The sequence below is a fragment of the Platalea leucorodia genome (assembly GCF_965183815.1).
Source record: "Platalea leucorodia genome assembly, chromosome: 1".
Lineage (NCBI taxonomy): Eukaryota > Metazoa > Chordata > Aves > Pelecaniformes > Threskiornithidae > Platalea > Platalea leucorodia.
The window spans coordinates 32,285,515-32,357,603 of NC_138823.1; positions in this window are offsets into that span (position 1 = coordinate 32,285,515).

The following is a 72,089-nucleotide window of genomic DNA, read 5'->3' on the forward strand; positions in this document are numbered from 1 at the left end:
GGTCACTACTTGTATAATTAGAATTGAATGCAGGGTATATGTTGGCATATGCAAAGCAATATGTCTAAGGGGAATAATATATATTTAGTCTAAATATCTGCTTATGAGAGAGAGGTTTAGGTCACAGACTTCACAAGGTTTTCTTGTCTGGAGTGAATGGTAACAGATTGATAGGACAGAAGGATTTCTTTACCACCAGTAGCCAAATATTCTTGTGTCCAAAACAGGTGTTGCCCAGTGTTTCTTTAAATAAAGGAAGAGTTTCCTGATCTTCTTACTGGAAAAGGCACTATGTAAAGCCCTCCATTTTCCCTTCAAGCCCCTGTAACTGCGGAAGGAGGGAGGAGAGGGGCTGAGAACCTGTCCCCGGCCCCTGTCACAGGCTCAGCTGTGACACTGTTTTGAACAGAAATTATGCCTGGTTCGTTTCTGTCAGTGGCAGCAGACTTTTTGCTGCTCTGAGCTGTTTTAGTGAGTTATAGTTTGAGGGCTGGCATATCCAGCCTCCAGCTGTGCTGCCCTTCTCCTGCCATGAAAGATATGATGAGCTGCTGAGGATGAAATGCTGGGCTAATGCAATATTGCAGATTTTTAAGTGGGAAGATGTGAGCTGTCCTGCCTGAGATGTTGAGGCAATCTTCCACTACAACTCCCTCCAGCAAATTGTACAGCTTTATTACCAGGTAGCCGACAAAGTATGAGCGGTTTTTACCAGAGCTGTACGATCAGTCCATGTGTTATAGAATCATAGAATTGTTAAGGTTGGAAAAGACCTTTAAGATCATCAAGTCCAACCATTAACCTAGCACTGCCAAGTCCACCACTAAACCATGTCCCTAAGCACCACGTCTACCTGTCTTTTAAATACCTCCAGGGATGGGGACTCAACCACTTCCCTGGGCAGCCTGCTCCAGTGCCTGACTACTCTTTCAGTGAAGAAGTTTTTCCTAATATCCAACCTAATATCCAGCCTGTAATATCCAACCTATTTCCTAATATCCAACCTAATATCCAGCCTGTAATATCCAACCTATTTCCTAATATCCAACCTATTGTAAAGACAGTACCAGGAATTTGAGACCTTTTCTTATTATGAAGACCCCAGCCCAACAGTCATCTTAGGAAGAAATGGCAGTGCCAACTGTGAAGGCTGAGCAAAGCCATCCCCGGGAGTTGCTCACGGCAGCTGGCTCACCAGGCTGGTGCCACCCTGGCCAGCGTGGTGGCTTGCCCGCCGTCCTGCTCAAACCCCATGCGGGGAGAGGAGCCCAACCGAAGCAGCTGACTTGACGAAAAGAAGACGCAGGGCTGTATATATCTTTGCTCATAAGATGACAAGCGGAGCCTGGAACATTTCAATTTCTCTTTATTTATACAAGGCATGGGCGTGAGCTGGAGACAAAATGGTCTTTATAAGGCAACGATTCTCGGGCAGCCACAGCAGCGCTAGCGAGGACGGTCCGTGCTCCGCCGCTGCGCAGCCATGGGCGGGTGGAGAAACCTCACGCTCCCCCGCACTCAGTTCCCCACCTCTAGGTCAAATAGGGTAGGGGGGCTGGGTGGCGTGACTGTGGTGGGAGCCCGCGCACAGGCGCTGGAGCAAGGTCGGGCCGTTCGAGATGAGGGGAGCTCGGGCTCCTGCAGATCAGTGTGCTGGCGGCCGCTGTGCAGAAGGTGCCAAGGCTGGATCGTAGCTGAGGGAGAAAGAGGGGAAAGCACTTTGCATCCTAAATTCCTGGCAGCAGCAGAGGCTGAATGAAATGGTATCAGTGTTGCTATGGTGGTGGTCTCTGAGCTGCAGAGAAGCCAGGATCCCCACCACATTTGGAGTTAAATTCTTCCTACGTGACTGGCTTGCTGTCTTCTGCCCTTAGCCTGTACTGTGGCTACTTATATAGGGGGGCAGTATAGGGCACTGTTGGAGCCATTTTTGTCACTGATGATAGATTTGGATTGGTCCCAGCAACCAGAAGCTACAGTCTTTTCTCAAATATATTTGGTGCCAGCCACCCTAAAAGTTTGCTGCCCTGATGCGGGGGCACAGTTGCCCTGCATGCATCCATGCTCTGGAGCAGCCCCCCTCCTCTTGCATGTCCTGAGGGCTCCTTTCCGAGATACAGAGAGTCCAGAGCTACAGACTACTTGGTTGCTTCCCGGAAAATAATGCATGTCTTAAAAAGAAACCCACCTTACACCAAAGCAGTGACATTTTTACTGAACTTCAGGCTGGGCTGAAATCTACAAAAGGCATAAAAATGTTATAGAGAGAATTTTCTTTATTTTGTGAGGTGGTATATAGTACACATAAAAAAACCCCTATTCAAGATCCATAAGCAGTGGGAATCATGTATACGTGATCTACATATTATGTTTCAGCTCTTTGAAGCAATGTAATATAGCTATAGCTAAATCTGCAGTTGTATGTCTTCCTCATCTTGAGAGGCCAAATGCATCCTAACAGATTGCTGCCAGGCATGTTTTGTATGCTAAAGGCGGCATATGAAACGTAGAAGGAGCCTGGAAGGTACAGCATGCAACAGGACTGCTCGACTCCAGACAGTATGGTTGTGTGGGTAGGGAAGATGCTAGAAATGGTGCTCACTGCCCTTCGTACAGTCACGGACTCTCCGTTTGAAATACTCACCGTCATTCAGTAATAGTTGAATAAAATAGATACTGTAGAGATTAAGTGGCTGGATTTATTTAATGTGTGGTCTTCACCCTTCGTAAAGGTTGTGAAAGCTTCTTGTTGCAAAGTGTCCGTGCATGGGAGTAAAACACCAAGATCAGTGACCTAACCGCTCTCCAGGTGAGAAAATTGAACTCTTGACTTGGGAAACAGGTCAAATTTGGAAACCTTAGATCTATATGGGTTCCTGGAGGAGTCAAAGCGTGAAACAGAGCCGTCTTTTGTCACAGGAGATTGTAAAGGTGCTGAAAATGGCTAGAGAAAGTTCAGCTCCTGTGAGAGTGGGTCTGGGGTGTTTCATTACTGGGAGGGTTTTATTCTGAATTAACTTAGCCTGGCTTTATTATTAACTTCAGGAGAGTTAATCCTGATCTACTCCCACATACGTGCCAGCAGAAGCAAAAATTTTTGCAATTCCTGAGACTAACAAGGTGCTTCTGAACAGATTAATAGATGTGAATTCATACTGAGGAGCTAAGATGTGTTTGGATGATACCAATGCTTCCCGTTTGTCATCCCTATCTCATTGCACAGGAGAGGAATTATCATTGCCATTTTGCAGGTAAGAAAAGGGAGACAAAGAGATTCAGTGACCTACCAAAGGTGAAGCTGACAATTGTTGAAAGAGCTTGAAATAAGAGCTTATTTCTCATGACTTCTGAGTCCTTTGCCTATACAAACACTATACTGTATATCAGGACATGGCTCTGCTCCCGTTAAAACTGTGGATAACCACCCACTAACCGCCCTAAAGCAGGTCTGGTGTGAACTCACCATTGTATTTCTGTTGAATTACCCAGAACAGTAATGTTAATGCCATCTGGACAAGGACAGATTACACCTGATCAGAAAAAAAAAAAGTCTTTAGGGACAATACTGTTTCTTCAAATTTCTTTTGAACACACTTGAACGGGCGGAAAGATTTTGCACCACTTCAACACCTTTCGTCAGATGGCTGTGATGCATTTGGGCTGGCAGCAGGAGCCCTCCCAGTGGAATTAGCGCCCCACTGCTGGGTGTGACACCCCTGGAAGCAAAGGAGCAATCAAATGCTAAGCCTCTCTAATGGTGTTTTCCATCTGTTTCCCTGCCAGCATGCAACATGCAACTCACCACCATTTCTAGGGAAGCAAAACTGTGTGATCACCTCTGCGTCTGTGTGTCCCTCCCATTAACATCTTTCAGTCTACTGGCAGCTTTGACCACATTTACTACAAGGGTATATGTCTCAATATAAAATTGTGTTCCTGCATGTCCAGTATAAATAAGTTACCGGGGAGAGGAGAGAACTGACTGAGCACAGGATCTGTCCTGGTGCCTTCTGATCCTGATGGCTGGGTCACACAGCTGAGCTTGGCCAAGAGCACGTGGCTGGCAACCATCTGTACCATAAACTATGTTAAGATTTTATCTACACGAGGCAGCCAATCAAGAAACAAAAATCCTCAAGATAAAGGACTTCAGTAATTACACTGCAAATGGAACCTGTTGGGGAAGAAGTAAGATAATGAATGTAATGAACAGTGGGTGTTCGGTCCACATGTTTTTATAATATTTGTTTTTTATACTGTTATTAGTAGTATTTTACAAACTGTCTGGCTTTCCACAGACCTTAGGTTTTAACCTGTAATATCCCCCACAGATTTTGAGATAGGAAGGTGCTTAAAGTGTCCAACTGTATGTACTTAATTGTAAGCCAAACTAGCTAACCTGTTTACCCAGGAACCTCTTTATTGATGAAAATCACGTGTTGTCAACTGAATATGTGTTTCCTCTCCAAGCATAAAGCATTGAATTTTTTTAAGTAGAACAAAGACACTCAGACTGTATTTTGAGGGGAAAAAACCTGAAGGTTTTTTAACTGAGAGGGATATTTTGGCTTACCTCCTTCACACAGCATACATGCTCCTATTTTAGGGTTTCTCCAGGAATAACATGATACTGGAGACACCAGTCCTTCTCTCACTCTTCAGCTCCTAAGCAGAAAGAAGCGGATAGACTATCAAGTGGACGTGGCCCATGGCCCTAGTACCTAATTACTGTGTATGTCAGCAGCAACACGTACAGCAGAAGTTCCCTGACGTTTACACAAGGGAGAAAGAGTATCAGGTCAGGCTTTACACTAACGCTCCTTCAGTCTTGAGCTGGGGCTCTGCAACCTCTCCATGGCTTTAAGAATATAGCTTCCCTTCTTGCTAGCTGGCGTTAGACTTGAAGCTCAGTTCAATATACAGTATACAAGGTTCAGAGCTTCAAATGCTGATGATATTTCGATGGGGAGGGCTACTATGGCTGGGAAGGAAGGAAGAGAGGGGGGAAGGAAGGAAGGAAGAGAGAAAGGAGGAGAGGGACAGAGGAAGGGCAGGAGGAAGATTGGTTTATTGTTATTTAGGTTATAAAGGCAAGTGCTAGAAGAGGAAATTATTTGACTGCTTGTGCCACTGTAATTCTTTTCCCTCCATGCATGCTTAGGATGGTCCTGCCATTAATGTCAGAACCGTAATTAAAGTAAGTAGCTCACATACTCACTGACAGGACAGCACAGAATGAATTCAAAAGAGAAAAAAAGCTGAAATTGCACAGATCTAGTATGTCCTAACTTCTGAGTGCCTGTCCTGGTTTCAGCTGGGATAGAGTTAATTTTCTTCTTGGTAGCCGGTATGGGGCTGTGTTTTGGGTTTAGGACGAGAACAATGTCGATGATACACTGATGCTTTGGTTCTTGCTAAGTAGTGCTAAGCTGTCTCTAAATAGGTGCTAAGTGGCGCTCACACTGGTCAAGGACTCTTTCAGCTTCCCCTGCTCTGCCGGGGGCACAAGAAGCTGGGAGGGGGCACAGCCAGGGGGAGTGCTGACCCAGACTGGCCAAGGGGCTATGCCATACCGTATGACATCATGCTCAGGATATAAACTGGGGGAAGAAGGGGGGACATTGGGCATGATGGCGTTTGTCTTCCCAAGTAACCATTACGCGTGATGGAGCCCTGCTTTCCTGGGGATGGCTGAACACCTGCCTGCCGATGGGAAGTAGTGAATGAATGCCTTGTTCTGTTTTGTTTGCGTGCATGGTTTTTGCTTTGCCTATTTAACTGTTCTAATTTATTTTACTTCAGTTATTAAACTGTTCTTATCTCAACCCACGAGTTTCCTCACTTTTACCCTTCCGATTCTCTCCCCCATCCCACTGGTGGGGAGCGAGCGAGCGGCTGCATGGTGCTTAGTTGCTGGCTGGGGTTAAACCACGACAGTGCCTAAATGTGCAATCCAAACAACATTACTTTTAAATAGCTTGGGTTTTACTGAGTCAATGCAGCTTCTAAAGCTCTTGGGATCAGAAAAAGAAAGAGAAGCCTCTCAAGTAGGGTGCCAGGAAGCTTCACAGCCAAAGCAGTGACAGCTGGAGGTGGGCATTTGAGGCTGCTTTCAGTTTTTAAAAGACTGAGGGGTTTGAGAATAGGACATCATGTCAGTGGCAGAAGAGACACAAGCTTTTATCCCACGGTAGGTAGAAAGCAGCATCTGAGCATCAATTCTGCCTTGCCGTAAGCAAAGCAACCCAACTGCCAAGCTACAGCGAGGATCCCTCTTACCAGTTTTCTGCCTGGTCCCGCAGATTTCAATTGCGGTCTGGCTTCCAAAGGTCAGCCAAGAGCATTTTCACCCAGTGTCCTCCCCGGGTGGCAGTTAAAGCTCTCTTCTGACATGGGGTTCAGCCTGTGGACTACACAGATACTTCAAAACACAGCCTCTAGCTCCTAAACCTCAAAGGGCTACAGTATAAGCTCCAGTGGTGGTCCTTCCGGCACCCATCCTCCCAGGAGGTTCTACGGCCACGATGCCGAATGGATGAAGGGGCATAACTTTTCCCCCCGTTCCATGTGTTGTTAGTGAAGGAGGTAAACACCACACTCGAGCAGACTGAATTGCTGCTGGGGTGCATATAGTCCCTGCGGTATGTTGTCAGAGGAGAGGGGGAAGTGTTTGAACTTGATTACTCTCCAGTCATTGTATAGAGCATCTGAGCAATATGTCATACAGATTGGATTGCTTCCCAGGGCCAACTGCTTAAAATTATGATGGAGTGGCATCTATATTCCACCTCTTGTTTTTTTCCTTCCCACAGAACCTTTCTTACAGGATTTGCCAAAAGGAGAAGGCAGTTTTCTGTATTTAAAAGACAGATGGGCTTCAGTGTGAGGAGAAAAAGAAACTCAGTTAAAACAGCATATTCTTATTCGTCATGCTGTTCCTGAGATTTGATCCCGCAATGTGTTTATAAGGGCAGTACTGCTGTCCCATCAAGCACTGATGCATCCAGGTAACTTCAAGGAGAAGGGCAGTCCTGTGGAGCTCAAATGCATGCTGCACTTAGTTAGGGCCAGCATTTAGGAAATCACCAAGCTCACAGAGAGAAAGCAAACAAATTGTGAGAACAGATTTTTGTGGTGAGGGGTGTCTTACCAATACAGAGAAATACCTGACGGGAGGGTATAACAAAGACTTAATAACAAAGACATAATAATATGACATAAAACATAATAACATGTCATTGACAGCCCTGTCTCCAGTAACAGCCAAATCATCATCAAATCATCAGTCAAATCATCAATCAAATCATCAGTCTAGGAACGACAGGCTGAATGCTTCAAGGCAGCAGTGCACACTGGAAATTCTGCATTAATAAAATGATATAATGCTTTAATTAAATAACTTACAAAGAATCATGGCAAACAACAGATCAAAGACATCTTCTGTCCCTATACTGTAGGCTTTGATCACTAGTAAATAACATAGAAAAAGAATTTGTGTACTGATCAAAACACTTGTCATACAATAGAAGTGGAAATCTGTGCCTTACCACTGTCCTGGGCTTCAGTATTTGGACGCACAACCATGTTCCGTGCTTGACTACACATGAAATACAAGCAGCGAAAACGGACAAAATTGTTTTTAAAGAAGTCATTGCTATGGAATATTGTGCTTAAAATATTACATGTGTATTGTCCCAGTGACTTCTCAGCTGCAGCTCAGTGGAAGTTCTGCAGTGTTTTGATGTCTGTAGTTCATGAGGCAGAAACATGCTAAGGAACATGCTAACAGCTAAGGAACCTGGAACCTTTGGGGATGTTTTTAATGGCGTACTTTAATACATGTCCTTTTAATGGAGCATAAATATATAAATAAAATCTGTGTATCCTCCTGTTTTTCACACTGCGTGTTCTCAGGCTGAAGATCCTCTTTCTTGCTATTTTTCAATGAGGTTTAAATTCCTTTCTGTACCTTGTCTCACCCTTGCACCATTCCTTAGATACCAGAGCATCCTGTGAAATCTGGTTCTGTTGGTTTCAGTCTTTGACAGGGCATGCATGTACTGAATGGACAAGCAGGGCAACTACAACGGCTGGGAGAGCCAATGATCATGGTGGGGAGACAAGAAGAGGCAGAGCATAGGAAGTTTTTGTTGTTCTTTTATCCACTTTTTTTTTTGCATGAGAAGCACCAACATGTTTTACATTTAACGTCTTAACTTTTGCATGATTTAGTTGCTTGACGTTGGAAGTGGCAAAGGGCCCGCTTGCTACCCCTAGATAGTTATACAGCAGCATTAATAACAACGTACTTGTTTATAATAGAAAACCTTTCTTTGACAGCAAACATCTTTATGTTGAACTTCATGGTGACTCTGTTCTGAATACATTTAGCTCAGACTTTCCATTACTTTTGGATGTTAATCTAGCGTAATTGTCAGATATTAACCATAATGTTAAGATAGATTACTGAGACAAAGCCCATTAAAATAATCAGTCTTTGATCTTAGAGAAAAGAAACTCCAGCTGCCAGCATTTGGTGGTGGATGGCTGTCCTCACCAAACACAGTGACACTTATATTGTATCATTAACATTTACGGACTATTCATGTTTATTTTGTGCTTGAAAGGGCCTGTTTCTGTTCTGGTATCAATGCTAATTTGGAAGAACTCCAGTGAAATAAATAGCAATGGCACGGTAGCACCCACATGAAGTCAGAGCAACTACAGGAGGAGGAGGAGCCCATGGCTAAGGCACTGGCCTGAGATTTGGAAAATCAGAGATCAGTCTCCTACTCCACCACAGATTTCCTGTGTAAATTCAATATACAGCCTGATCCAGAAAAGCAACCAGATGCCTAATGTGCAACCCAGGTGGAATCTCGCCGGCTAGACCCAAGTGACAGCAAACCTGCCTCGTTCCGCAGTACCTACCTCTCCTGGGACACCTGTGTTTTTACCTGTAAATTTTCTTAGGTGCCTAATAAGTTCTTATTTCCCCATCCCCCCTTGGCTAGTCCGTGCTGGTCATTTTTTTGCTATTTTCTTTCCAGCTTTGGGTTCATGAACTGAGCATCCCTGCCCTTCGAAGGGACCAGTCTGATAGGCGATTACGCCTGATCAGACTGACCACTCAGAGTCAGCAACAAGTACAGGCATTCACGTTAAAATGTATCCTGATATAGGGCTGGTGTTGGTGCCAGTAGTGCTTCCCTTTTTATGGAATATCTTTGTCTACAATTAATCCTTTCCCCATAGGGTAGCAGACGACAAACATGAAGGCCTATGGCACAAGCTTCTGTTTGCATTACTTGGTCGGAATAGATGTCCTGCTTATAGATGTCCTGCTTTAAGCCTTAAGCACCAGACATCCTCACCAGCTTTCATGGGATGTATCATCAGAGGTGCTCTAGGCAGTACCTCCATCTCTGTGCAGCCAGTGCATGCAGAGCAGACCTGCTCATGTACAGCAATCTTCTCCCGGGGCAGCTGGTTTTTACAAATCCCTCCAAAGCATCCCGGTGACAATCCTGATGGTACATCTGCACTGCAAACTGCTGAAACCTTTTCACCATACATCTGTGTGATGGGACTCCCAGGAATAGCCCTGTCAGACAACTTCAGCAGTTACAGAGAGATAAAGCCTGGAGGAGAATGTGCTATTTCAAATGCATGCACATATATTTATTTTCTAATTTGCTAAGGTTTAAGATTATGCAGATATACCGAAGCGGTTTAGCCTGGAGTTAAGGTGGCTATGGAGGGTGTGCAAACATAAAAGGGTGTGTTGTTTTGGCTTCTTTGTTTAGAAAAATTATTAAGGTTTTTTTTTTTTTTTTCTGAAATACGTGCAGCAGGAAGGATAAAGACTGGCACGTTGCTATATAGAACTTATTTTTAATGGCCGTTTGAGAAACTAGTGCCTTCCCCTGATTGCCCTTGCTAAATGCTTGGCCAGGCAACTGAGAGGCAGGCATGGATGGAGAACCTCATGGCTGTCACCCATCATTGCTGCAAAGCCCTGCCAGTTAAATGGCCATCGGAGCTTAGGAGCCAGAAGATTGCTCTGAACTGCCATGAGCGCAATACGAAGGACACACTTTAGAAATATGACTACTGATCTTCAACTGTATTATCAAAATTTGTTTTATTTATTAACTGCAAATGCCCATGCACATTTAAACCCTGTAGAGTAAGACCCATGTCTTTGCACATGGCCTGAAGTTCTTCTAAATAACAGGTAATCCAGGAGTAGGTTGGGCATTAGATACCATCACACATAAATGAGTAACCAATTAAATTATCATCCTAAGAGCTTATATTTAGCGGCCAAGCTTTCAGGCTTTATCAATAATTTCAAATTCTGTAGGAGAAGTAACTTCTGCATCTTGACTTCAGCAAAGGTGGGAGGTTGTGAACTCCACCCACCGGTGACCTACATTTTGGCTGTCTAGTCAACCTTCTCGCAAGAGCTGCTTACCACAAGATGCCACTAGCAAATTACTGAGCTTGCATCCAACACTCCTAACCGCACACAAAACAACTCAGTTTGGGAGCGTCTTGCCAAAATAAGCACATCCTCACCCACATTGGACTGTCTGTCTGAAGGCAGAGGCAATTAAATATTTCTCTGGAAGATGTTTTTTCTTGCTGGAAGGTAAAAGGTCCTTGTTGCCATGTTGATGTACTTCCAAACTCTGACAATCCTCTTTATGTAGAAATCCCTGTTCTGCAATACACTTGGAAAGGCTTGGCCTTTGGAGCTTGTTTTTTTCCTTACCCGGAACTAGGTGGAGTGAAGGCATCTCTGAAGGAACATGATTTGTGGAAAACCAAGTTCAGCAAGTCTGAATGAAAACAAAACAAAGCCCAGGGCACTCCCTACTTTGGACTTTGGTGTACCCTGCTTGCCCCTTGCCTGTGCTGGGCTTCACTCCCACCTGAGGGCTTTGTCCACCCCTGAGGAGGCAGCAGGTTTCAGAATGAAGATGGCCAAAGCAGTTCACTTGGACCTAATGCTTCAGCTGTCTGCAGAGGCAGGCTGCCGTCACTTATCTGGCTGCTAAATTCTGCACAGCTCCACATGACATCTTACGCTCATTTTGGAATGAACTAATGTGCAGATTTGCAAATAATTTATATGAACATATGTCTCTGCTTGCAGTATCTTTTCAGAGCCATGGCAGGCAACTGGCTGCCCGAAGCTGTGAATTTTGGAGAAGCAGAATGGGAATGGGTTCCAGTCGGGGATGCCGGATATTCTGAGTGAAGGGTGGATGTATGGGGGTGCGTGGGTGCATCTGGCATTTCTGAGCTTTCTGTTTGCTGCTGAAGGGCTGGGCGAGGAATGGCCAGGATTTGCGGATAGTTTCAAGGGTGCTGGCTGTAGGTGGAGTGGGAGGGTGGAAGTTCTGGTGCCTGGTGGTCTCCAGTGGATGGGTAGAGGGACATGCAATTCTGGGGAGAAGAGGTAAAATGTGCTGGAGGCTGGGAGAGAGGGGCTGTAGCTGGGTCACTCTGGAGGAGAGAGATATGGAGTCAACCTGCGATTATCTTAGTAGAGCAAAAGAGCTGAAGGAAACTTTTGTTTGTTCTTCGTGAGGTGCCAGCATCCCTCTCCCTGGCTGCTCAGGAGGCAGCAGGGAGTGGCTGGAGGCACATGGCTTCCTCCTGTGTTCAGCTCTGCCAAAGACAAGGAAACCCTCAAGATGAGATAAGGCCGGTCTGATAGGGAGCTTATAGTTGTGTGTTTTCAAGCTTTTCTTTCCCTCCACAAGATAAACAAAGGAAAGGAAAAAGAAAAGTCTTGAGGAAAAGAAATGTATAGGGTTCAAAAATACCACTAAGAATCACCATTTTCATTTTTTGCCATTAGAAGATTTTTTTCCTGCTTTGAAAGAACCCCAATTGTTTAATTGACCCCAATAAGGAAATGGAATTTCTGTTCTTTATAAAAACCTGATGTGCTGACATTTTCCATCCTGAATTAGAATTAAAACGGCCACAGTGAGGGAACTCGGTGTATTTTATTCATCAAAGAACTGAGAGTATTTTGAGGCAGGGGTTGAGGGAGGCCATAGTTTCATATTACATTTTCTTTGTGAGCAGTGCAGCCCTGGATGTGTTTTGTTTGGGGGGTTTTTGGAGGTCTTTTAACCCAGTTAAAAGATGGGTTCACTGATCTGGTTTACGGGGCAGCCCTGCACACAGTCAGTGTCGGCACAACTGCGAGGGCAGCATGATAACAGTGCGAGGGTGGGAACAGGCAGCTCTGGACAGGCCTATCAGCCAGCTTTGTTGGAGAAGAAAATATGACATGCAACTACAATATCATGTGTTTTTCAACCATAAGTAAAATGCAGTCATTTCCAGAACTAAATACGATGGGCGGTTAGCAGTATTCAATAACACTTTACAAAAGCAGAGGTTAGGAGGAGAGGAAGAGTCTTAACTAATCCTGAAGGAAGAGACTCAGGTCTATTATTTAGGTATATTGCTATTCACTGGTTTGGGTACATGTTTTAGCAAATACTCCCACCAGAGTTCAGCTCAAGAAAATAGACCTGTTTTTGTTCTGTAAGATAACCACTCTCATCATCTCAGGATGCATCTAATTAATAGACTTCAGTATCCCATGATATTTTGGGAACTCAGTTTTGACTTGGCCTTAAATCTATAATCGTGCTCATAGGAGAGGCTGGTCTGAAACAATGTTCCTTTATTTACAGTGACTTCACTTCTGTCCAAACTGATCCAAGTCAGGTAGCTGCAATAATTTGTGCTGGTGACTGTTGATGTAGTAAGAGACCATGGCCTAATGTTGAATAGCCACATTTTGAATAGCTAGGAGAACAGGTTTCTTGCATGCATCAGTTAATTAAAGGACAAGTTATAAAGGCAACTGAGCGTGAATTACGATAAGGCTAAGTTCCTGTCGTCTGAGTCACCCGTAGAAGGAGGAATTCAAAGAGTCCTTGTGCATTGCAGAACTTACAGCTAGTCAGGGACTGGAGGGCTGCCTGACATGAAATAAGGCAGCTGGGACTTGCCAAGAGTAAGGACACCCCAGTCACATCTCTTTACCCTGATGTGGCCTCAGAGGCTCCATCTAAGCTGGAGCACCCAGGCATGCTCTCAGATGCCTGCAACAGGCTGCACGTCTTGGCCATGTCCCGTTGGGCAAGGCACAAATACACAAGCTAAATGTGAGCTGTGGAGTGCTTCAGCAAGTACTCAGTCTGGATACCCCAAGGAACAAGACCCATGAATACGCTGTAACATATTTCAGCCACTGTTCAGCTGAAACAGCAGCCAGAATAGGTAATCCCTAGACTGCGGCCTCCAAGGACTGCCCATGTCCTGCGCTAGCTGATGTTCCTGCTGAACAACAGCGTTTCTCAGAGACTTGTGTGTTTGTCTTACAGCGCTCCTGCAGCTTCAGGGTAGCAGAAACCAGTTCTAGAGAAGCAAAGGACCTGGCTCAAGCAGCTTTGTGCAGGTGGTTTAAATGGCACCCAAATCCCTGAACTTTCAGAGATGGCTTATCAACAGGAAACATCAAGATCAAGGACACAAGGGAATGCAAGTCAGTGGTGATCAGCTGAATGTTCTGTTAAAACCTGTTTGTAAAGAGATTTAGAGACACAAACCTACAAAAAATTGCTGTGACCATGTTCTGAACTTGCCCTCAGAATTAATAGAAATTACAAAGCATTCTCTACATATGTATTTAAGTCATGATATAAATTTAGTCAGTTTGCTCCTCTTTTGCTTTCATTTTTAAATGCAAATTCTTGTAAAAGAAAAATGACTGACCAATGCTTGCAGAGAAGACAATTCCTAAATTAATAGCTGTGTATTCATCTTACATGTCTCCCTATGAAATCTGAGGCCTGAAAATAACTGTGAAGAAGTAGATCTCTCCTGACAAGAATATTTGCAAAAAGTGTAACAGCACAAATCTACAGTAGAAATCTGATTCTGAGTGTAAAGGCTCAGGTAGAAGAATACTGAAATGCTGTGTGAACTGTTGGTCAATCAAAATATTACCTCTCAGATCTGTAATATTATAAAAAATTTCTCATGAATTGATGACTTATAGAAATACTCAATTAATTAATTCACAAGAATGTATTTGTAGAGGAAATATGCAAATCATACCTCTTTTTTTTTCTCTGAAGTATTAATTCTGATAGGTTTACTTTTTATGGAGGACAATCAAAATGGAATTAGTCTTGGGCAAAGGAAAAAAAGGAGGAGAGCAACAAATAGCAATCAAAACCTGAAACATTTCAAGCATTTCAGAGATATTTTATTCCTCTAAAAGAGCCGAAAAGAACAGAGGAAGAGCCATGCAAAGTTCCTACTGCATTTTGGACATTTATTGGTATTTTAAACCTAATCAGAAATTGCAAAGAAGAGGAACTTGAAAACTTAATCTAAGAAAATAAAAATTTCTATACCATCAGTAATGAATTATTCCCCTCAATTCCACTGTGACAGTATATTAGACAGTAGTGAAGAACTAGTGTTTGCAGTTTAGTGAATACTATAGGGAATTTGTGCATATATGTGTGTGTGTGTGTATTTGTATATGTGTTTGCATACAAATATATATATATATATATATGCACGTGTGTGCAAAAAAGAGAATATGCAGAAGTTAGGGTGGAAGACTTGTTTAAAAGGCAGAAACCCGGAGTGCAAATAAGGTAGAAGAAAACTGTTTTGAGAAATGATAACTTCTGTTTATATTTTGCTTATTACAGTCAAACCAATCCACCTGGAACTAAAGGAAAGCGGTTGCTGGAGGAAAGCTGTTATCTCGAGTGGAAAATGTAAGACAAACATCACAGTCTTAGTCATACAGGTTAACAAAACACATTGCTGTCCCATTTCTGTAAAATTTCTCCTTCACATAATGTCCCAGGTACAGAGAAACTCAGGGCCACCTTCAGAGGTCTGGAGGTCTTGGGAACGGCAAGTGTCTGTGTCCTGGCTCCTAAGATCCATGGTATTTACAGTCTCCTGGCTCTGGCTGGCTGGATGTGCTGGTGTGCGCAGACCAGCCGTGCACAGCTGACCAACGGGACCTCTTTCAGACTAGAGGTTTGAGTCCCAGTCCTGGTGGCCACACACTAAGATGGAGCAGCTAAATGGCTGAATCTGTCTTTTCGTCTGGCTTTTAAGCTCAGCCTTGGAAAGGGCTGAAAGCATCTGCTTCTAGCTTTACAGCAACTTGCATCCGGAGTTCATAGCATGCCCATAACCAGATCTGTATCCAGCCTAGTTCGTGCGGACCTTCCTCTGTCAAGGGTTTTCAAAACACAGTCTGCCGGACATGGCAGCCAATTTGATGTCTGCAGTGTTAATAACAGCTAGACTCTCCCACCAGTGCATGAGCTGCAGGAGGACAGGCTGTCGGTTTCAGACCTCATGTGGTTTTGGAATAGTTTCATGTGGCGTGTATGCTATCACTGCAGAATCCGACTCCCTCAAGCTGCTTCTAAACATCAGTACTGCGTGTGATTTCTGTAGGTAATGCATCCTTCCTGTGGTCCCTGAGCCTCTATGTTACTGTAGTTGCATATTAATCTGAAATTTAAACATAGCTGATGCACAGAGATACCCCTAACCAGTTACGTTGTTCCTAATGGCATTTTCTGTCTGTATATGTACGTACTTTGGTATGTGCCGTCTCTTCTGTTTTGATCCTAATATGTTAACCAGGTGGACGTGGTGTCAGGCATATGGTACGGTTTGCCTTTGGCATCTGCTGGCAGAACACGCTTCCTAAGGGTGCCTGAGAGGGGGAGTCGCAATGGACATATTGCTCCCCTTGGACACCGTGGCCTCTCCCCGCTGAGTCTCATTTTTCCCTTACATCTTTGGCAGAAGGAAAAGCTAAAGCTCAGCGGAGTTGCAGCAATTCATTTTTCACTCAAGATTTACGTTAAAAAGCAGCAAAAAAAAGGTAAATAGAAGACAGTTTGGGAGGGCTGAGGGTTTGGATTTTTTTCTTTTTCTTCATAGTGCTCTTTGATTGTGCTATGAGTAAGGTCAATGTAAAGTAAGGAATGAAATGCGGCATCCCGTGCAGTGAGTGTGCAGCTTTCTTTGCACCCAACAAATGATAAAACTTGTCATGTTGTAAGACCTGCTTCACTTTATGACCAGAAAACCATCCAGCAGCTATATTAAAAATGGCTGTGCCTTCAAGCAAAGCTCAAACGCCACCTCTCTCCTCAGTGGACATGGAGCTTTTTCTCTCCAAACAGCCACCCTGAGCCAGGGCTGTTCATAGACCGGGCTGTCCTTGCCCAGAGCCCCGCAAGGAGGAAAAGGAAGCTCCCTCACCCCACGTACCCGCTGGCAGCTGCTGTTATCTCCCCATCTTCCGTCCCCAAGCCACCCTGCAGCACTCCTCGCTTCCTCCCTGCCCACGCGGGCAGCGCAGGCGATGCAGCAGCCGACTCTGTGCTCCTTGGACAAGCTCTTGGTCGGAGCTGTGAAGGCTGTGGAAGAGGGCTGGGGCACAGCATCTCTCCTTAGCTGGTCCATAGCCAGCTGTGTGCACAGCGCCAGCGAAACGCCGGGTGGTTGGGTTGGGTTTTAAAAAAAAAAGGCCATACAATTAAGAAATGAAACAATTAATGAATAAGTTCAGTGTGATTGCCCTGGAGGTTACTTCACAGGTTATAGAATCATAGAATCATAGAATCGTAAAGGTTGGAAAAGACCCTTAAGATCATCGAGTCCAACTGTTAACCTATCACTGCCAAGTCCATCTATACCATGTCTTCGAGCACCGTATCCATCCATTCTTTAAATACCTCCAGGGATGGAGACTCAACCACTTCCCTGGGCAGCCTGTTCCAATGCCTGACCACCCTCTCAGTGAAGAAGTTTTTCCTAATATCCAACCTAAACCTCCCCTGGCGCAGCTTGAGGCCGTTTCCTCTCGTTCTACCACTCGTTACTTGGGAGAAGAGACCGACCTCCACCTCGCTGCAACCTCCTTTCAGGTAGTTGTAGAGAGCAATAAGGTCTCCCCTCAGCATCCTCTTCTCCAGGCTAAACAACCCCAGCTCCCTCAGCCGCTCCTCATAAGACTTGTGCTCCAGACCCTTATGCCCCACTTCTGAATACTTTTCCACTTTATGGTGCTGAGGGATGTAAACCTGTCTGGGAGAAGTCTGGCATGCGTAAGCTCACAATTCCTTCTGCATCAGGAGGCTTTGCTTTTTTGCAGTTTTTTAATATTGTGCTTAGGTAAGTTGTGTATACATAGAACTAGAGACAGCTTTGGTCTTACAGAGTGACCCTGACAACAAACAAGACTTCTCATTTCTTCGTTTCTCAATGTTTTCTGCTGCCAAAACCCAACAAATCATACTTATTAAAAATGCTGAGGTGAATTAGTGAGAAAGTCAGAAAGCAATAGAGGAATGGGTTGGTTATTGGTCACACCATGGGGCTGAAGTATCTTAATCTGTACCTTAAATCTGTCTGTGCAACAGGAAACATTGAACCACAGTGTCATCATTTTTCATATCCTACTTTTTATACTCTGTAGCTCATGGAAAGGTGGTCATACATGGGAACGACTTGGGGGACATTCTGAACTGACCTAAGATCTTCCCTGCTTGCCTGGTTCAGCTGGTTTGTCTCTCCAGAAAGCAAGACCTGGCATCTCCTGACCTGTCAGGAGGGCTTCTGGGCAGCTGAAATTTTCCTATTCCAACTTCAAAATTTGGCTAGTGACATCCAGTCCAGAAATTTTAAATACGTGATCATTTGGTATTGTCCTGAGATCCCAGCTCAACTGATGGACATCATAGAGCTGTTTTGGGGATGAATCAGGTTTATTGACTGAAGGAAGCTATTGGACCCCGGCCGTATTAGCTAAGCAGCTGAAAGAGGCATAGCCAAGGAAACGGGTGTTGCGGTGCAGAACTGTGCTCTATCCTTGGCTCTGTCACAGAAACCTCGTACACGCTGCTAAAATCAGGCTTTTCAAAAGTAGCTGCTGGTGGTGTTTCTCTCTTCCAGACTGCCTGCTCGAAAGCCGGCTGCTTCATTTATGAAAATATTGTGGACATCGCTGATTACGTCTCAGCTGTCAGCTGTGAAATGAGAAATTCACAGCAATTCTCTTCTTCCCAGAGAGGCACTGGGAAAAATAAATTAATTTGTGGTTGTGGTGTGCTTGGATAATAAGATAACACTTCTGCAGGACAGCCTGGGAAGAAATTAATAATTCTGCCTTCAGATCAGGGTTTCTGTAGTAGGTAAGGAAAGAGGGATTGAAAACTGAGGATAGACCAAATATGCATGGGCTGTACCTCACCCTCCCATTCCCAGTTAGGCAATGATTCCAACAAAACAGTACATATTCTTGCATGACTAAAGACTAGGCTGTAGTGTAAATGCACGCTCTTATTTCTGTCCTCTTAGTCCTGGCTACTATTTGTAAATATTTGTCTTTGCAGCTTCTAATGTTCTTTTAACCATCTATTTTTTTTAATGGCAGCTAGTATTAAAACGCTCCAGATATACACCAAAAAACCCCGAACTTCTCATTTCATTAAGGAAATAGCAATGCTATCGGTACTGGTATCCTCAGGAAATAACATCATGTGGAAATAAAATGAAAAAGGTAGGAAAATGTACTCTCTCTTCCTGGTAGGTGTTACTTTATCTCTAACGCTTCTGCAAATGGATTCAATTTCCTTTCACTTAGATATTCTGATTGCCTGCTCCCACTCCTAAGAGATTCGCAAAGCCAGTACGGAGCGGCGCAGAGAAGGAGGAAGTGAAATAGGGCGGAATAGTTTACAAGCATTATATAGTTGTAACTCATTAACGAAGAGCTCGGTCTCCAGTGAGTGGAACAACTTTAATGTTCATTTTGCCCTTGACATTTTTCTTACACTGACACAGGCTTAAGGCGATGCCTACTGTGAATTTCATTGTAAGCCCATTTCTCATCCTTTTTTTTTCCTTTTTATGAAGCAGGGTGTCTAGTTATCCAGTAAGTGGCAGCAAATGGCTTAAAGATTCATCAAAACGAAATTGTTATCCAGTGAATCTTTGACCAATGAGTGAACGAAAGTAATGATTTCTGTACATGACTGCAGTGGGTGAAAGAGAAAGAAAAGCTGTGTACCCTACACGCTTGCTAACCCTCGTAAAAAACTTGTGTTTCAACTCCCAACCAGTAGAACCACCTTCGTTCACAAGATGCTTTAGCAAAAATGATGCATTTATTCAGTTTGGGAGAGCTCAAGCTGCCTAAGCCAAAAGCTGATCTGTTTGGCTTTTTGGTGATGTCGTATCCACATATCTCATGTGGATGGTGAGGAAGCATGAAACTGAAAAAAAGAAATAAGCAAATGCTATGCAAATAACCACCTTATCCCTGCTTTGTTAAATACTTAGGAAGGTATATAAATAGAAGTGAGGTATTCAGAAAAAGAAACAGTCATAAAGAAATGCATTTCAAGATCACCTGGGGCTTCCTTCTTCTTTTCACTTTCTTTTGTAGGAAAAAATAAACTGGATTACAAATCAATGTTAGTATTTATGAAAGAAAAGGAAATGGAAACACGTATTTGCCCACAAACTGTGGCTAAAATAGCCCTTAAGTTTCTAAAGAGGAGATGTGAGAAAGGAATATCTAAGAAAGAAGCCACATCTAGTAAAAAAGTTTTATGGTAAAAACAAACAATAGTATCTTGAAACAGCAATTAGAAACATTATTCTAAGCATTTTTCTTCTACTTCTAGTACAGACTATTTTTCAAAGTGGAAAGACATATTAGATTCATCGATTTCTGACATGAAGACACTCCAGGGCAGTGGGCTGGATAGCAGTGCAAGCCGTTAACAAGCCAGTCTAAGGTGTGCTTGAGACTACTGGCAAATTTCATGGGTAATTCTGGACATTCTCAGGGAAGGTAAAAGTTACCCGCTAATAAATGCTGTGCTGGAATAACCTCTTATAGTGAAACACTGAGTGCCATTTGCCAATAGTTTCCTCCTTTCCAGGAGGATAGGACTGTTTATCTGCCTGAGGCGTGATACCAAGTGGTTACCTTGCCCATTTGTGATTTAAAGTAAGGCAGTGGGGCTGATAGGAGGTTGTGGGGGCTCTGTTGTCACCATCATACAGAAGATACTCAGTCCAGTGTTCTATATGAACTGTCTTTCAAAGACATATATTGAGATTACCCTTGGAATAGATGACAACTATTGGGTCCTGCTGAATCCATCATGATCACTTGAAGCTGCTATGATGGGGCAAGGGACTGGAGCCATCTCCTGTGAGGTGAGCTTTACTGTATTCAGCCACAATTTAGTTCTCTCTGGGTCTAGATGCTACAGTGCCTTCAACTTTGATCTGTTATTGGAGTCCACCTTGAAATGAGGTCTGGTACAGACTAGTTTTCCCTCCCCAACTATGATAGTACAGTTTAGGATGACTACATAGTTCTGGGGCTTGGATTTCTGCTCTACTGGCAGGAGCAATTCAAGAGGTTAGTAATGATCTTTAAAGTGCTAGATGAATAATGAGCTGATCGCTGTCAAGATTGTCAGAAGGATCTGAGAAGTACCTAGACATTAAAAAAAACCACAAAACAAAAAACCTATGCCCAACAGCAAGGCAGTTGTTTTTGTTGTTGGTTTGGTTTGGTTTTAATAACTGAGTAACTGGAGGCAGAGCCTCTTAAACCGAAGGCTTAATTTTTCCCATGGTAAAGTCCCAGACTGCAAATCTGGGGGTGTTAAGGATATGTGAGAGAGAGTGAAGAAACATGCAACTGGAAGAGACTGCCTGTGTCACTGAATCTAACCCCTTCTATCACAGGCAACCCTAGCACATGCTCACTCAGAAAGTTTTTCCTCCACAGGAGGAGTTGATGGCAGCTTTCCTTGAGTCGGTGGCAGCTTCCTTGAGTCTCTGCCTTATTGCTGTGCAATGGCACAGGCAGCACTCTCAGGCTGTACAACACTGTCCTACGTCAAGTATCCCCCTCAGCCCAGAGCAGAGGCCTCCTCTGAACTTTCTGTTCTCTGAATCTCATTCCTGAACCGGTCCCTTTGCATGACGGAGGGCACTTCACCATTTGGGTGTCCTGCTTCCTACTGGGGAATAACGCCAGGCAGAGTGGGCGGTGAAGAGTAGCACCGTTTGCTGGAGGGGACGGCACTCAGTGGTGTGGGCTAAGGGGATGGAGGAGGAGAGACGAGAGAGAGCAGTGGAAGAATGAATGAGAAAACAAGGAAAAGGGGTAGAAGATGATAAAGAGATAAAAGATAAAAGAAGATAAAGAGAGAAAGCCTCACATGGCCAGGCTGTACAAATTACAGTTTATGGGTTTCTTTTGCCTGAAGCTGGAGTTTCTGCTGCCATACCTGAAGAGTTATGGTAGTTCCTCTCTTTATGTGTTCTATTATGAAATCACACTGTGTGTGTACAGGTGAAAAGAGTCATATTCAGGATTTCAGAGGATGCCTAACCAAGGCCTTGCAGTATGGTGTTCACATTCCCCTTTGTCTCCCAGATGTACCTCAGTAGAGGCATCCAATGACCATGGTTTGCCTTTTCCATGGTCATTTCACAGAGATGTCTCATAGTTGTTCTGTAGTTGACTTCTGCATGTGGATCTTGCTCCATCGTTCCCAGTTTCTCAGGCGCCAGGTCACAGTTTCCTGTTTCAACGTTTTTCAGGCTTTTGGCAATCAGCTTCCCCCCCAGTTATTGCAATTACTGTGACTACTCAAGTGCGCAAAAGAAGGAAATGTGGATTTTTACTGTGGAAAGAAGTTTCTTATTTTTCAGAAAGCATGTCTGAAGTGCTGTCATAATCTCTACTATTGGACTACACTAGACAGCGTGCTATTTTCAGTGTGATGTGGGCAGAAAGACCTTAAGAAGGCCAGCTGTGCTGATGCCATAAGATGGACTCTGAGGTTTCTCGCTCAGGCTGTATTACTTGGTTTAAATGTCTTGGTTATTTCATAAGTCAGGGCACACTACGCTGTGCTTCCCACATCAGGCAGGCTAAGGTATATAATTAACCATATAGAACGATGTATGAGGAAAAAAGACGTCAGAGTACCTGTAACCCTTTAGCAGGTATAGGTAACACTAATAAATTTAAAGAGAGTACGTGGTCTGCTGGGACCATGGTCGCATCCAGAGTGAGGCAAAATCCACTGGAGTGGGGCAAATATGGTAGAGCAGGCTGATAAATCTGGGCTGCTTTTCCCTTTTTGTATCTATCCCATCAGCATTGTTGCCTCAGCCAGTAAACAGGACAATCTACAAAGAGCAGTGAAAGCAACTGTACAATTAACAACCTTTTAATTACTTCTATTAAATCCTGGTTGTCAGTGCACTTTAGTGCCACTCCTACAAATGTGAGAGGTAAACATCAGAGCAGCTAGAAGCTTGCCCCAAGGACCGTGCTGGGATAAGGTGGCACTTGACCACATGGCCACTAGCCTGTGGCTGAGGGTAGTCATGGCTTTGTGGCCTCCCGGCAGTGACATACGCACCGGGGAGCTGGCGCACTGCTGAGGAGCATCCACGAAGCAGTACCATAACAGGGGTCAATCCCTGCTGTGATTTCCTGGAAGATAAACAGGGTCAGCACTAATAAACTACGTTATTTCCAAAACGCCCCACTTAGCAGCTTGCTGCACGGGAAAATTTGCAGTGTTCGCCACAGCTCCAGACGGTGGCAGGCGCTTTAGCTCAAGCCTGATAGTGCTTTAGCCTGCTTCCCGGAAGAAACTGGGATCTCCCATTACCGTTGAACCTATCCAACTGCATTTTAAAGAAGGGCTTGTGAAGAGAAAACGCTCCTTATGAATTTTCCATGAAGGTCAGCTAGTGCGTAGAAGAGAGAGACCGAAAGTCATCTCCTTCCCCAGGAGAAGGATGGTCGTCACCGGCAGCTCTCCCGCAGCAGCAGAGCTGCCGGGGCTGCGGTTGGGCCCAGGGAGACAAGCAGATGTGGGAGGGAGCTGGGGGGAAGGGTGTTGGTATCATGGGAGTCTGCTGAGGATAAGAAGTTCGGCTTTCAAGATGCAAATCCACAGGAAAAGTAGGATTCATTAGTTTGCTGCTTACAGGAAACTTTCTGAAATTGTTCTCACAGAATTTTCTCATCTTCAGCAGAGGCTGAGTTTTTGTCAGGAAAAATTAGTAACGACACTGAAAAGGTTTGGGACTCGAGATAGCGATGTATCTGTTCCTAGCCATGGCCAAGGCTTTCTATACAGCCCTGAGCAAGCCGCTTAATTTTTCCATGCCCCGGTTACCTCATTTATAAAACAGGAATAAAGATACCTTTTATCACCGATTACCTTTGGTAGCTATCAATAAAATTTCTTAATCTTAATACATAGTATCTGAAAAGCTTTTGATTACATCTTTTCCCAAACTTGGTATCAGATTCCTACTGTTGGAAAATAATTTGCCTTTCTGCACAGGTATTCCAAAGAATGACATGTAACATTGCTGTGATTGGGATAATGGCAATTAAGAAGGCAGCGATAAATAAAAACAGATGCCTGACATATGATCAAAGCCAAGCCTTCTTTTTTATTCAGAGGAAGATCCACTCCCTGCTGAGATGCTGATGATAACACCCTTAACCAAGGGAAGAGAAGAGAGCAGCCTTTGATGGCCAGAACCACCCCACCGCTGAGCGTGCCCTCGGGGGAAAAGAGATTTACCTAACAGCTGCTTAAAGCCGATTCAGCCGTTCCTGGACATCCCATGCAATTCGTGTGTCTCAGGACAAGCCCAGGAGGTGAGCTCCCACGGCCACTTCACTCTTGCTTTCCCCTTTCTCAGCTCAGTGCTTTCTTTGTGATATCATTGCTCACAGTGACTGTAAGTATTTTGCAGTGGTATATAAGGTCCACGGGGGTTTCAGCAAAGGGTCCACCTATCCTTCCACCCTCTCTCCAGCAGTGAACATCGCTAGCGACATGGCCTTAAGCTGGCTGGCCTTTTTGACTTCATATTCACGACACCACGAGTGACTATCAGATTTCAACTCCTTCTTTCTGGATAACACCTGAGGCAACGGCTTTACTATCTCACAATGCGGCATATAGGGAAAATTTTTATTTTTTCCTTTCCCACAGCTTCCCTACCAGCCTTACCAAGTTCCTCTTTCAGAATTAAAACCTCGGCATTTGGGGGAGCATGTCAGAGCACTTCTATATTCTGGCAGCTCCTTTTCCTTCCAGTGCTTTGCAGCTTAACTTGCAAAACCAGCCCCCTCCAACACAGAGTTCAAAAATGACCGACACGGGCAGGGCCAGGGCGGAGAAATGTGCTCCCAAATAAAACCTGCTCGTGTCTGGAGGGCCTCAGATTCAGCCAGTGGCCTTTTCTTCCCTGGTTAAGTCCTGTATCGAGAAGGAACATGTGCGCCTGTAGGGAAGATCAGGGCACGAGCCAGGAAGGTCTGCAGCTGCAAGGCGACGAGGTGGCCGGCTCGCAGACGTCCCTTGGGAAGGCTGTTGGGGAGGATGTCTTCGCTTCCCAGCACGGCCACCCTCTTTATTCACCTTTCAAACTCTTCAGCCAGCAAGAGCAGCAGCTTGTGCCCGGCAGGTATGCTCTGTGGAGGATCCCCTGAGCTTTCAGGTTTGGCAGCATTTCTGAAAGGGTTCTGCTTACCTTTCCCCAGTAAAGCTTTGCCTCCCTGACTCCAGCCTGGAGCCCCTAAGGGCATGTGGTCTCCCTGTGCCAGACTTCACCCTTCTCTGCCTGGCAGCTATGCAGGGATCTGCTGCTCCAATCTTAGAGCACTGAAAGAACAAGCTAAGGAGCTCCTTTGCTTTGGGAGAAAGAGATCCTAATGAATATTCCTGCTAACCTAAGGAAAAGTGAATATACATCCTTTGTCTGCCTCAAAGCCTGTACCAGGCCCCTTCCACCCTCTCGCTTTTACCATGAAGCAGGGATTTTGGTGGACTGGAGCATCGCATTTTGGGCAGAGAGAGACCAAATCTGGCCCTTATCCCTGCCTCCTGCCCTGGGTAACCTTAGGACATGCAAACATGGCTTGGATTTTGTGATTGTGCTCATAGGATAAGAACTGAACAGCGGCGTTAAGCTTCTCAATGCTCAAGGAACACTAAGCCCACTAGAACTTGCATGGTGAAATGTTGTTTATGCAGACGATTAACAGATCCCTCAGATAAATGTGTTTGATTGATTGCTTATCTGCCCTGGGGAGAGGTAACCCAGAGGAACAACCCACACGCTTTTACATCTCACTGTAACAGGTTTTTCACAGAAAACTTCAGTAGTGTGTCTGGAGTTAGACTGTAAATCTCCAGTTTCTGTTGAATCCACTTATATTACATGGCATATGCCTACTAGGCTTGCTTTTTTTCCTTGCCCATAATGTGATTGTTGGGATTGGTTTTATTTTCTACTTTTCAGTAAAGCTACACTGAGTTACCTACCTCCGTGTTCTGGGCCGGTAATTTTTGTCACTCTTTTGGTGATGGCCGAGGAAATAATTCATCCTGGGAATCAGTTCAGGCTTTGCAGCATTATACACACCAGCAAGCAGTACTGCTTTTGTTTCTGGATACAGAGTCAGGCCACATCTGCCAAAGACACCCGGCTTTCTGCGACTGGTATAGGTAGTCCCTGGCTTTCTGCAAGTGCTTGATTTGCTTGTGTTTGGAAGTAAACCTGCTTTAACATCAGCCTGATTTATCCAGGTTCTTACTCCCCCTTGAATCTTCTGTGTGGTACTACAGTTTCTGAGGATTTATCCCAAGTTATCTGGCGCCAGTCGAAGTAGCTGGTCTGCAGCACACTGTGAGATATCTTGCCTTCCTCTGGCTGGCAAAGGGTCTCCATTTCTTGCTCTCTAACACATTTTCTGCTTTGCCAGTGCATGATCCTGCTCAGCTTCACAGGTCTGAGAAGCAACCAGAGCTCCTCATGATGGCAACAACGCTCATCCATGATAAGTGGGCAACTGTTGGAAGTACCAGGGACCTCCTTGTCCCTGTGATGTTAGAGGATGGAGGGCAATGAGGAGACTGACAGAGCACATGGCTGAAGGCAGGCTTTCGTGTAACACACAAGTGAGCTGGAGGCCCTGCCCAGGAGCCCCAGGTCTGTGCTCACCAGCCATGTGTGACGGCCAAGGGGTGGAGAGTTTCTGAGGCCATTGCTTCTGACGCTTGCCTCTGGGTTATCAGTTGCCTTTATACAGCATGTTTAATCTTAATCTGTCAAGACCATGGACCTATCCAGTGCCAACAGCTTATGGTTCATTTTTTTTAAAAACAGAACATAAAGAACATGAATTTATTGAGTATTGGCACCCACTCGTTGTTTTAACCATGGTATGGTAAATCTAAAATGAATTACATCGTTGTTATTTTAAACACTGGGAGATGTTTAAATGGTTGAAATTTCATGGTAGCTCACTCATGACTTGCTTTTTATCTGAAATAGTGCTGTGTGCTTTTGGCGGTGAGCAGTTACAATAACAGCGCCTGCTTTAAAGCTCGCCAGGATCTGATAATGCCTTTTTGCAAGGTCTGTGCCCCAAAGCAAGAGGATGTTTTTAAGCTTATGTCCATGGTCAGTCTCCCACAGGTGAAGAGGGACACAGTAAAAGCTACAAGTGTAGGAGAGACATGGTTCCCAGGGGCTGCCCAGGCTCTCAGGTGCCGAGTGCCGGGAAGCACACAGAGCCAGCGATGCTGGGTGCCAACGATGCTGGGTGCTGGCAATGCCGTGTACCGGTGGTACTGGGTGCCAACGATGCTGGGTGCTGGCAACACTGTGTGCTGGCGGTGCTGGGTGCCAGCAGCGAAGCCAGCAGCCCATGGCTGAGCAGTTCTGTCCATACCCAACAGAGGGTGGTGGCACACATATTCCTTAGGCAGCCCCTCCAAGTAACTTATATAGGGTGAAGAATTCTGCTGGCCTATTTTGCTTTAAACATGCCAGAGATATTGGTAGAGAGACCATCTGATTACGTGCCCACTGTAAAGGGATCTGGTTATGTGTCCTCCAGCTGACACAACATGGGGTCCCTTCCTTAATATGTTACTTGATCCTGTTTTCCTCTCCTCTTTTTAGGAGGAGGTGTGGTCTCATAGATACGATTAAAAAGAAGAAGAAAGAAACAGATGTGTGGGTGTGTGTGTGTGTGTATGTCCATAATATATGCTGTAGCCACTGCAGCAGTTTTCAAGTGTACTCTTTCCTCTATTTACTCAAAATTCTTTTCTCACCATTTGCTAACACCATCCTGCCCCATGCGTATGTAAATGCCTTGTTCTCGCCTGGGAGGGGCGAGGGAAGGAGGCAACAAATAAATGAGGGAAGGTGGGGGCCCAGCTCCTGCCCATCCCTTCCTCCGTCTCTCCCTTGCCTCCTGCAAGCCATCAGCTGCCATGACACAGATGTCTGTGGCCCCAGGTAGTCCCCGTCTGGGAAGCAGCTATTAGGACACTGTGAATAGGGGCAATATCTTTTTCTCGCAGCTTTCAATACCTGACAGGAAAGGTCCTGGCTACCTTCTGCACAGGCAGCGGCTGGGGTTGGACTCTAACTGTGACCAGGTGTCACTAGCTCTGTGTGCTGCATCTCCCTCCTGGCTGCACCCCTTCTCTTTTTCCTTCAGCTCAAATTAAAAGAACCCCATACCCCTATGCCCCTACACCTGCACTAGTCTGGCTTCAGCAGCAAGGAGCTCAGTGTGGGCGGTGAAGCCCACTGGAGATGCGCAGTAGACACTCCAGCAGTAGAGCTGCGATGGGTATGGCTCAGCTCTGGCGGCTTTGCACCCCTGGCTGAAGCCCATTTCTGTAGGGCTGTGCATGGGAAATGGGCCTGCCCTTGGCTGCGACACTGCTCCCTTTGAGTGCAGGAGGTGCACAGGGCCCTGAGGATCTTTAGCAACCTGCAGATACCAAGATCCTCCCTGACAGCACATGAGGCTTGTCAACCCGACAGCAGCCAGTCATGGCAGGGGGGGTGTGAAGGGGATTTATAAGCTGGACTGCAGGCAGAGGGCTTTGAACCTCTGGGCTGTGGCAGCCCAAATGAGGGGGGAAAGGGGCAGAAAGGAGTTGTCACCTTCTCGCCTACTTAGGGATAGGACTAGCTGAGCTGTTCTGCAGGTGAGCTGCTCTGGCTGTTGGGCTGTTCTTTGTTCCCAGGAATGCTGCATGGCTCCCTGGGAGAAACCCTCCCACCCTTGAATTTCACAGGGTTTTAAATTCACGGGTCAGACGATAAGCAGGAAGATCAAATGCCTGTTTGTCTTCCCCCATTTTCACCCCCCTTAGTAGCTGAGATGAGCCAGCGTGGGAGGCTGTAGCTGCTATTTCTTTTTGTAGTTTGTTCAAATGAAGGAGCCGGTTGATTTTTTCATTTGCAGGCTTCCCCCTCCTCCAGGCAAATGGAGAGAAACACAAGAGCTTGCTTTCCTTCCCAGCTTGCTCTCCTTCCAGCCCAGTGTGCTGGTTCCCACCCTCCCTGGGGCTTGTATTCTGCATGGACCAGACAGCGAGGGCCAGCAACCCATCAGCAGAGCTCTGGTGCCGCACCGCGGGTGATGTTCACCGGCACCAGAGTGTATCTCACATACATTGGTCTACTGTAGACACACTCTGTTCCAGTTTATTCTAATTCTCAATATCTACACCATCTTCAGACCTGGACACAAGTAACTGAGGCCCACATTGTGCTCAAGAGGGTTCAGTTAATTTTTAGATGAATGTATCAAAACCCAGTAATGGACAGGTAGCTTCACCGATATCACAAAATATGACAGACTTGCTATATCCATCTGTACAGGTATAAATCTGTTCACCGGGGCATAGTGACAGTACTTCCAATTTACTGTGAGATCCAGCTGTGTGAAGGCCTTGGCCTTGCTGTAGGCATACGTAGAAGACCACCTAGATATAAGGAGGCATCCAGCTACATGGAGCGGGAAGTAATAAATCGTCAGATGCAAATGCTAGACCCATCTATCCCCTGGGTGTTGTTGGCTGTTGAATCTACCAGGTCATAGCTTTGGGATCCAAATCTGCTCCTAATATTACATTTTGGACTGGTTCTGGGGCTGTTTTGAAGAATCCACAACAGCAGATTATCAACTACTCTGTTTGCTGATAAACCTCGAGGTATAAATAAATAAATCAAGGTATAAAACTCGATACAGTTTGATTCCCTAGGCCTTATCTACTATAGAAACTTCTGCCTTAGATGTAATATAACTTATCAGTTTAAGTGTATTAGGCAACAGCCCTGGCATAGCAAATGCAGCTGATAACAGCAAAAAAGGCACAAGCATATACTGATCTTAAGAGTTGCAATAACCCGGCAGAACTACCTTTTAAAGGTACAAACTACAAAATGACCGCCAGCCCACCCTTCTGAGAGGAGACCAGGCTTTAGATTGCAAACCACTAAGGGCATGAATTGTACCTTCTCTCAGCCCCCAGCACAATAGAGCCCTATCAACGCTGCGGTTAGAAGAGCCTTCAAGCTGATTAGTCACGCCACAACTTGGGTTTCTTCCATGTGAGCGCTTAATTAGATTGAACTCTGCTAATTTAAGAGATAACAAGATAAGGTTAGCCCAGTTAAGTATATGTGGTGGTTTTATCTTTTATCAGTGGTAGGCTTCCCTTGTCTTTTTCTCTTACAAGTGTTTAACTTGCAGTTCCCCACAAGGCGTTATCAGCACTCACCTGAAAGCAAAGGAGCGGCCATTCTGCAGGGAGCCCGCAGCCCTGGCCAGGAGGCCCCGCGGAATGGGCAAGTCAACGAGCACTCTGCCGGCCTTCAGAGGCTGACAATGGCCATTGTTTAGAGCCAGGTGGGGGGTTCATTGCCATGTAAAGTGTGCCCACACACACACACAGAGCCCCCCACCCACACACATCTAGCTAGACCCAGTACTGCACTCCCTGCAGATACAAACAGAGAACATGTAACTACTCCCATACAAAACGCACTGATTGTAAAATTATGATTAAGCCTGCTCTGTCTTAAATGATCCTAACTGGTTTCAATGGAAGTGACCTTCCAGGAAAAACTGTCCATCCATATATGTACATAGCCTCAAGACAGATGTGCCTAACCTGAAGGTGATCTCTGTACAAGTTTCTCAGTTGTTACAGCTGTGGAATTTGTTTGACTTGAAAGGTTTGTTGGTTTCATAATTTCTAACCTCAAACACCCCCAAATAATGAATCAGACCTCAAAACTGTTAGTTAGGCTCTCAAAAACATAAGGGACTTTTGGGCTTATTTGTTGTCATTTCTTTAAGCCTTTGATATCATGTTTCACCGTCTTTATAGTGAAGACAAAGACAAAATGATTCAATGGAAGCTGAGATGCCGATCTCATCAGTTATTTCCAGGAGCCAGAGACACAATTGGGGAAAAAAAAAAAAAGAAAAAGAAAAAAGAGAGAGGTGTTATAAAATCATAGGCTGGAGACACCAGAGCTGTGTATTTTGTAAAGTACGAGGGATTTCCAAGGTAGGAGCAGTTGCGCATACTTGTGCCCAAGTGTGTAGGAGCTTGCAGCTCTGACTCACGTGAAGGCGCAGGAGCTCACTGCTAGGACGCAGGCAGCTGCTCTGCTAAGCCAGGGAAGCGCTGACCCCAGAGTTCCTGCTGCTTATGTCTGAATGACCCTGGAAATAGCCACCAAGATTTCCTCCAGAAGCTGGAGATGTGGAGATGCTCCCTGATGAGCAGCAGCTCCTGGTTAGTGACATGCAATTGGGACCCCATATCTGTTTTTCTGTGCTGGTGTTGAGATGAATTATCCAGCACTCAAGAAATCAGGACAAACTGTAAGTGCTCGTGACTACTGGTCATGATCTCATCACATCTGCCCAGACCTGCAGGGGAGCTACAGTAGGAACAACAGCATGTCCATAAGCTACATTTGCATTTTAAAAGAGCTGACTTCAACCTGCTCCATAGTTTGGAAGGCAGAAGGGAGAATAAGGATACAGGGCTCATGCAATGTTTTTCCGGTGTCTAGAACAATAAAGAGGGAATGAATCAGCATATATGAGAGAAAAGCTATTCTTGCTTTGCTGTTCTTGTTATATTTATTCTCATTACTGTTACTACTATTAGTATTATCATATATTGTTATATTAGCATTACCATATATTATAACATATTAACATATATTATTACTATTACATTATTTTTTATTTAGTTATGTATTATTATATTGATATAATATATTTTAAGGTATTATTATTATATAATTAGTATCATTAGTATTAGTATTATGCAGAAAAACTATGTGCCTGAAAAAAATTCTCCTCCTGGGCATGGCCATTTCAGGTCCAAGTGTAGTGAGAAATGCATAAGGTATGCAGGGAAAACATCCTCCCTTCTGTTATGCACTATCTCATAATAATACTTTGGGGCTTCAAACACGGAGCATAGCCTCCCTTAATCCTGTACTAAATAAATACTAAAAAGAAACAGTCTCACCCTAGAAGTGCCTACAACTTCTGTACAAGGCATCTGTCCTGCAGAGAGAGGGCATTGTTTTGAAAGGCTACCAGTATGCCTTTATTACAAGCACCATATTCAGCTGAATAATTGCAGTTTATTCTATTACAGTTTTGGAATTAGTTCAAGTTAGCCTTTCCAGTCTCTCATCATGCCATGATTCATGCAGGTCTCCCAGCTCATTTAGAAATTAGTCTTAGCTGAGGTCAACCTATCTACAAAATTAGTCATCTGGCAAATGCTGGCACCTCAGCTGATGTGCATAACCTTCTTCTGCAGATTACTGATACATATGACATATATGTAGCACCTCCAAGCTCATTTCACTTATTTCAAGCTCACTACTTATTTCTACTTCATTCTGTCTTTCTGAGGTTAGAATGTGTAAAAATACATAAATACCGTAATGATTCATTTTTCTCATCTTCGTTGTTTCTTGAAGTTCTCATCTTCATAGGCTTTTTCACATGTGGTGGACTGAGGCCTTGACTCACAAGCTGTCCATTTATCACCAGCTGGTGTGCATGATCTTCAGGTATGCTTCTCCCTTCCCTTTAAAATATAGGTGTTGAACTCTCTTTTACATGTTTTTAAAAGGTTTTGATTTTAACCATCAGCAGATGCAGAGATTGGTCATCTAGTATCCACATTTTGGGACCAACTTCAGCAAATGGCAGCAGCATGGGACAGATTATGTGCATAACACTTTGCCACTATCACATTTATCTAACAATAATCGGATAGCTGTAATTCTGTATTCATTAATTCTTTGGTAACTGAAGCTGTGCTGCCAGATAGCATTCTCTTTTTTGGCTACAGAACAGTTTAAAGGGGATCACGAGGTCTGTGTTTGGCATCCGGGTATTGTCATTTAGGAGAAAAAAGGCGATGCTGTAAACTGGTGGTGTTGGCCGAAATGAATGCTCCCCCTGCTCCTCTCTTTGTCTGCACTGAATGGCACCACCACGGCTGCAGCAGCCGGGGAGCATCGAGAAACAGCTGTGGTCTTTCTGTACGTGCAGCAACATCCTATGCTGAGAATAAATATTTGTCATATCATACAGGTCCTACTAAGCTGCAGATGAGAAGCAAATGATTCTAGTTTCAGGCAACAAAGAAATTAGTACCACAACTAGTCTTTCCATATATTTATGTACCACATCCCCATGCAATCTTTATGACAGTTTCCAGCATGTTCCCCTGAAACATGAGAATGGGGGTCAATAAGTATTAAATATTAACATAGGAGCTGGGTACTAATGTCTGACCTTATCACTAGTCTAAAATTGGATATTTAATAAACATCATGAGGCAGGGAAATCTCTTCCAATAGCATCATGAATCTTTAAAGTGCGGCTTCCCCCTGCTCCATTTCCTGCAATGAGCTCTCACCGCGGCCTCTGCAGATATTTGTCTAGAGCCTGAACTTCATGCCAGTTCTCTTTAATCTTTTTAATACTGTTTGTAGTCCAGTTTTCAGTGCACTGGCTTCTTTAGGTCCTCCTTGCTGCCTCTTCATTGCTTCTCTTTCTTCTCTTCTTCTCTTTTCCAGTTCTGTCTTTCTTTTTCCTCCTTTTCCTCATTTTCCTCCTTTTCCTCCTTTTTCCCTTTCCCTTTCCCTTTCCCTTTTCCTTCTTTTCCTTTTCCTCAGAAGGCCTTGTCCATCGTCACTCAGGCTATCTTTTTATTGCCTGGTCCACACTCAAGGAGCAAGCAGATACAGAGCTTGCTCACTGCTGTGTGCTCTACCTGTCCACATTGCTCACTATAGGATGCCTGCAACTCCGTCCCCTATGGCCACACTTACGAGGGCAACCCAGTCGTGGGCCACCTACACACGCAATGATCCTTCTGATATGCAACACCAGCACTTTTCTACAGGAGACGTCATAACTTGTCTGCCAGATGTTGGGCTCAGAATGGTGTCGCAAAAGATCAGGTGAGGGGGAAATTTGTTGGACACAGTAGCTACATCATCAAGAGAGAAACAGCAGTTTATGGGCCCTGGAGCATGACTGTCTGCACCATTACACTGGGAGCACGGTGCAGGCATGATTTGGCCCAGGCCAGTTTGTGCTATCCCAAGCGGTTCCTGGGAGCAGAGCAGGAACTGGCACAAATCCCCAGCAGGCATTTTCCCTGTGGCCACCCCGATCTGGATAAAATCGGGATATGAGACAACAGCGTGGAGGTAAGTTGTCCTGCACAGCTAGCCTCTGTGTGAAGAGACAGTTCTTGGCATGTTTAATTTACTAGTACAGCTGTAACCAGTATTCCCAACCTAGGACATACGTCAAATGGGTATGCACTTAGCCTTTGCAAAAATATTCTTTTTCCCCCCACTCTGAGCCGGGCCTGAGTTAGCTTCTGCCTAATTAATAGGTTTGTCTCCAAGCAGCATGGACAGGAGATGAGCTTGAGCTCAAATTCCATCTTGGGACTACTGCAGAGTACAGTATGGCTCTTTCTATCTTCTCCTTCCTTTGAATGTTCCCTCCGTCTTCCCTTTCTAACAACTTTCTGCATGTTTCACTACCAAGTTAATCTTAAAGTAGAAGACGACAGATGTGGTGAGACATGGTTCTGGTGAGGACTTGGTATGATAGGCAGTGACAGCACCATTTTCCTGCAAACCTGCATGAATGCCACAGGGTCAGCACATAACATGAGACATCCATGATCAGAAGCGTATGGTCCCTACTATGTGGAAACGTGGATGTGCCAACTGCTACTGATAAACTTATGGGGGTAGATCAACTCTTGGAGCTACTGTAATGGAGAGTTAAGCAATAAATTGACAGGCCTGAGGGACAGGATGCCATCCAGAGGGACCTGGACAAGCCGGAGAAGTGGGCCCATGTGAACCTCGTGAGGTTCAACAAGGACAAGTGCAGGGTCCTGCACCTGGGTTGGGGCAATCCCTGGTATCAGTACAGGCTGGGGGAGGAGGGGATTGAGAGCAGCCCTGAGGAGAAGGACTTGGGGGTACTGCTGGATGAAAAGCTGGACATGAGCCAAAAATGTGTGCTCGCAGCCCCAAAGGCCAGCTGCATCCTGGGCTGCATCAGAAGAAGCGTGGCCAGCAGGTCAAGGGAAGTGATTCTGCCCCTCTACTCTGCTCTGGTGAGACCCCACCTGGAGTGCTGCGTCCAGCTCTGGGGTCCTCAGCACAGGAAGGACATGGACCTGTTGGAGTGGGTCCAGAGGAGGGCCACAAAAATGATCAGAGGGATGGAACACCTCTGATATGAGGAACGGCTGAGAGAGTTGGGGTTGTTCAGCCTGGAGAAGAGAAGGCTCCAGGAAGACCTTATTGTGGCCTTTCAATACTTAGAGGGGTCTTATAAGAAAGATAAGAAAGATAACAAACTTTTTAGTAGGGCCTGTAGCAATAGGACAAGGAGTAATGGTTTTAAACGAAAAGAGGGTAGATTCAGACTAGATATAAGGAAGAAATTTTTTATGATGAGGGTGGTGAAACACTGTACTGCGTTGCCCAGAGAGGTGGTAGATGCCCCATCCTTGGAAACATTCAAGGTCAGGTTGGGCAGGGCTCTGAGCAACTGAGTTGTAGATGTCCCTGCTCATTGCAGGGGGGCTGGACTAGATGACCTTTAAAGGTCCCTTCCAACCCAAACCAATCTAAGATTCTATGATTCTATGAAATGACAAATGTCATTGCATGAATAAGGCCTGTGACATCCTCATGAAGTTATTTATGGTGTTGCTTCTGTGGAATAGCTTGTTGAAACTGTATTTTGATGAATTCTCTCCTGTACACAACCTTGGACTTCATTGATAAAAACTGGTACTTTCCACCGAAGCCTATTTAGTCCTGTTGTGGATTTAATAATATTAATGCAGCTTGCCTGGAAAATGAATGAATTCTCATTTTTTTCCCCTAATGGCTGACTTTGCTAGCATGGTGAACAATGTGGGATAAGGAGCACCAGCTAACTACGTCCTATTCTAAGAGAACCAGTTTACCTTCTCTTAACTTGCATGATAAAGGCTTTTGCTAAGATTTTACTGAAATCTTGATAGAAAATAACTGCTTAGCTATAGGATGACATTGGAGACTGAAAAGTAAATGCTCAGTGCTAAATGGAAGGCTTGAGGTGAGGACTAGTGTGTTTGACTCATGCCAGTAAATCCAGTCCAGCACATAATATGGGCTCAACCATAAATAGTTTTGCCTTCAGGTTTCCCAGTCTTCTTCATAGCCTTGGGTTATTGGGACGCCACATGGGAGATCAGTTATAGTCTCGCTTGGCCAGTCTCTTTACTGCTTCTCTGAAAAATACTAGCTTCGGTAGTTGGCATCATGCAACTCCCCACATCACCTCCTTTTCTGAGGCCCTCTGAGTGGCTCTGGTCGGAAACACAATGCAGAAATACAGGGCAAGGGAGAAGATGAGGGCCGGTGTGCTCATTCCTGAGGCAGGAGCGTGCACTTGCATTTGTGTCAGCGTTTGTGCTGACGTTGGCACAGCGCCATGACTTCAGTCACGGTGACCCCGGAGCAGGACTGCGCACGGGCCCACACATCAGCTGGTCACGCACCGCACAAAAGCCGCGTGGGAAGGCAAGGGGAGAACCACTAAAATAAATATGACCAGAGGAGGATTATTGCAGCATAAAACCTTTGTGGCTGATTTTAGCAGGGGAAGACCACAACAGTAATCTAGTCACATCCCAGGAAGGAAGCATGTCACGTGCACGCAGATCTTTATGCACAGAGGCAACCGGCTCAGAGCGGGTAATGCGTATGTGTAAATAACTCCTTAAAATCTGGGCTACTGCAAGTGCCCCTGACCATCTACCTCAAAAATGCTCAGAAAGTCATTCTAAAAATACCACATGTAGTTGCTGGGGGATAAACTGAAGTTAAAACTTCCATTATGTTCTTGTAAACGGACTCAACGTTAGTGAGAAGAGCACCAGTCCACTGAAAGAAAGTCCCTTCTTCGCTCCTAAGGCTGAATAAAGAAAGACTGGAGACACGTTCACACACCCTACCATTCAAAACAGAACTGTACATAAACTGTGGAGTTTGAGTAAGGGAAATGAGATCAGTAGCAGTTGTCAGGTATGAGTCATCCCTTCACAGTTTTTTGGACCATGGGAGTGAGCAGCGTGTTCCAAGCAATATGCTTACTGGAGTAAAAAATTCAGTCACCACAACCTATTTACATCAAACAATATTACTGTGGCTACAGCCTCCAGGGGAAAACTGAGCTGAATCCATAATGGAACTTTTGATAGCAAATAGAAGTAAATAGAAAGAGTGAGAGGAAAACTAATTTAATGAATATGGTTTATTTAAATATTTATAGAATAAGTCTTGCTCCAGTATGCGTTCAGAGTAACTGAAAGCAAAATCTAGCTATCCCCTGTTTAAAATATGAGGTGGGTAATATTTAATTTAAACCAAAAATGTTTATTATTAGATGCTGTAAGGTTGCATTGCAATATCTAACTTCTAGATCGCTGGCTTCTTTAGTGAGACCCAGAATGCAGAGCTAAGCACCCAGGCTTCCTTTGTGGTGTACCAGGAAAGAAGCAGAGGGATGCAGAAAGAAGAAGAAACTGCATACTCATTTGGGGTTTTTTTGTCAGCTGCCATTTATTGTGAACCTGCAGCTTCATTTTTCCTACGCATCACACAGGGCAAACTTTTCTTCATTTAGTCTAAATTTCATTTATTTCAAGCAGTCTTTCGCCTTATCTACATTCATGTTTTAGTTGAGGAATGTGCTTTTGAAACAAATTGTCCAGTTGTCCCCACTTACTGCATCTGGTGTAGTGTGCTTGGAGTCTGTAAGCTAGACTCCTTTCAGATTAAATTAAACCATAAGGTGTGCTCCAGGAGCACGTCTGATGTGCTCGAACCACAAGTGCGTGTTCAGTCCATTGGACCAGACAAGAGCTCATCTTAAGTAACCCTCCTAACAGGCACCTAATGTAAATGTCAGGCTTTCAGCATGAACTGTTTCTCTCTGCCGATCTGCTCCTATTATGCGGCATTACTCGTGATGTAGACAGAGCCCTTTCCTCAGGTCACTGCAGGCTGCTTGGACCGAATTTTTTTTCTGCTTCGCTTTTACCGTTGGCCTACAGCTAGCTCTCACCTTCGCCAGCATTCAACTGCCTCTTCAGAAACCATCAAATGGCTGCACAAAAAAAAAAAAAATCTATCTCTGTAAAGTGCAAATCAAATATTAGCAGATAGCTGACAGGTAGTGAATAACAAGTCTCCTGGCTATGGAAAAGACAGTGAGAATCAGCATTTTATTGATTGGTAAGAAAAACATCTTAAAAAGTTTAATATGAGTCTGCTTCACTTCCCCTTAGCTGCATAAGCACCAACACTTTGAACTCTCCCAGCAATCTGTTAACACAGGAGTACACGGGGGAGCAGATTTCTGGCAAATCCCAGCTACCTTGCTTCAGTACAGTCAGGCCTTTATTAGACACCTGCATGTGATCAGCAATAGCAATACACTACATAACCAAATGCCTCTGTTCGGCTCAGAGAAGCAGAGTTACATAGGCAACTTGGGTCTCAAAGTGCTCCTGTCGCCCAGCCTGGCAGGTCACTCCTCCTCTCCCTGGCCCAGCTATCATTTTCTGCACGGAGAAATGTGCTCCGCGAGAGGGAACGGGAATGCCTTTTTACAGAGCCCATCCTGTGGGGGTGCAGGGCATGCTCAGAGCAGATGCCGTCCCTTGCACGGGTATGGGTGGGAGAACCTGGTTTCTCAAACTCAGGCACTTCAGCATTAGGTAGGTGCTGAGTTGCTCTGCCCTGTCAAGGCAGAGCTACACCACGGCATGCTCTGAAGCAGCTCTTCAGGTGTTTGTGACCGCATAAAGTAGGAAAGGAAGTGGAAGCAACTCCTGAAATTAGGAATTTCCTGGCTTAGGTGGAGCTATGGAGGTGGAGCAGGTTGCAATGAATATAATTTTAGCACCCGAAGTTTTCAAAACTGAAGGAACCTCTTTTAACTCACTGCATGCTAAGAACCATGCAGGAGGAAGTACAGAATAACTAGTGTGCAGCAATACATACTTCTGCTTATTTCACAATAATTTTCCACTGTAAACTTTCTCCTGAGTCCTGTTGGATCTGGCACTTAGTTACCATTCACACAAGTGATTAAAAGTGTATCTTGCTACTCTAATAGGGGCTGTTTCAATCTGAAATCAAATAGCCTTCTATAGACAAAAGGCAGAAACCTCATTAAGAACAGTGGGTAATCTGTGTAGGGTTTCTCCAAGTTAAATGGAAAGAGAAAAACAGCCTCTGAAGGTCGTGATAGCTAAAAAGAGTAGGAACTTACATAATACATGGCATGAAAGAGTATCAGGAACTAAAACCCGGCCTGATGGAATGAGTTGCAAATGCTAAGGAAAGCAGGTTGGCTGTTGGAAGCATATTAGAGGCTGGAAGCCAGGAAAAATAAGAAAAAGTAATGGAGAGAGTTGCCCTGGGACAGACCTCCTGGAGACAGAAAATTGGGGCCAGCAGAGCTGAGAGGAAAAGCAGTCTCGGAAAGAGTGAGCAACACAACTGTGCACTGTTAGTTCCAGGTTGTTTTGGGGACACAGGCATGCACGCACTCCCCTGTAAACAAACAGGACTGAACAACCAAGAATAACCTTACTCATATAATAATTTTCTCCTCTTGCTAGGAATAAATTCACAGTGCCATTGAATATTTGCTGACTGAAACAAACCAGTCATACAATAGGAACGTGTTGGAAAGCTGGCTCCTGCTGCATCAGCTGTATTGTTGTATCTGACCCCTCACGCACAGGAATCCAGGTGGAGCAGGGTCCCATAGCAGATACGTCTGGGAAGTCACCAGCCCACCTCTAAGCAGCATCTTGGCTCTGGAACTGGTGGCTTCTGATTGCACATCCAGGTCCGGGTTTGTCTTCGGTGAGCAGGAAGCAGGCGAGCAGCGAGGTCTGAGGCAGCTGTACTGCAGTCACAGGGTCAACTGCTGAGCACCCTGCCCATTGCTTCTCCTGAAGTCTGCTACCTTGCAAGCCAAGTGTGTGTTTCGACAGAGTGTCATTGATCTAAATGAAGAGCTCGGTTTTAAAGCCGTGGAGTAAAGCCAACAGAGCAGCTTTCTGTGATAATGATCCTCCCTGTAGCTCCTTGCAAATGACGTATTTCCCTGGGCAGGCAGGATGCTGGAGGTGTCGTCCTAAACGTTACGTTCAGCAAACCGTGGGAGATACACAGAATTTCCTGTTGAACGTTGAGTTCGTTTGGGTTTGCTTGTTTGTTAGGGTGCATGACATTTAACATATTTTACAACAGAAGAAATCTAGCTGATTTAGGGGTAAGCTTGCTGAATTTGTGCAGGGACTTACATGACGTGGTTGCTATGATAGCAGAGGGCTGGACTCAGCCTGTTTATAGCACCCCCCATGATCCTCCTGCTGCAGTGCCTTTGAGGCTAAGCTTTCTCAGTCTACATGATCATGACCTTTAAGACCACTTGAAGGTCACTATTTTTAGGTGCTGCAGTACACCTTCATGGCACAGGCAGGCAGCTGGGCTCTCACCCAGACAGAACCTCATTAATTCACTAGCAACAGAATACACTAAGAGTACAGTGTGGGCCCTGAGCGGGGCTTCCAGTGCACCTCCAGTGCATCGCAGGGGAACCTCAGGCCAAAGTCATCATGGAAAATCTATAAGATGTGGTCCCACCTGAAGTTTACCTCAGTCCTGATAAGCAAAAAATTGTCCAGTGAGCAAGACACTGTAGCTCATCTGCAATATCTGTAGCTCATGCCTCCTCCATGGCTATCAAACGCTATATGCCTTTCCTTGCTTAAGAACTCCAGCATTAATAGCTGAGCTCCAAAATGTCGGTTCCCTGACAGATGGCTGCTAGACAGATTTGGGCTGTGTTAGTGCTTGGTGTTGACACCGACCAGCTAGTTCCCCTAGATGACGAGCACCATGTGCTTACACAGGCTCCATACCATTTTGTTCCTCTGCACCTACCGCACACACTGAGGCTTGTGCCTGCTCAGCAGTTTTCCCCACTCTTCCCGTTCCCTGCCCAGCATGGGCAGCAGGCCTGGCTTGCCCCGTATTTTGGTACAGGCACCGGCACAACTCTGAACCAGCATTCCCAAGTGCACTGTGCACAGGCAAAGGAAGCCTCAGCAGAAGGGCTCTTTACTTGCCTAGAAATCCTTTGCTGTGGTATGTGGACCCTAGCTACTCCTGCTGCTCCAGCCCATGTGTTTACCCCATGGCCCTGTCCTCCATCCCCACCAGCTCCAAGGTGTGATGCTGGATGAGTCCCACGCCACCCGTGTGGAGCTGTGTGGCTCCCAGGCTGGGCACTCCCCAGCCGGGGCTACGAGCACACATCAGAAACACAGTTCAGGGCAGACTGTGTTCGGATGACAAGGTCATGTCTCAGGGGCAAACAAAGCAGGACACATCAGGGTCCATGACCAGCCATGCCCCATCCACTCAGCAGTCCCTGCCTCCCGCCAGGGGCCATCCTTGGCTACCTCTCAGCCTTAGTCCCCGCAAAGCCTCAGTCCCCGCAAAGCCTCAGTCCCCTGAGCCTTCATTCCTGCACAGTCAGCTTTTGAAAGCAGGTAGCAAGGCTGGTACTGCATCCTTCAGGTGGGCTTCCAGGGACACAGGCTGTGGCTTGAACAGTCTGCTAAGCAAGTGGTCAAGGCAGAAAGGGACCAGTTGGGACAGCCCTCACGGAATGTTTTTCTGCCCACTCTGTTGTCCTCATGCCTGCCAAGGCTGCACGCTGCCTGCCAGCCTGCTGCCGGCTCCCTGTCGCTGCCAGCCCAGCCAGCGTTACTGCCACAGGGTGCCCACTCCTTGCTGCCTATTCACTCACTCTTGTATGGAGGTATCTGTAATGCACTCACACTGTGGTCTCTCTGGCCAAAGTCTTCAGTGCTTGGAAAATAAAAAAAACCCTCTTTGAGCACCCCTGGGAGCATTTATCTAGAACTGGAGGTGGTGAGAAGGAACTATGCCATACCAAAGCTGTGCTGCAAACACATTTGTTCCTGTATATACCCGTACCACATGCCTGCGAATGCCTGAGATAAGATCTTGTCCCATAGGGGTAATCTGGAGCCTTCTGATCTGTACAGACTGATTTAGGCCAAACCTCTGAGGTGGATGCTCTCTGTAGCTTACATGCAGGTCAACACAAATACATTCAGGTTTTGGGGTCACTGCACTGGAAGGCTGCTACTCCAGACATCTAGCTCCTTGCCAGTGTGGGGGAGCTCCTTTTTCCCCTGTGTTGCTGTAAGAACTTAGTGGATATCGCCCACCCTTGCCTCACTCCATGTGTATGGTATGAACATGTCCGAGTGGTGGAGGAGATGATACTAGAAGGGCCTTGCAGGGCAGCTTGCAAAGACTTACAAGAAAAGTGTCATGCCAAAGATCATGGGATGTGCCCAGAATCTGCAGCGGGTGCATAAGTTCAGTGCTTCTTCATGCGGCACCCAAAGGGGCACCCTCAGGTTTGACCTACCAGAGCACTATCGACATGACTCATGACTCCTCACAACACTATTCATCAGCAAGGGGATTCCTCACGTGCACTTTCATTTGCTGTGCCAAGTTATTGCTCTGCAGAACTGTCAAGATCTTGGCACTCAGAAAACATGAAGAAAATTAAAGCTTTGTTTAAAAATACAGGCCAAAGCGATACATGCTAGATAGTCACATAGCTCAGGTTGTTTCAGGGGTGATCGTGCAAATCATAACCTGGGTCATAGCTCTCTTGACAAGCCCCAGCAAAATATATTTTAGTTTCAGATTTACCAAACTGTTACTGATGTAATTAGTCATAATAACATGCTCTAAAGGAATATCACTGCCTGTTCACTTCCAGTATAACACAAAATATAACCCTTGTCATTTGGCTATGAGCAGGTTATCTTGGGAAAACCCCAGCTGTTTCAAAGAAAATAAAAGCCATGACCATGTTTCAGTGAGATAAATCAGGTTTAACCTGGGAAGTTTTACCTGGGAAGTTTTACCTGGGGCTAGTCCAGGGTAGTCCTTCTCAAGACCAGATGTTCATTTTCCCCTAGATATCTCAAGGCAGCTATTTCCAGACTTTTCTTTCCTGTCAACTGTACAGCCCTAAAAGCCAGACTCCTCTCAGGTGTATGTCAGCTGGGTCAAACTCCTATGGTCAAACCTTGGCATGGTGATTTTAAACTTTGTGCTTTACTCACCTAGACAGTGTAAGTCCAACAGGGAAGGGAGCTTAGTAACAAACTTACATCTGCTAGAAGTGGGATGGGCTCTTACACTAGTGGCACAACATAGGCCCAGCCTGCTCACCACCTGGAAGGGGGACAAATGAAATGGGGGTTGGAGAAGGAGGGAGGACACACACGTTCAAGGAGGATGTTCCTCTTTCACATAAATGAGCCTTGAGGAAACAGATCTGTTTGAGCATAGCTGACGGAGGTCATGTTCCCTACAGGGTCCTCTGTGGAGACCCACTGACCCTTCAGATTGTGTCCACGAGGACAATGATAGTGTTCACTGCTCCATAAAGGTCTCTGGTATGTACAGCAATAAATCTTCTGTGTGTAACATAAATGAAGTCCATTTTTAACACCCTGCTTAATGGTACATTCATGGTAAAAAGAATGACTGTGGCAGAGGATATAAAATACTACATTTAGTGACAGACTTGCCTGCCATTTGGAAGTCCCTGGGTAATTAAACTGTCACCTTTAGACTCTCATCCCTCAGGCAAACGGGCAATTGCATCAAGCTTGCAGACAAGTGGTGACAAGAGTGGGTCTTGGCAGGCAAGCCTGGAGGAAGAGTTCTTCCAGCAGCTTTGCTTCTCTGGCTTAGGAATGAGGGGAGGAGGAGAGGGGAAATTTTGCCCATCCTACCAGAAAGTGGTGACACCATGGCTGTGATACCATTTACTTCAAAAACGGATAGAAAGCAAAGCCATCAGGACAGCTGAGGCTGTGGATGCAACGCCATCACTGTTGGTGATGGTTATGTCACAGTTTTACCAGAAAGAGATACGGGTTTTACTCGAAATCCACAGAAGTCACAAATTATCATTGGCTGCACTGTAGGAAAATCCCTTCTTGAGCAGTAGCTTGCAACTTGCACGTACCATGCAATGAGTAATGACAGAAAAAGGAACCGTGTTGCAGGTAATGCTGAAATTCCAATTAATAGGCAACAGATAAGGAGGCTTAAAATGCGCTTTCATTGAAAAAGAAAAATCTTGATTCTCAGATTCATAGTTAGCCAGTATGAGTGACAACAGTGACGTGAGGAACAGATTGACTATAAATGGAACATAACCAGCAGCAACATTTGAAATGACTTATAAAAATGGGAACAGGAAGTACAGAAGGTCAAGGAAAAAAGCTCAGGACTCTCCTGATGCTGTATGGCTACCATGTAAAATGGGGCTTAGCCACAAAAACTGTCAAGCGTGTAAAGCACAGGCAAGCCTTCTGCTGGATTGTCAGCTGAAACAAAGGTCTTATTTAGGCAGAAAGAATCTCTGTCAAAACAAATACCTACAGTTTTAGGCTTTACCTATCTTTCTGGGCATCTTTAATGGCCACACATTCCCAAACACAGGCCAGGAGTCTGTGCGTAACACAAGGAAAACTGCATTCACGAGAAAGGGAAATGAAGCACCAGTTGGGCAAACCTCCTGCCATCCTGAAGGCATGAGAGAGAAGATTCCTTCTTCTCCTGTAACTTCAGAGGTAACCCATTGACTAAGTAACCTAGCTAGCCGTCCAGCTACCACGTCACCATCTGGGATGGTGAATGATCCTCACCACTCAAGTCACTCACAGGCTAGAATGCTACTTGTGCTTTGGTGTCAGTGGAGAGCGTCTTCCTACAGCTTTGACCGTCACTCAGACCAACCTGATGGAAGTGCTGCCTCCTTCTGTTCTGAGGCTTTGCGTAGCTCAGCTCCAGACATTTCAGCTCTATTTAGAGGCAAATAGGAGGAGCCTCATCAGAGGTTACTTAGCACTGTTGCTGTCTTCTGCACCTCCTGCCTTACCGCCAGTGAAACAACCCAACAGAAGCACTGTAGCCTTTGGGGCAAAAAAAGAGCATTATTCAAGGCCCTGGTGCTGATCCGTGCTACCTTGGCACAGGGAAGCCCTCTGTCCTCCAAGCTCATGCAGTCTTATTTCATACGCAGCTATGACAGTTGTGAAAGTACGTCGCAGGAATTCTGGGCAGAAAGTGCCAAGCAAAAAGTCGTTTTGGGGCTGTCCTGCCTGCTCCCCGGAGGCGCGCATGGAGCCCACTTCCAACTCTGCAGCTCTGGGCGAGCTGTGTAGGAACCTGCTCGGTGGCCACCCTTCCCTCTCCTCACCTGCAGCAGGACCTGAGGGCTCTCACCTGCATCTCCAAGGGGTAACTCTCACTTGGGAAATACTAACAGAATTAAAACGGAGTGGAAGGAGATGCAGGTCAGCTAGCACTGTCTTTATCTACTGTCCAAAAGCAGTTGAATCTGACAACCCTTAGAACCCAAGAAGCACGGAGAACACAAGCACTGAATAATAGTATATTTTCAAAACAGTCTGACACATGTTCAATGAATGCCAGCTGCGCAATGAAGAGGTGCAGCGCTATGTATTTGTAGCCAGACTTGGAAGTGAAGTAAAATCTAATCATCATTACCCTAGAGAGGGGAGTTATACCGACATGCTCCCTTTAAGTTACCACAGGGACTGAAAGGTAACTGAGGACTGCCCAGGAAACCCTCCAGACACAGTACAAGGGAAACATATTCTTTGGGCACAGCGTTTCAACCGATATTTAATCTAATTACTTTTTTAAAACTGCCAGCAATGAAACGTGCAGCTGGGCTCTGAGAGCCAAAGATCAAGAAGAACATTGGAACAATAACGAGTAATAATAGAGTAGAAATGGACAATAAATCACAATGGATTAACAACAAGAATAACGCCTGGGACCCAGCGATTATCAAATTATGTAAAGTCATTTGCTGTGAAGCAATTTACCTTCCGCAGTATTTCCGATTATCGCAGTAAATAGCCAGCTCTGTTGATTCAAGATACGTCTGTAATGTCAGGAGCTAAAAAAAGTGTTTCCATGCCTTGGGAATGTCAATTCTGTTAATGCATTACTAGCAAATATTGCCACGGAATACGGGACAAAGCAACAAGAACATCGACAAATGCCAGGTCCAGGGTTACTACGACACTGTTAGATTGTACAACAATGCTGAGGAATACGCTGACCACGCTGTTTAATTTATTTCCTGTTGTTCCCTTAGCTTTGGTCTTAGACTTGCTATTCTCTTCAGTTGAATGATTTGAAATTGTTCTCTTTCAGGTAGAAATTTTAGAGGGGAATCTTGCTCTTCTGTATTTGTGAAATGTGAACCTGTGCTAAAAAGATGAGTGCCTTCTTGTTAAAAGTTGCTATTAAGCAACTGTTTGCCAAAAGGCAAAAAAATTGAAGAAATGCAAAGCATGATTAACTATCACCTATGAAAAATTTACCGAGTTACCTGGTTATGTGAGAGTATTAGCTAGCAGATTAAAAAAAAAAAAAAAAGGATGCTTTATGGTACCCAGGTTAAGCACAAAGAGATGAATCTTAATGTGCTCACCTGGTTTGCTGTTCTTCCCTGCAGTACAGCATCTGCCATAACGAACGGGAAGGATTTGCAGGCATTCTCCTAAATGCAGCAAGACTTGCCTGACGTCTGGGTCTGCCATTGCCATGTTTATCATTGTTATGGTACTGGTGGGGATGTGGGCAAATGATATACCCAATAAATGTAGTGAGGCTGGGGAACTTTGTAATGTTTGAGGTTATATTAGCCAAAAAAGTACTTTGATTGGTGCAACTCATTTTGTTTGGAAAACCAGTAGCAGCTATGCTACTAAAGTAACAGTATTAGCTCAGCGAAGTTTTTTAAATGTAGAAGCCAAAGTGAGGCCTGCATAAAACTGGAGGCCCAGGATATTTCCTTGAAGCTGGACCTGTGAGGTAGGACTGGAGACAATTTAGCTTGAATCTGTTCAAAATTAATTACGGTAGCTGAAGTCATCCAGCGCTGGGTTCCCTCTCCCTCAGCTCAAACACTCTGGCAACCAGGGTGCTGTGGTATCAGGCCAGCCTGGGATCCTGCTTAAGAAGAGTATTTCTAGCAACCAAAGCATGCATAGACCCAGTACTACAGCTTCAAACTGCTTAGCATTTATTTGCCATTTATGCCGGGTCAGTAAGGGAACAGTGTAGGTCCCTGTACAGTCCCTGGTCCAGCACCCACTTTACAGGCTTCAGGACTAAGGCTGGGGAACTTTATATGGATGATGAAGCAAGGATCATGGTATGGCGACCTGCAAGCAAAGAGGCAGGTTGTAAAGCTTGGGTGTTCGTACCCTTGATGAAGCAGGCACGCTGATGGGCACGTAGTATGCCCTTAAACAGGAGTTATATTTCTAGAGGGATGTTACTGTGGTTGTATGTGAGCTCTTAAAGGCCCAGTTTGGACCCAAACAAGTGTGGGATTTGTCCTCTTGTTTTCACCCATATAAAAGAAAAGGCACTGGACATACATTTCAGGCACTGGACCACAGATCAGCAGCTGGAAAAGTCTGAGTTAAAACCCAAATTGGCAAGGCTTTAATAAAAATGCTATTGTGCCCACCTGCTACAGCACTTCAGGCACCTGAAAGTCATGAAGTCAAAGCCATTAAAATAGTGCACAAACAAACAGAAGATAAAATTTACGTGAGCAAATACAGTTAAATCATTGTGCCAAGCCAAAAGCCTCTGCAAACACAGACTTCTGAGAGGATTTATCCAGCTTCAGAAAACTGGAAGTGGTGGGGAGGTTCTCATGGCACGTACAGCTCAAATTCAACTACAGCTCTTGTTGCTTGGAAGCCCTGTGGCCTAGCAAGTCAGCCTTCAAACTACATTCCACATCAAAACCGGTCTTTTTAAAACCTGAATACACTATGGGTTAACAAGGTATGGACTATAGCTTACCTTTTCTTTAACCTTTGCCTCTGATTTATGCAGGGAACCCTCTGCTCTGGGTTCGTCCTTCTCAAGGCTTCTCTTTTCACAGGCATCAGCTTTGAAATCCAGCACAGGGAGACGGAAAGGGCAAGGCAGATAGAAATGTGCTTGACAGCATGTAGAGCTAGAAACTAACAGAGCTGCCTGCAGCAGAGCATGGTGAAGCTTCAGCTGTGTTGAGACATCACCTACGGGGTGAAACCACATACAGCCGAGTTGTTACTGAGAAAGCTGGGCAGCAGGCACTGATTAAGACTATGCCTCTATTACACCCTGCAGTTTGCTGTAGGGTTGGAGCTCTTTAGAGCTTGGGCACCAAAGGGAACTAATACGATGTCTCAAGTATAGACAAGATCTACAGACATACAAAGGAAAAGAAAATAAGTTAGTCCTAAAGATACAGCTGGAAAACCCACTGGCAGAGTTGTCCACATTCCCCCCAGTGCCGGATATCATAAAAGACACCCACCACCTTTCCATTGCTCGTTCAATCTTAACTGAGGCTCCTTGCTACTCACCAGGTGTGGGCTTCAGTTGTATCATCTTGTAATTGCGCAGGACATGCTCTACTCCAGGGATTAATTAGAGCTGGTGAGGAGGCTGTGGTCTGTTCTCTGAGGCCTTTGCTTTAAATATTGCAAAAGTTTACTTTTAGAGCACATGGACATGGAAGGGAAAGGGCCTCACTTTCCACTGCAGGGAAGGCTAGAGAGCCAGGCTCCGTGTGCTCCGGGGAAACAGGAAAATAAATAAAAAAAAAGATTAACGGGATAGAGTAGCAAGGCCATGCTGAACATGACATATGAAATACGGGTTAATCAGCGGCACTGTGTCGGCATAGCTACGGCTGAAAATGTAAAACAAGAACAGACCCAAACTGCATATTAATTTACATATTTGCAGCCGCAAAAACTTCAGCGTGGACTTACACAAGGGTAATGAAAGTTATCCTGCAGTATAGTTGAATAGGGAAACTGGTATTAGCTGTACTAATGAAATAGCTCTTTTGATAATTTAAGCTGCATCTTTACCAATCCTGCCCGGAGAAGCTAAGGGTGTTTGTTCTCAAAGAAATAATAGTGTGGTTTTAGAAAAAAAACGCCCAAGGAAAGGGTGTTGTTAAGAAGAAAAATATTTGGGGTAGAGATACTGCCGATGAAAGAGGGGAACAATTCAAACAAGGGAGAAGAGAGAGAAAGGAGCACCGTTCTTCTTAGGTTCCTTTAGCAACCTCTTCCGAGGCGTCCGGACCCTCATTTGGGAAGGCGTTTGTGCTCACTCAGGTATCCCTGCTCTTTCATCCTCTATCAGACTTCAGCACGGTGCTTCCCGAATCTCTCAGGCGTGCTCTGCTGGCTCAACTTTGATGGGATAAATGGGCCACAGCATCCAAGGTGGAAACATGATCCCGCTACGGTTGAATATGTTTATTGGGGATTGAGAACACAGAGAGGAGAGCCCGCTCATTCCTGGGGTGACAATCATCATTATAAACCTTCAACCTGCTACTAAAAACCCTGTAAACAAAGAAAAAACAGCTAGAATGGATAATCTGAAGAATTTATTAGCACTTGCATTTGAACAAAATCTCATATCATTTCTTCCAAGCCACAAAGATATTAAAACCTCCTTTGGCGTGGCCTTCAGGGTGGTTAATAATGGGAACGAGCATTCCTTTGGGCTACATAAGGAGGAAAAGAGTAAAAAACATCTAGGGCTCCACTGCTGTAGCTAATGTGCAATTCTGTTTCTGTGAAGAAAAAACAGACCCAGAAGGGACGGACTTTTTAGTTTCGTTTTCACCAGAGGATTTGATCTGAGGGACAAGGGGTTCAACGAGGAAGGAAAACACCGGGAACGGGAGGCGGGGGAAGAGGCAAGACAGGAGCTCAGCTCTTAAATTTCAGATTGTCCCGGAGGGCTGGGCCAAAGCCCCTCTTTGACTCTGCCACTTTGCTGGGTGGTTCCCACCTTGCACCTGCTGGGTGTTTTCCCTTTTTTCCTGGGTCCCCGCTCCGGACATCCCCAAGGCAGCGCGGGGCCAGCAGAGCTTCAGTGCGGGCGCTGCGCAACCCCCTGGAGCCAGCCTGGGGCCTGGGCACCCCTCCAAAGCCAGGCATGAGGGTTAGCAGGAGGCAAGACAAAGAAACGAAGGGAGGACAGATGATGGAGGACGTATTGACTCATGGAGTTGCAGCGGTAACAGTGTCGGAGCTGCACTACTGTGGAAAGATAATAGGGGCAATATTTGTGGGAGAGAGGGATTATTCTGAAGCATGAGGTTGCTTATTCTTCCAGTTATTTTAAGTGCTGTAATAAAAGCAATTGCCTCGTACAAACCTTTTCATACTGTCAGGTCTATGGTGAAAGAAAGGGTAAACAAGGAACGGGAGCGACATCAGCTGCAGTCTGGTGCGTGCGCTCCCCCGCCCCCCTGATATCTGCCCGTTTAATTTATTTATGCTTTTGAACTTGCTACATTTCCCCCTCCTTTCCCTCTCCCTACAGGGCTCTCCTGCCTCCCTCCTGCCTGCCGCTCGCTGCCTGCCCCTGCCCGCTGCCTGCCCCTGCCCGCCGCCTGCCCCTGCCCGCCATGGGGCTGGGGGAAAGCTTGATCGTCAGCTGTGGAAATTTTACACTGTGATAGTTTTCATGGGAAGGGTGGGTTAATGAGCTGACTAAATACTTTCTTATCTCTGGCGGGCAAAATTAGGGAGTCACCTTTACTGGAAGTATTTCAAAGCAAAAGAACTTCGGTTCTGTTTTCTCCTTGTTTCTCTTTCACACACAGCCCAGCATTTTAAAGCGCTGATTGTTTCGAGCTTTAAAGTAGCTTGTGTTACTTTTTGGTCTGTCTTGTGGTTGATCGTACCAATTCTGCCTTAGCGTTTTGGAGCATAACAAAATAATTTCCTTCTTTCCTTCTCTGCTACTGCATGTATTATCAGGAATCCGTAATCATCCTTTTGGTTTCTTTTACCTGTTTTACAAAACAAAAAGTCTTACCCATGCAACACAAAAAATTTAATTTGAACAATTAAAGAAAAACAACTTAATTGGAACTCACTGCTATAATTTTAAGACTTTTTCCCAGTAAGCGCTTTGGGGAAATGATGGTGACTGGAGCCAGAGGTGATTTGGTTTATTTTACCAAAAAGGGCTGAGCCCTGCTGAGTCAGTAGCATGCAGGATTGAGCTAAAACTGCTAAAAAGACTTTCCACACAAGGCCTGATGAAAAACCTTAGGATATTGTTCTCTAAAAAAGGAAAATACTATTCCCTATAATGGCAGAGCTATTGATTTTTTATTGCCTTTGAAAATCATTGAGAACTTAGGAATACATATTGGAAGAGTTGTATCATAGACTCTGCAACACACATTAAAATTGTAAGTTTTCCTTCATTATTTCATGAAACACGCTTCTTACTTTTATTATTTTGAATCAATTCCTCTGTTGGAAAAGTGTAAAGTCATTTTAAAACAGAATTGGTAAATACCTTAGTTTTAAGTTCAAATAAACAATGGCTGAAGCCCCAAACCCATAGCTCCCAAAATCAGCACATTAATTTTGAGGGATAAAAGGAGATATTGGGTCTTTATCTGACTATAGAATTTAAAGTTTTTAACTCTAGTGGTTGAGACTTCTCATTTTCAGGCTTTCTCAAATGTGAAGGAGAATTTTCTTTAAAATCTTATTGTAAAGCAGAGGTTTAAATTCCTCACAACCAAATAATTCCTGGAAGCTTTAAAGAAAACAGTAGACATTGGAACACATTCTATAGAATTTCAAAAATGCAAAAAGAATCTCATTAGCTTATAAAAGTTAATTAAAGCAAAAAATATCTATACCTACATCTGTTCTTCTAGGAAAAAAAAAAAAAATTGTGGCCCTGGAAATATCCCAGCCTTCTCAGACAACACTGATATGCTTCTCATGCAGCTATTGATCTGGGGGTATTTCAAAGACTGGGGGCTTGTGCGGTGGGCTTCATCAGACCCTTTGAAGTTTCTCCCCTGCTGCCTTTCCGTTATAAATTGTAATTTCAGAGTATGGTATTGCTAACCTCAGAATATTCATTATTTTCTGCTCTGGTATTTTGATACTTTATACAGAAACTTCATCTCGAAATGAAGTTAAAAAGTAGTTCTTTACATAAAGATAGCCGTCTGAAGAGGTCTTTTATTTACTTGCTTGTTTGTTTGCTCGGGGGCAGTCTTTAGCCGGAGTTGCCAAGCCCTCTTCGTTGTAATTAAATGGTACATTTGGAGCAAAAGAAAAATATGTAGTGGTTTGTTTATTCAGGAGGAAATGTTTGATTTAATGTAACAGATTATATTCTTGAAAAGGAACAGGACCAAAAATAGATCCTGAGCCAAATTCTGCCTTTAGCTACATCTTGCAATCTTAAGCGCTGCCAGAGCCGTGCTAGGGAGCAGGTCCCGGAGAAACCGCGGGGGCTGTGGTGGGGCTGTGTTACATCTCTGCAGGACTGGGAAGGCAGATAATAACCTTCTTCTGACAGCTAGAAAAACTGGCCTTTGGTCAGCTTGCCTGCCAGCTCCAACCTCTGCCCGCGTGGAGGGGAGAGGCTGGGGCAGGTACCCTGCACATGTGGCACCTCCACGGCGGGGAGGCTGCCTGGGCACATCACAACCCAGCTGTGAACGACTGCGGAGAAGGGGGAGAGCGACTGCATCTGTGGCTACTGAGAGGTACCAGCCGAAATCACCAGTCTGATAGAATACACTTTGGCTTTTGCACAGTCACCGTGACCTGAGTGGGGAAAGTTCATGCATCTCTTCCCCAGTGCTGGCTCCCATAGGCGTTTGAATACTTAATTCTGCTCTTGGAGACACCTATATGAACCAAGGGCCTGAAACAATTGGCTACCAGTTGTCTTGTAATTTAGTCTTCGGATCAAGGTTTTGTACAATAAGGGCCCATTCTTGTTTGGTCTTGGGGTACCTCTGCAATGCAGATACTGGTAACTGAGCTGGCGCTGCAGCGAGGAGCACGCTAGCTTCTTGCTCCCAGGTAGCGTAGCGCCATTCTGCAAAACAAACAAGGACTAGCCTTGGAAAGGGCATCAGGTTACTAAAGGGTAGTAAAATCTTAAAGATTTTAATTGCACTTAGAGTAATTCTTCCCCTCTTTTTAAAGAGACAGACAAAATGTCCTGTATGTATTACAATGAAAACATCCCATCCCTGCTTACTCACCTTCCTGCTCAACTCCAGGTCTCAGTGAACGCAGAAGCAAGGGAGAAGTGGGGGGTGGGGAAGCGTGCAGACCATTACGGTGAACGTTTTTCTCTCTTCCGAAAAAAACAAACTACAAATAAAGAATTTAAATTGCTGGGAGTCATAGCTGCATATTTCAGGAAATGGGAAAATTCCAGTCAATTAAGAAATAAAAAGGAGAAGGGAAATAAAAGAATTCCCAGTTTTTGTCATCTACTATGCATTGCCATGATTCAGCTTTTGCCCTTTTTGGGTGGAATGAGATGCGGAGAGAGTATGTAATGTTGTTAGGGCTGGGCATCCTAAAAGGGGGAACTCATAGCAGCAGGTAGTTCTCAGCAGCTCACTGACACTGTTAAGGAGCAACAGCTACTGGTGAGGATGCTCATGTTCAAGCTCTGCAATTCTATCATTTTAAAGCTTTGGTCTTTTGACCCTCATCTCCATCCCTTCTTTACAGAAAGCAAAAGACTGAACAATAGTGGATACCTAAGGAAGCATTTAAGAACAGGAAAAATACAGAAATACAATACATTCCTGGTCTGCAGCCATTTGCAGCTTGGGACCACCTTAGATAGAAGGGGCGATTTGTATTAAACAGTATTTGATGGCTTTTTCTTCCTTTTTTGTCCAATTTCTCCTTGAACTTATAGGAACTTCCCACACTCCCAGTGTCCTGTGACAAGGAGCTCCACAGCTTAATGCCGTATGGTGCTAAGAAGTATTTTTTCATTATTTTAACTGTTTTGTTTCACTCCTCCTGATGTCTTGTATTGTAAGAGAAAGTTGTTCTCTGCTTTCATTTTCTGCATCAACCATGATTTTATCAACCTCTGCCATAGGTCCCCTGCCCCCTTAATTTCTTTTCCCTGAGGAACTTATGACCTGGAAAACAGAAGTGTAAGAAACCCTTCCAGGTACATTTAACAGAACACAAAGTGTCTGCTCATAGAAGCAAAAGCAACAGGCTTAGTCTGTGTGACAGAGTCTTCTTTCTTGAAGGGACGTCTTTGTGCAGGATAACACTCAGATTTGAATCCTAAAGGCAAGACCTTGACCTTCTGCCAGTCTAGTTAAACCAGCTTTACAAGAATTATAAATCCTGGGCTGGTTCAAAGATTTTGAACAACTACACATCGTTTGGAATCACAAGCAGCAACAGAACCTTCGCGTTGCATTCCTACGACTACTTTAGTGACAATTTTAAACTTTGGAGAAACAAAATGTTACTTTCAAGGCTTTTAGATAAAGGATCTATTTCAGGAAAGCATTTTTAATGTTTGCAGCTAGTGTTTCTCCTCTTTGGCTCTTCTTTCTTTAGTATTAACTGTACCATATTTCTCAACAAACTGCAGCTGCCCTCCAGCTTTGGGGGGCTCTGTTTCACAGCTCTATTTACTGTATACAGGGATTGGAAGGTGTGAGGAGGGCCTGATGCAATGACACTACTGCTCCACCTGCAGGCCTGGGGCTTATCTGTAAATGCACTTTGTATGGGCCAAAGACTTTTGCGTTTTAGAGGCAGGGATATGTTGAAACTGTGTGTGTGTCCTCACATCAGTGGAACTGAAGACCTGGCAAGGGATTTTATTGCTATTCGGCTTGGGAATAATTTTACATTGGAAAAAGTGAAAAGATTGATCTGGCACCTATAAACCACAATATTTGGTTTGACAAGAAGTGTTTTCCTACATCACTTTGCACTCATAGGCTATTCCGGTTACATCTGCAAGTGTCTGGGATGATTCTGGAAAATGGCTTGCAGGTGCATTGCAAGACAAAACCAGGACTTTGGCACGAGACCCCAGAGTGGAATCACACTTTATCTCAGACATAGCTGAGAAGCTCAAGGCTAGAAAGGAGGATGGGAGCAGCTGGGAAAGACTAAACAAATCAGCCTGAACACGCACAGCTCATTCTACTCAAATGGCCTTGAAATGTGTTTACAGACAAAAGAGCTGTGAACTGTGCTGTTTGACTGGGCTGGGAATTACTGTAGGAAATCAGTGTAGGAAGCCGGGTTAGTTAATTGCCTTCACAAATCTTAGGAAATTATTTTGCTTTCTGTTAAAATATTATTGTGCTAAGAAGCTTTTGATAGCGGAGCCTTTCCTATGTAGCATTAAATTTACTGCTGGCCTTGTTTTGGTAACAAGCAAAGTACAAGGAAGGAGCACATTGCAAAGCAGAGCCACAAACCCCTCTGACTCTGCAACTGCTTGCAAAACAGGATTGATGATTGGACAAGGAATCAGATCATGGCCACAGGGGAGGTAAAATGGTATTTCAGATTCAGAGAGGGCTCTAGCAAGGCGCTCGCATTGCTGGTCAGATCTTCCTTTTTGCTAGGTCGGGAGAGATGCCCGTGTTGCCCTTGGCTGAGCACGCTGGCAGGAGGCAGCGACGTGATGAGCACCGGCACCACACTGTGCCTGGTTCTGATGCCTGTTTATAAGTGCACTTTCTTTGCTGTTTATTACGTGGTTCAGAATATGCTGTCTAATAGGCAAGAAAGCTTGCAGAGTATAAACACATAACACCCGTTCACCTGCCTTCGCGAGCAGTTCTCACCCAGATGATCTCTTAGACCTCCCTCGCTTATCCTGCTAATTAGAGTTCTGGTCCTATAGCCTCAGAACTAATGCAGCCTCTGCTGAGAATCAATAAAATGCAAAGCAGCAGGCAGCCAGTACGCAGCCCATTAAATACCAGATGCTCATGCCAGGGTGCTTTCCTATATCAGCATACCAAGAAACCTGAGAGGAATATCTGAAAAGGACTCCCTGCCTCTAGGGTCTTGCGTATCTATGCAGCGTCCTTGGGACATGGCTTTCCAGAATTGGATGTGATGTGATTTTTAGCATTGTTACCACGGAAACTAAGCAACCTGGAATGAGCCAACTCGTCTTATCCCTCAGACCTATGCTGCTCCAGGCACAAGAGATCCCTGCACAGTCCGAAAGAGAAAACGTGCCTACTGCAGCTGTCAGCCCTCTCCTAAACTTCCATTGTCACAGTGTAAATCACTTTTATCCATTAATTTAAACCTCTCTGTTTCCACAGTATACATGTTATTGGTGTTTGTGCATTTACTGCTGTTTGCTCTTTTAGTAGGTGCACTTTAGGGTTACTGAAGTTGCGTTTTATTAAAGTATAGGAACATTTTTGTGAACAATTTGAGTTTCCCACTCAAGATTCACAACGCATTTGCAGGACAGCCTTTGTACGGATTATGAACCTACCTTGGCCTTGTACCCCAGTGTTTAATACTCATGGGGCACCAAAAGCACAGCAGGCCCCACTGATGGTTCATAACACAGCCAAATGCGATGCACCATGGGATGTGTGCATCCCTTATAATGTGTCCCATATGGTCAGGTTTTCACAAGGGACATCAAAGCCTTTGGAAAGTCACTGAGTCTTCATGTCCCAGCTGTGGCAAAGCTCCCTCCTTTGCTTTCCCAGGTGTTGTGCAGGATGCAGTGCACAATTATGAGTTGAAACAGGTATTGCTCTCTTGCCTTAATCTTCCTGTTAATAGCTACCATGTATGGCTCATTTTCCCAGACACTTTCACTCTCAGATTCAGAGAGGAGAGTTAAACAAGTTTTGCTCTGTGAGGCACCAGAAGGCTTCATTGCTTGCAGCAGGAGAGAATGGGGTGCCTCAGGATAAGAGCGGGAAGGCTGATCCTGTTAATGTGCATCAGACAGAAGAAGAGGTTACGGTGCTTTAGGCTCCCATGCAATGAGGACTGGCCCACATATTGGAGGTTCACATGACCCTGTGCTCATATAGCTGCATCTGCCTGCTGTGTGTGGTATCCATTCTCCCTTCTCCCTTGGCAAAAACACCTGAGAGATCTTGAGACGCAAGCAATGGCATTTACTGCCCTAACACCATCACAGCACGAAGAGCTGCCATGCCCATAGCCATCTGCTGGCAGTTTGAAAATGTCACAGCCTACCTGAGCAGTTGGGTGGGGAGAGAAGAGCCTTTCAATTTGTCTCAAAGGCAGTTACCTGTGCCGTGCATCTCACCGAGGCTCACCGAGCGATCCCGTGGCACGCAGGGCTCAGCACAACACAGAGAGCATCGCCGCACCAAGCGCATACATGGTGGAAAATTCCCAATGCATTCCCAGGGAAGCAGTGAGAAGCTCTTCTGTAAAAGATTGTTGTTCGTGAAGATGCTCCATTTCATGTCAGGTAGTATGAACCTGAAGGAAATAATTTTGAAAGCACATCTACACAGGTGTGTGAGGCAGACTGGAATCTAAATAACATACCTGCCCTCGGGGCGAGCCCTCCCCGCATACGCCTCAGTATCTGACCCCTTCACGATATTTTTGTGGGGAGGTATACATATCAGGAAAGATGGTGAGGGAGAATTCCTCTCTCCAGCACTTTGGGCAAGCAGGGTTCTGCACGAGATCTGCAAATTTTCTGCTGTTAAAGTTAAAAAAGGAGAAGGGAAAAGAAAGTGAGACAGCCCTCATGTTTGGTTCCCCTCTACCTTGGCTAATGTTTGCACGGGAGCAGGGAGACATCAAGGGGGCTCGAAGAATCATTAACTGCCCCTGCCAAGTTTTGTGGCCTCAAGGTCACAGAGCAATGGTGCACTGGAAGACTACAGGAGTGCAGCAAAATAAGTCTGTTGGTGCTGGGGGACCAGAGCACCTTGTCCATGAAAGGCAGAGCTCTGCACCTACCTAGAAAGCTGCAGCCAGGTTTGCTCCTGGGATTCTTCATCACTGATGCTGACGCAGCACAAGGATGGGAACATTGGACCTCCTAAAAGTTGTTTCTTTAATTTTTATTTTCCTTTTTAATAATTTTTATTTTTACTTTACTCCTTTATTGCAGTTCCAGGGAAAAATTAGCCCTAGATGTCTAATTGTAGTTACCACATGCTAAATTTCTGACATCCCAGTTCTAGTCGCCTTGTCTTCAAGGTCTTGTTTTCCTGAGTGGACAATGTGCTCCTTGCTCCCTGGTTAGTCCCTGTGTTGCTGGGAAGATTAAACCCAACTCTCCCCCACGAACACCTGGCAGCTCCCTCCCTTGCAGTGTGACTAATGAAACCTCTTTTCCTGGATGAGAGCAGAAAGTCACCTCCCTTTCTCATGTCCTTGAGCACATGCAGAGCCTTTATCTGAAGTCACTTGTTTCCTATAGTCCACAAAGCGCAAGCAAGGATTGTCCTCTCAGTGTGGGACTCATATTTTGCCCCTATTTCTCACTCCCCAGCCCAGGTGAAGATAAAGAGCATTTGGGGAGGAGGAATGCAGATCCCCCCCGCCCAAAACTGTGTGCCCTCACCAATGAACAGGTAGGTGCCTGCTCCCTCTAAGGAAATCCCCTCTCCCACCTCCCTGACTGTAAGAGTCAAACTCCACCTATGCCCCCCTGCAGTGCTGGCATCCTATTTCCAGGACAGAGCTATAGCTTCTGTGCTGCTTTGAGCTGTGCCTGGTGCCTGAGGTCCCCAAGCAGGGATGAGTCACGGCACTGCAGCACAGCTACCCTGCAGTGTCCTGTGCTCAGAGTTTCATCCCCAGACATCAGCCCAAGGCCACAGCGCCTTCCTCCTGTCCCCTATCCTCCCTCTGTCCTTATAACATGACCTGGTGCATGGCATCCTTGTGCGCTGACATCCAGCCAGCCGTAAAGATCTCAATCTTAGTGTTCACAAACTTAAAGGTCAGTACATCTCACTTGGCATGAGCCGGAAAAACACACCAACCTTGTAGGAAGGCTGATGCGTTACTGTGTGTTGTGCAATGTAAGCATGATCCTGAGTTTTCAAGGTTTGCTCTCACGTGCTTTTTTATTGCAAGGAATATGCAGTCGTAAGATGCTGCCAGCATGCAATGCCCTCATATAATGTAATTAACATTTTGACCACTGGATGTTACTGTTGCTCCGAACATCTGCAGGGGATTGCAGGGCAATGCAATCTTCTAATTTTTTAACCTAGAACCTAGCTAAATCAGACAGTGACTTGTGGATAGGTGGATCACCTATTTATTCCTGCCCATCAACTGAAGATGAATAGTTAGAAAGTTGTTATTTGGGTATAAGGGAATGTCTGCATTCAGCAACATACAAGCAAATGATTAAATTAATGGTACTGGACTGAGATTTTAGTAATGAAGAAGCAAGTGATTTTTTAAACCATTAGGCTTGGGAATTCTAGCACATTGCCCAAGACAGTCAAATGGTTTTGTATGTATTATACTAGTGGTACACGAAGCCCAGAAATAAACCACATTTTTTAGGTACCTTTGACCACTTATGATGCACTCTACTCATTAATCCACCTCCCCTAGAACAATTAGCAAGCCTTATGTGTAAGCAATCTCTTTTGAAAATTTGCGGTATTATTATTATTATTATTATTATTATTATTATTATTATTATTATTATTATTATTATTATATGCAAACATTCTGAACACTTCCCAGATCTCTAATTATTTTTGCTCTCTACTACATGGCTCCCCCCAGACTTTCTGTATGGATCCCACACATTTTGTGCATGCAGCTTTCACTGATGTATCCTAAAGTCAAGTCTTCCTATCAGATGAGCACAGTTGTTAGAGTTGAGATGTGCCCAGAGCAATTCATCATTTATTGATTGGCACCTCTGTGGAATACTTCCTTTGTGCATACTGTGTTGCAGGAGCTCCTGTTTTCATCTTCCCCAAATAGGGAGAAGAGTCCTTTAAATATGCATGATAATTCATCCACCCATAGCTGGACACCGTATGGGTGGACGATATGTCCACCTGTAGGTAGACGCAACCATCACTACCCTCTACTGAAGCTGACAGAAATTCAGTCCATGGCGGCACACCAGTTGTCCACAAAGATGGTTCTGCAGTTTTTGGTGTTTCCTTTTGATTCCTCACATATTGCAGGAAACATCCAGGAACTGTTCCCCCAGCAAAGCAGTGTTTTCTTATAGTGTCATTTTATCGGTAGACCCAGTAAGTTGTTTATGCATTACCTTATCATTCCACAGTTTCAGTATCTCCAAGTAGGCATCTCAAAGAACAGGTTTTGCAGACTTTTCCAAAATCTCCATGTGATTTCTGAGCCAGTTTGTCATGTCTGAAGATACACCTGGCTTGAAATCAGAGGTAAAACTCCTGCTCGAGATGTGAAAAGTATGAATGCTCACAGACAGTACTCAAATAGGGAACTACTTGTGGGAGATTCGCATTGCTTATTTTAGCCGCTTAATGTAAATGATTAATGCTCTAATGTGTCCCATTTAGGTTTAGACATCACCAAGTTCGATGTCTTGATCATAAGCAGGTCATCTAGGCTTTCTTTTAGTCAGTAAGCAGGAAGAAAGAGCCACCTCCGAAGGGGTGAGCCAGCTGATCTATGGGCAAAGTCTAATCCAGAAAGATATGAAACTCCATTTGTGTGTTGAATGGCAAAGGGAAGGCTTCATCACTGTGCATCCCAGCACAACACAGAGTTATTACAAAAAAAGAAAAAAGCTTTCTCTTTTGACTCAATGTTATCACTTAAAAAGCGGTTGCCCCAAAATTTTCCTTTAATTCTGAACTACTTTCTTTACCTCATCCTAAGAAATTCTTAGAGACTGGATACTGAAAATAGTTTCTTTATCAAAATCTCCCTCTCTCCATTTTGTATGCAGCAGTTTCTGCCCTGTCCCTGGAAAACTGCTATTGGGCTGATGGGATATTTTAACATGGAAAATACAGGAGCTTTTTAAACTGACATGTAAAGGTTTCTTCATATTTGAACCTCCTAATCTAACTCTGCTTGCTTGCTATGGCAGAGCAGTCTGCACCTTTTGCTACGTGCTTGCCTATTGTCATGATTTACATGCCAGATTAATGTGAGGGATAATAAATTAATAAAGTGTAGCTCCATAGTGCATAATCCTCAGTGCTTTAAATTAAAACTGCCTGCTGTGGGCAGGAGACTGATCAGAGCAGAACTTTGCCCTGCAGGCACGTTTTTCACCACCCCATCTGTTGCCCCAGATGGAAATGCCCATTTTGCTAATTTTTCTTTTAGGGGATCATATTTTTTTTTCCTTTAAAAATGTTTTTCATCTATTTTCTTTTTTGAGACTGTTGCAAATGACATATGAAATAGAACATTCAAACCAGGGTACAGCAGTGGAATGCATGCTAGGAGCCAGAGCAGTATAAAATATTCAAAGAATGAATACATGCGTATTTAGGTCAAGTAAAACGAGGGATCCCTGCAGTCACTTCCTCTCTGTGACTCGAACGCATTGTTACTCCTTAGTAATTTACTATTAGTAAATTACTATTACTCCTTTATTATTATTTATTATTACTATTACTCCTTTGCCTGGGTTGTCTTCTTCTTTTAGCTCTTTTCAGCTGAAGAGCTGGTGGCCTGGCATTTGGTCCCTGGAATCTTTTCCATATGATCAGCCTCCATCCCACACCAATCCTCTTTCCAACAGCTTGAGGAAGCAACCTTAGGCTGTTGTAACCTCGTATAAGACATGCAGGATACCCAGAGTGGAATAGATCAAGTTTAAAGCATCAGATTGCCCCATCCCCCTGAATTGACTCAGGAACTGGTTTCTTGATTTTTTTTTAATTCCCCATGAGTTAATCAAAGTGAACTCTTGGCCAGATTAGCTCAGAAAGGGTTGGAGAGCTGAGTCCAACTCCAGGCCAGAGCAGCATCTACAACAGCTTTATCTACAAGAGCTTTGCTTTCACCTCTCACTTTCTCCTCTCTTCAGGACCATTATTTCCTGCTGTGGGCTGGAAAAGCATCTGTTCTGGGGGAAGATGGAAACATAGGACACAAATTATTGTGAACTATATGCCTTCTATTAAACCTACCTGATCCTCCATTCTGGCATATGCAAGGCCAACACAGTCTCTTTCGAGGGTACCTAATTGTGCAAAATTCCCTCCACACACACTTTTCTCTCTTTTTTCTTCACATATTCTCTGTATGAGATTGCAGCAGTGACAAGCCTCTTTGCCATACCTGAATCTTGCTCAGAACAACCAATATATGAGAGTTCAGATGAGAAAAGTTCCAACTGCTCATTTCCCACAGCCATTTACCAACTCATGGAACGAGAACCGCTAGATCAGTAAGTGTACATAGTCAGGTTTGTAAGCTTTGCACACAGAAATACAGGTCTAACTCAGTGAATGCTTGAAAGCTGAATGGTTGGACACTCTCGCATTGATCATTTCATGTAACTTTTCAGATACATATTCCTGAAGGATTTCTGAGCTGTATTACTTTTCAGCTAAAACTCTGCAGTACCCTCCTACCTCATATAAAAAGCCCACATGGGCCAAAAGCCTGTCTGGACAGATGTAGGATCCCTGTAGGATCTGAACATGAAATGGCAATGTCCAGGCCTCAGGTGGTACCACCTGGCGCTGGAAAAGATTTAATTATGGATGTCTGTTGTCAGATCTTAGCAACACGTGGAATGAGGATGGGGGAAAATATCCCTAGTTTTCCTGATGTCCCATTCCATCACAAACCACATGTCCACTGCTACGTCTAGAAAAGAAGAGCCCTGGGTATTCCACCATGTCAGGTCCAAATGCTCTGACAGTGGTTGCTTCAAACACTCCCTTGTGCAGTCTGCTCCATCCACCCCGAGGGCCCTGCCTGCTGTCCCCTGCAGAAGTCCCTGAAGCTCTTCACGGCACCGTGGCTGAAAAACTGCTCACTAGTGGGTTCATAAATGTCTCTCAGAGGCAGATAAGTCATATCAGATTCCTTCTGGCTCAGGAGGGAATTGCTGGCCTCCACAACTGGGCAGGTTGCTCCCTCTTCCCAGGGCAGTTGCTGGGAAGCAGTAGGTGGTGGCTCCTCTGCTAGCGGGGAGTCCTGTGAAACATCAAAACTAACCTCTGGGTCAGGATTTTCCTGTCTGGTTCTGCACACTCTCTAATGCCTCCTTTCTTCAGAACTAACTTAGGCTCTGTCTCATTTACAACATATGACTGCTCACCTCCAAATTGCTGATATCTAAATAATATGATAAGAAGTGAAAAATTAGTATATTTAATACTATAATTGGGCCATACGTCCCCTCTCTGTCTCTCAATGTGCCTGCTGTCTTCTCCATTGCTGTTTCTTATCACCACACACATTTATGCCAGCACATAGCATAAAATGAATAAAATGAAAGCAACCGCATTAATCGGGGCTTTTCTGCCTCTTTTCACAGGCGCTACCATTTGTATAGAAGAATGGGGAAGGAGAGCTCGCTGCATATGCATTTCCATCCAGTGCTGCTGGATCCGGCCCCAGCACCGTTGGGCAGAGCCGTTCCTCGGGGTCTCTGCGCAGGGAACTCCGAAGGCGCGAGGGAAGCCGCCGGGCTGCCCATCCACTTCAAGCCTACCCGAGATACCTGTCCTCACTCGACATTAAAGCCACTTTAACAGCACGGCCCCTCTACACAGTCCAGGTAAGTTGGCAGATGTGTTTAGTAGTGGGAGCAATAGTAGCAGTAACATGTATTTTTTGGGTTTTTTTGCCAAGGACGGACCAGCTCCTCTAAATGGATTACTTTAATCTACAAGGATTACCCCCTGGGTTTTCACACTGCCTGCAAAGAAGAGTGAGCAGTATGTTAAAAAGCTCTTCCCAGTAGCTTATCTAAACCTGTCTTCTCCTAATCCCCCAGTTTTAGTCTTGAAATTAAAATATGCTTTCTTTCTCCTTTTATCGTGAAGTCACTCAGCAATTAGCCTGCTGAAGATTTGGGAAAATTTTAATTCACACTAATGAGATACAGTTCTCTTCTGACTGCTATCTGTCCAAGGAGATTAGGAGAAGGTGAAGAAAAATATGTTTCTAAATGGGGATGGAAAAACCGAACCTCCTTGCCGGGTGCTGGGCACATCCCCTTCTGGAACGTAGCTGGCTGCGTCCAAGGTCGGCTCCTCCGCTGATAAGGGCTGTTGTGAAGAAACACAGAAGCGAGGGCCTGCTCCTCCTGCCTCGTGGGAGCTGCTTTTTAGCTGAGGCTTTACCCCTGGCCCCCGCCTGTGCTACATCGCTGCTGTGCCGCAGTGATGCCTGCGCCCCGGCTCCTGCTGCCACGATTCTGGCCCTGACCCAGCTCCCCCGGCTCAGCTTCATGGCTTGCTCGTGGACATGTCTTGCTGCTGCGGACTTGCTCGGTGACCACCCAGCTGTGTCTGACCCTGATCACTGCTCCAGACCTGATCCTGCCCTGGACTGGCTGCTCAGCATCCTGGCCCCTTGTCGGTGAGGGCTCTGCCCCGCTGGCCGCGCTGCCACAGAGCAGCACCGAGGCCCTTGCGGCACCCCGACTCACTTTTGGCTTTCCAGAGAAAGATTTAATCCCATTCATTAATATTCCCTCCAATTCAAAACCCAGGTGAGACTGAATTGGCCTTGTGTGGCCACGTGATGAAGCTGTTTTTGCCCAGCTTGTTATTTCCAATGAGTAATAGCAGATTTGTCAATATTTATACTACATCCTCAGTAAAAGTCAGCTTGTTTAAGCTGAAGTCAATATAAACTATCCTGATTCATGCTGGCTGAAAAATCTGTCTGTATCTTCTAAACACTTCAGTCAAGGTAAAATCCATGCACCTTTAGAACAAGAAATATCTTGTGCTAATATCTCTGTATTAATATTTTCCCATTATGTAGATTAGACACTTGGGGAAATTACATTAGCATTTTCCTCCAACACCATTTATAGCTTTTTACAGCTTCCTGGCATTGATAAAGCGTGTTATGAAAAGCAGAGTCAGCAGGCTGAAGACATTGAGTGAGTTATGTTTTATTAAAAGTTTTATTCAGCTGTCATGCAATATCCCATGTAAACGTCCTCACGAGCTTCTAGTAAAGCGGTGTCATATATGCAGATGGTCTTTGTTTCCACTGTTGCCTTTGCAGCGGCTGTAAGGATACCACGCCAGCGGAGAGAGAAGGGAATGGGGCCCCTGAAACTCAAATCCACCCCTCCTGGTTCGTGAGTGACCCTGGGCAAAGGCACAGCACATATGAATTCCCAAGCTGTATGAGAGCAGTGTTACCTTCCAGATGGGTATATCAAGTACTAAACAAATATTTAAAGCCACCATTTTCACTCCATTTCTCATGTGAATAAATACTCTCAGACTGACCTGCTTTATAAAACTCAATTCTGAACTCAGTTGTGAGGTATTATGTGGAGATAACTTGGACATTTCCTGTTGCAGTGCGTACCTCATGAAAAGCAAAGACACCTCCTTGCATACTGGACTTACCACCAAAACCACATCGCATGGAGGCACACCTTGACTAGTTCAGGGACCGACTATGTGTAGCTGTGCAAGCCTGGCACTCGTGCTGCACTCCGTATTTATGCTGCTCCTTGGGTAGATTTTACAACCTGCATTCATTTCCTTGTTCTACAGCTACATTATTGAAAATCTCAAAGTTCAGTCCTGTAGAGCTGACCTGGAGTCACCGCAGTGGTGCAGCAAAGCAGGTCCTCCAGCCAGCCATGACACATCAGGGTGATGGACAGCAGGAGGGACAGCAATAGCGTACCATGACTGACTGGGCCTGAGAAATGTGTTTCCATTTGAATCTGGCCTTGTTTTGCCAGTAGAGATAATAGCAATAAGCTTGTAGGAGTGATCTAAAAATGGTAACTAATGGGTTTGGAAAATGAGTTCCGAGCACAAGGCATCAGATCTGTGGTGAGCAGGTCTTGCAGCTTGATGTGCGAGCCATAGTATTTGGTGTTTTTCTCTAAGTCCCACTGTCTCCAAGTTCTTGATTATGTATGGCATTCACCTCAATTTTTCTTCTTCTTTTCTTTATGGAGTAGAGTTAATTAAGCTGTTTTGACTCTAATGTGCATATGATCTAGACGGGGACAGGACCGTGTATTAAAACTTCCCAGGAGGCAGAAAGATGAGTCTGAGGACGTGATCAGTATGCTCCCTCAAGCTTCTGGATCGGAAAGGAAAGCGAAAAGAATTGGAATGATATCAAACACCATTTTTTTAGCCATTGTCATGATTTTGGAGATTTTATCCTGTCTTCAACAGGGGCAATAAGAAAGTGGCTCTTTAGGGAGAGCGTGGGAGCCTGGCTGCTTTGCACTGCTCACTTCTCCAGCACACGCAAGTACATTAAGGCTGTGAAAGAGTACATTCTTGCCAATTCCTTTTGGTATTTATAGTCCTGTTGTCCCTGAAGAAGAAAAGACAAGGTACATAAAGAGAAGCCATGTAAGAAGCCTCACAAGAAAGGAAAACTGTTGGAGCTTTGTCTTTTTTTTCTCCCCAACCAGAGCCACCTTGGGGTGCCTTCTTCCAGCTGCCAGTCTCATGGCTGGTTTCTGCTCTCTGGTCTGCTGTCCTCTCCTTTCCTCCTGCTCTGCCCTGGGTGAGGGATCCATATGGCGTGCAGGCGGGAAGGCTGCAAGCAATGCATAATGAGCAGCAAGAAGGGAATTCACTGTCAGCAGACCACGCTGCTGAACTACAGCCCCTGTAAACATGCATTGCACAGCGCCTGGAGGAGCTCTGGGGGGAAGCCCATAAACATCACGTGGAAGGTACCGGCATTTTCCTCAGCTTTGATAAATGTGATCGTGTACCTACCTTGCCCAATGACTGCAAGACAGCTTAATTGCGGAGTGAGGTGGCAGTTGCTACAGAAATGGGTCACTGAAAGAGCCAAGCGATTCGGCAAGTAAAAGCCAAGGAAATCATCCACGTGTAAACTGACTTCCTAAACATCCACACGTCCTCTTATTGTATACACTTGTGTGCAGATAGATGGAGAGTGTAAATAAGTGGAGTATTTATCATCAGCCAGTTTGAGATGTTATTTTTTTAATTTTTTTTTTTTTTGACGGGGAGTGTACATCCTCTTTAAAAATGAAAGAAATGACCACTTAGAGACAGAGGAAGCTTTGCTAAAAGGTCTGCCTTCCCCTGGCCTTATTTATTATTTAGTTCTTCAGCTGACGTATTTAATACTGCAAGGCACTTGGAGACTCTAGTTTGAAAGAAATACGCTTCAGAAAATCAAGCTTCCTCACAGAAGCAGGAAACATCTTCAAAAGTTAACTGCTTTGTCACAATTAAATAAACCTCTTTATTACTGCTCTGTTCAATAAGGAAAAAGAACATGCAGCACGTCTTTAATTTCTTCAAGATGCATGTTATATGGGTAGCCCGATTCCCCTCTCATTTTCTGTTTTGATAGCAGTGAATACTTCACACCAATGAGTTGACTCTGACTGTATCTCGGTACACACAGGAAGAGAATTAGGCATGTTATCTGTGATACTTTCTCTTAATGCTGAAATTGGCCGGAGACACACAGCCACATACTGATTTACTTCATAAGCCCTAAGGATAAAGCATAGAAGAGCTGCAAAAGAAACTGGGGACTTTGTCCTAGGCTGTTTTAAGTTGACAGCAGTATATAATACATTAAGTGGAAAGCACACTGGAGACACCACTGAGTACTGTCATCACAAGAGAAATAAAAAGCCAGAGTTCAGTGTTCAGTGAGAACAGCCGCAAATATTAGTTCTTCACCCAGGTAAGCAGGTACTGGCTCCAGGCTGACCGACAAAACCATTCGCATGCCGCCTTCCTTCACAGCAAACCAAAACATTGCTCATAAAGCTACTGCGAAGACCTTGATTAAACGATTGATTATCACAAATGTGTTAGGAGGTGAATCACAGGACATGTTGCCTTATGGCTTTTGAACTCACAGACTCTTCTATACCCTCAAACTATAGCACCTCGAAATCTGTGTGTGTGTAGGGGGCTGTCATGCAATGACTTCCATGCATTGGGTTGCCCAGAGAGGTGGTAGATGCTCCATCCTTGGAAACATTCAAGGCCAGGCTGGATGGGGCTCGGAGCAACCTGATCTAGTTGTAGATGTCCCTGCCAATTGCAGGGGGGATGGACAAGATGACCTTTACAGGTCCCTTCCATCCCAAAGCATTCTATGATTCTATGATGCTATGACTTCTCATGGTTGTGTGGGAGGGGGTACCTACAAAGCCTTCCAGGAGAAAAAAAAAGAACAGGCAACAGGGTATCTTCTGAGACCTCCTTACTGGTGCTGAGGATGTTATTATTTATTGTGTTTTGCATGCTCCCAGGGCTTTACAGAACAGATTAAAAATTTGCACTTGGTAGTAGTCCCTGACCGCAGTGTAAAGCGAGTGGCGTTAAGTGTAACATGTCACTGCTCCGAGCCAGGAGCCCAACGTACCCACCTGGTAGAGGTTTAAAAGGACAAGGCTGTGACCAAAGTCCTGGCTTGGATTGCAGGGTCCTGCCCCTGGAAACCTGATCAAGATCCCACAGCTGCCATCCTTGACTCGGAGGATGCGGGAAATAAGAGTAACTGTGAGTCGGAGTGACCACATGCTCATGGCTGTGTGATGGAGAACTGGAGCAGCTGGGACTTGATGCATATGCAAAAAAGGGTGAACAAGTGTGCACATGAGGGGCTGAATGGGTGTGTGAACGGCTACATTACAGAGGGAGACATGGAGATTAAACAAATCCAGATTGTAGCTCCGTCCTCTGCTGTACTGCACACAGAATCATAGAATCGTTAAGGTTGGAAAAGACCCTTAAGATCATCGAGTCCAACCGTTAATCTAACACTGCCAAGTCCACCACTAAACCATGTCCCTAAGCACCACGTCTACCCGTCTTTTAAATACCTCCAGGGATGGGGACTCAACCACTTCCCTGGGCAGCCTGTTCCAGTGCCTGACCACCCTTTCGGTGAAGAAGTTTTTCCTAATATCCAACCTAAACTTCCCCTGGCGCAGCTTGAGGCCATTTCCTCTCGTCCTATTGCTTGTTACTAGGGAGAAGAGACCGACCCCCACCTCGCTACAGCCTCCTTGCAGGTAGTTGTAGAGAGCAATAAGGTCTCCCCTCAGCCTCCTCTTCTCCAGGCTAAACAACCCCAGCTCCCTCAGCCTCTCCCCATAAGACTTGTGCTCTAGACCCTTCACCAACTTCGTTTCCCTTCTTTGGACACGCTCTAGTACCTCAATGTCCTTCTTGTAGTGAGGGCCCCAAAACTGAACACAGTACTTGAGGTGCGGCCTCACCAGTGCCGAGTACAGGGGCACTATCACCTCCCTGGTCCTGCTGGCCACACTAGTCCTGATACAGGCCAGGATGCCATTGGCCCTCTTGGCCACCTGAGCACACTGCTGGCTCATGTTCAGGCAGCTGTCAACCAACACCCCCAGGTCCTTTTCCGCCAGGCAGCTCTCCAGCCACTCCTCCCCAAGCCTGTAGCGTTGCATGGGGTTGTTGTGACCCAAGTGCAGGACCCGGCACTGAGCCTTGTTGAATCACCAGGAGATCTGGAAAGAGCTTTACTTTCTTTATCTTCCAGCCACTTCCAGTTAGCACCAAGAGGCAGCCACCCTGGAGTGTGGTACATCAACATGCCTGCAATGACTTTCCTTCAAAATTGCAGAGGAAAGTCACCTTGCCACCAGCATGCTAGAAATGCCCAACAGCCTCTGCAGCCATGAAGGGAGCAGAATCTGTACTGAAACCAAGCCTGGCTGTTAATCGGATTCATACCAGAAACTCAGACTGTTTATTTAGTGACATAATGGAAATGAAAAATGTGTAATGCAAACGTACAGTTTCAGGAGAATAGGGGTATTTTTCAAGCACAGAGGTTTCACAGCTATTCACCCAGTTTGCATTTATTTATCCATCTGGAGAGCTGCTGCTGTGGTGAGGACTGAGACTGGAGCTCTCAAAGCATCAACCGGGCACATCTTGAGCTGAAAGAATGAGCTGAGAGATGCAAATTTGGAACGGGAGAGTAAACATCTATATGTGGCCCAGCTAGTGCTGTAGGAGGGCAGAGTACTACTTGAAGAGGCGTAAGCTCTCCTTTAGGTTACTGGTCAGGTAACTGCACGTACACTGCTTGCAATCGGCCAGCGGTGTTGCTTTATCACGGCTTACACACACAGCCTCAGCGATTGCATGGGCAAATAAGAACACCCTCATGCTTGTATTTACCTCAGGCACCGATGTATAATTCAGGTGCAAAATGTACAGGCTTTTGCAAATGAAACAAGTACTGGGATTTTCTCTTTGATGGGAGAAAAAGTAAAATCAAAACCCGCTCAGGCCAGGGGTGGCAGGTGGTTGACTTTGCAGCACCACATCTGTGCCTCCTTGCTGCTGCTGAGCAGGGAAGTGGCGGCCCTATTTTTTGAGATCTTTTGGTGGAAGTTTAGGTTCACTGAGCAATCATATAAACTCTGTGCTGTTTTTAAACAAATGGATATGTGGTAGGAAAGGAACTGAGGAGGCCTGCTTTATCTGTTTTGTTGTGGCTGAAATTGGAAGTACAGCCTGTCTGATTTGGGGAAATTTCAAGGCAGGATTTTGCAAGAAGTTTCAAAATGAGCTTTGTAAGATCAGGTAGGAACTATGTTAAGAGATGTAGCGTAGTTGGCTTCACAAGAGTCCAAAGGAAAAACTAAATTACATGAGTTATATCTGATTTGTGCATCTTGTGTTGGAAACATTTCTAAGTGAGATTGTGATGGAACTGCCTACTGGCTGGGCAATGGCAGCAGGGAGTAGGCAGCGTTACTAGTAAAAGATCAATGAGATGAACGAATCTTTAGTCTCAGTGTTTATAGTTTAATTTGCTGCTCTTATTTTCACTTTATATTGTCTAGCTCAGTGAAATGCCTTATCAATGAAAACAGCGATACGCTTAGAAGCTTGAAAGAAAGATCGCCTCTTTTCAAGAGGCTAGATGCTACATTATCGAGGAACTATGAGGCTTAACTTTTTGTTTGCAAAACAGGGAAGGAAAAAATGTCTACTGAGGGAATTTAAAGGCTGGAGTTCTATGGCTTGTGTTAGGCAAGTGAGCAGGCTTTCGCAATAGTCTTTTTCTGCTTGTAAAATCCACAATTTGCAGCAGTTTTATTTAATTGGGTCATTGCTCTTTTTCTCCCTTGTAACCTTTTAATTGGACTCCTATATATTTCTTCTTGCTCCGGTTCTGCTTTTTTTATCTGCTTCTAGCAAATTATTTATAATCTTTGTGTTTTGGCTTACCAGTGGACCTGGTAATACCTAGTCATCTCACAAGAGTATACTGAAAGTTAACTACAATTTGAAAAGCAATCCTAAATCCTCTGGTTCTTAATTACCATGTACAGCACTGCAGCCTTAAAAACAATTTAGTAACGAGTTACTGAAGACATGATCTCATTTTATTCCTAGTATCAATTTTTAGAACATGCAAATGTTCCATTTAGTCCACTTTCTGGAATAGATTATTTGTGACTAATTAGCAGCAGTTAGTTGACATGGGTGTAGTTTAGCTAAAGCTTTATCTACAGTATATTTACTACAGCAATAAAAGTGCTTGCTGCAGATGGTAATGCATGTGACAAAGAAAGTACTGTGCTCCCCAATCAATATATTTATGTCAGAACTGGAAACAGCTCAGAGGCTTGAGAACACTTTATCACATCACTCCTGGAGCTGTAATTGAGCAAACCTTATCAAAGGAAGTTGTGGTACAAAAGTAACTAACTAATGAGAAGTTAGAGCCGTGTCTCCTGCTCACAAGAGAAAGTAAAGAGCAGGGGTGGGAAAGAGCGGGGCGGGAAGGAGAAATACAAAGTATTCCTGGATATACATAAGTCTTAGTAACTCTGCAAAGGGGAAAAGTAGTGACATTAACATCAAATTAATAGTTGCATTATATCATCTTTCTTGTGATGAAGCTTACAGCATTTGTGCATCTGTGTGTACATCTATGCTGAATTTCTTGTATCTCATGCAAAATAAGCCTTCTTAGGAGTTTTGGGGTCTTAAGTAAAATAAGCACACAGGTACTCTTCCTTCACTGGGAAACGATGAAACAACCAGGAGACAGACAAAATCCAAACCCATGGGGCGCTCTAGGTCTCCCTCTGGTGCCTCTGCAGCAGATTTAACACAGGGTTTGAATTTATTTTTATTATTTTTACCCTCCCCCCCAAGCCTACTTATCCCACACTTGCTAGCAGCTGTACAGAGTGTTTGTCACATGCTACTACAGATGGGAGGCACGAATTCCCAGCTAATGGCC